The sequence below is a fragment of the Eubalaena glacialis genome, chromosome 12, assembly GCF_028564815.1.
Source record: "Eubalaena glacialis isolate mEubGla1 chromosome 12, mEubGla1.1.hap2.+ XY, whole genome shotgun sequence".
NCBI classification, from domain to species: Eukaryota; Metazoa; Chordata; class Mammalia; order Artiodactyla; family Balaenidae; genus Eubalaena; species Eubalaena glacialis.
Window position 1 is genome coordinate 52002917 of NC_083727.1, and position 54493 is coordinate 52057409.

Consider the following 54493-nt stretch of genomic DNA (forward strand, 5'->3'; position numbering starts at 1 on the left):
AGCACAGGCTCCAGACGCGCAGGCTCAGCAATTGTGGCTCACGGGCCTAGTCGCTCCGCGGCGTGTGGGATCTTCCCAGACCAGGGCTCAAACCCGTGTCCCCTGCATTGGCAGACAGATTCTCAACCACTGAGCCACCAGGGAAGCCCAGGAAGCACTTTTTTTACTCAAGGTTATACAATTTTTCTCCTAAATTTTCTCTAAACATATTTTTTTTAAAAAAGATATTTCAATTCTATCTTGGAATTCCCTGGTGGTCCAGCGGTTGGGACTCCGTGCTCTCACTGCTGAGGGCCTGGATTCAATCCCTGGTTGGGAACTAAGATCCCACAAGCCACGTGGTGCGGCCACAAAAAACCACAACAACAAAAATAAATAAATTCTATCTGGAATTTTTCCATGGTATAATGCAGGGGACTAGCTATGTGGTCTCCCTATTCCCTAGACATTCAACTGTGTCAGCAACATTTCCCCAATGAATTGAAATGCTCCCCTTGTTATATATCATGTTCTTTGTTGGGATCTGTTCTGCACTCTATTTTATAGAGAGCCAAAACCACTCGTTTTGTTTTTTGGTTTTTTCTGGCCACGCTGCGCGGCTTGTGGGATCTTGATTACCCGACCAGGGATCCAATGCAGGCCCTCGGCAGTGAAAGTGCAGAGTCCTGACCACTGGACCGTCAGGGAATTCCCCATACTCTTGTTTATAGTTAGCTTTACGGTGAGTTTTAACATTTGGTAAAGCAAATCCCACTTTGATTTTTTTTCACTTTCATAATCTTCTTGGCTAATCTCCAACATATGAACTTTAAAAAAATCTTGTCCAGTACTACCCAATGCACCCAAGGCAGAGAGGAGGTTAAAACCAATCACAGTGGGATTCTATTTGCATTATTAATTTTATTATTTATTTTTTATGTGTCAAACATTTTATTAAATCATTAATGAGAGAATAAGATGTTACAATTGGTTCAGAGAAGTCAGAGGAACAGACGTATATATAAACAATCAGGAATGCTGATAAAATTTTTTTTAATTAATTTTTTTATACAGCAGGTTCTTATTAGTCATCCATTTTATACACATCAGTGTATACATGTCAATCCCAATCTCCCAATGCATCCCACCCCCACCACCCCCCCACCACCGCTTTCCCCGCTTGGTGTCCATACGTTTGTTCTCTACATCTGTGTCTCAATTTCTGCCCTGCAAACCGGTTCATCTGTACCATTTTTCTAGGTTCCACATATATGCATTAATATACGATATTTTTCTCTTTCTGACTTACTTCACTCTGCATGACAGTCTCTAGATCCATCCATGTCTCTACAAATGACACAATTTCGTTTCTTTTTATGGCTGAGTAATACTCCATTGTATATATGTACCACATCTTCTTTATCCATTTGTCTGTCGATGGGCATTTAGGTTGCTTCCATGTCCTGGCTATTGTAAATAGTGCTGCAATGAACATTGGGGTGCATGTGTCTTTTTGAATTATGGTTTTCTCTGGGTATATGCCCAGTAGTGAGATTGCTGGATCATACGGTAATTCTATTTAGTTTTTTAAGGAACCTCCTAAGTTATTTTATTTATTTATTTTTATTTTCAGCTGTGTTGGGTCTTCGTTGCTGCACGCAGGCTTTTTCTAGTTGCAGCAAGCAGGGGCTACTCTTTGTTATGGTTTGCAGGCTTCCCATTGCAGTGGCTTCTTGTTGCGGAGCTCAGGGTCTAGGTGTGCAGGCTCAGTAGTTGTGGCGCATGGGCCTAGTTCCTCCCCGGTATGTGGGATCCTCCCCGACCAGGGATCGAACCCGTGTCCCCTGCATTGGCAGGTGGACTCTTAACCACTGCGCCACCAGGGAAGCCCCTGCATTGTTAATTTTAGATGAAGTGATATTTTTCTCATATTCAGTCCTCTTATTCAGGAACATGGAGTCTTTTTTATTTAGGTTTTGGTTTATATCTTTTAATAAAATTTCATAATTTTGTTCTTATAGATCCTGTGTCTTCCTTCCTACATATTTTTTTTTTTTTTTACTTTTGGTCACTGATGTGAATAGGGTATTTTTTCCATCTCCAGTCTAACTAGACATTGCCTAGACAGAGGAAAATTATAAATTAAGTTCTTTACTTTCACTCGGTCACTAAATTCTCTTGTTAATTCTAGTAGCTTATTCTAGTAGCTTCTTCTTTATGGATTTTTCTAGGAATACAATCGTATCTTCTGAAAAATAAAGATAATTTTTTTCCTGATGTTTATCCTGGGAAGCTCTTCTTTAGCCATTTGACGGTGCTGCTATTTTCTATAGCTGTTTCCCCACTGCAGGCAATTGTTGCTGCTGCCCAAGGCTGCACTGAGTGGCCTCCAAAGAGACAGAAGCTTTCTAAGAGAATATCCCATGATTGCTTTGTACAGGTGTCACGGATGACAACACAATACAGTTGTTCTTGGTCTCTTAGCTCTCATATATTCCAATTCAAAGAGTCATTTGTACACATTTTTGAGCTCACTGCCCTAATCATACCAGTCAAGTTTCCACTGGGTCTCTTGCAACAGGCCCAGCAGGGAGTCCTGTCTGGGTACTTATTCTGATATTACTTTTACTCTTTGACAGGGAGATATACTCAGAGAGAACTTGTCTGACCACCCTAATGAGCTTGTCTGGGTCACTCTCACATTATCCAGTTTTATTTTCTTTATAGCACCAATCATATTGGCAGATATATTATTTATTGGTTTATTATCTGTCTCCCCAAGATAGAGCATATACTAGACAATTAATCTGATGAGACCAAGGAATTTCAATGTCTTCCTCACTCTTTTACCTCTAGTATCTAGAGTTGAAAACACCTACTGGGCCTTCAATAAATACTTGTTTAATGAATGAATGTTGAGTTTTCTTGAAAATAATCTACATCATGTTTAAGTAAATTTTTTTAATACCAACTTTTCTTATTTTTATTAAGAATGGTTGCTAATGATCCAGACAATTTTTCAGCTTAAGGGACAGATCAGATTATTTAAAGTGAGTTTCTGAAACTCAACATATAAAGAAATGCAGAAAGAGTTGTGAGACTGTAACATCAAGGGAGAGAACTCCCCAGGCAGAGATAGACATCTATCCTTCTACCTCAATGCTCAAAGTCTGCATTTGTTGGAGATTAACTGCTATCTACTTAACTGTTTTGTCTTTTTTTCATTTCTGATAAAGGCTTTTTTTGAGTTCCACTTCAAATGCTGTACCAATACGTTTAGTGCTTTTTTTTTTAATTTACTGGAACTTTGTGGGAACTTGAAGGGAAAAAGTTGCAGATCACTCAAACATCAGAAAGTCAAAGGAGGTTTCAGCCCATATACTGTTATCTTGTTTCAGAGGGCCGACCAGTCTCCCCAAACGGTTCGACCGTACGGTATGATCTCGCGACGTTGTTTTTATTCCACTCTACTTTCCCACGTTCAATTTACCAAGCCAGACACATGTACGGTGAAACTCTCAAGTTGATATCAAAATCATTTGAGGCATTAATTCAAGGTTATCTAGAAAGGCATTTTCAGTGGTATACAGTGAGACGGTGGATAGGTTGGCACTGAGCGTAGGCAGTTTTGTTCGGATTGCGGGCAAACCTCCCCTACCTCGCCGTTTAACTTTTGTCCCCGCGGCTCCCAAGACCGCGAAGACCGTTTCCGGCGTTCTCCCCACTGGTCCAGGCCAAAACGGACACAGAAACACAGGAAGCGCCCGCCCTCGCACCCCCGGTCCCGCAGCACCTGGGCCGCAGAGCCGCGGCGGCGCGCTCGCCCGATGCACTGTGGGCGCTGTAGTCTGGCCGGAACCTGTTCGCACCTACAAGTAACCTGACTGCGCTTTTCTTCCTCTGCCTGGTGCGCAGTCACCCTCCGCGGTTTCCGCTGGGGCTCCCGGTCCGGGATGCAGCGTTCCGGCAGGTCAGCTGTTCCCCTCTTGGGGACAGGAGGCGGAAGCCGGAGGGGCGCGGGGAGGAGCTACGCGTGCGGAGTGAACACCCACCCTACGTGCTCGTTCGCCCTGCGACCGCTGCGCGCGAGCCCGGCGTCCCCGCGGCGGGCAGCAGCGGCGGCAGTGGGGTCGGTGGAACGCCGAGGGGGTGGAGGGAGCCCGCGGCGGCGGCGGCGGCGGCGGCGGCGGCGGCGGCGGCTGCAGCAGCGAAATGGCGGAGACCGTGGCGGACACCCGGCGGCTGATCACTAAGCCGCAGAACCTGAATGACGCCTACGGGCCTCCCAGCAACTTCCTCGAGATCGATGTGAGCAACCCGCAGACAGTGGGAGTCGGCCGGGGCCGGTTCACCACCTACGAAATCAGGGTCAAGGTGAGGCCGTCTCCCCCCCCTACGGAGAGACCCCTCCTGCGGTCCCTGGTGCCCCCAGCCGACCCTGGAGCGCAAACCCTCAAACGGCCAAGGCCGCCTAGGCCGGGGCTCCCGGCTGTCCGCGGGCGGGGTCGTGGGCCAGGGCCCTTCTTCGTGTAGGGCTTGGATGGGGGCGGCAGAGTGAGCTGAGCCCAGCGCTGGCACTTGAAGAAGGTACTCGAAGAAGAGGGCGTGGGTTGAGCGCCGCTTGCCCCTCAAGCAGCTGATCTGGGAATGACATCTGAGTTGGAAAGGGGTAGATCTTTCGAGAACACAGCCCTTCATCGGGAAGGGAGCTAGCTGCGACTGAGAAAGGGGGTTTGCGCAAAGTTGAAGTATTTCCGGTTTTCTTTTCATGGATACTTTTCTCCTAGGTGGCCAAGCCAAGCTGATTGCTTCAGGCCCTTCCCAAGCTACCAAACTCACCTAGGTTGTACGCTTTTCTGAACAGAACCTCATGGGAGTTTACAAAAGCCTGACAAATTTGGTAGGGCTGAGCCAGGCGAGAACGGTGATTGGAAATGATTGACGTTAGTATTTTGGGCCACCGTCGTGCTAAAGGCTGAGGAGTGGGGAGTGTTGCCTACCTCACAATCAGAACTACCACTGCTTTAAGAAAAGCCTGTTCATTTAGGGGTCTTGCTCTCCTAATTTCGAGATTTGCACTTCACTGAATGAAGGAATCAGCTGAAGTAGAAACACATTTATAATTTCATAACTAGTATTTGTTGGCAGTAAGTAATTCAGATGATTTGAAAGATGCTAATTGAGAATAGTGCTTCACTTTCACTCTCTAGTTCAGAATTAAAGAATTTCCTCATGTATGGAAGTATCCTTAAAAATTAGTTACATAAAACGAATCCAGCTGTTAATGACAACAACAACAAATTACTAAAAATTAAGCATAAGAATTTGGTTTTAGAGTAATCAAAATTTACATAACAAGTTACTATTAACATTTAAGTGGAGTAATTTGTCATTAACTCACATTTTTTTGTGTGGTAGAATACAGCAAAATTTAACATCTTAACCATTTTTAACTGTACAGTTTAGTAGTGTTCAGTTTATTCACTCTTGTGAAACTTACTTTAAAAAATGATTTACTTTTCATGTGTTGCTAGAAAAATGTAACAATCGTCAGACTTTAAGATATGAAACGAACAGGTTCATGTTACAAGCCACCATTGTCTCCGTAAGGATGTGTGGGCCACAAGCAGTCTTGTTACAGTGAAACTGCAAAATTTGAGCTCCAGTGTACCTAGGGAAGTACATTATCACGTAAGCCAAGTGAAAAAAATGAGGCACTTTTTTTTTAACTTTTGGAATGGTTTGGGATTGTCTTAAATATATGGCAGATCGTTCACTAAAAAGAACTTCCTCTTTTACCCTTATTCACTAGCATGTTTTCCTTTATTTCTTGTGCTAAAACAGAGCTTGGTAGTCCTATTTCTAAACTTCCAGAGCTAGTACTTCCTGTCACACAACTGAAGTGGAATCTCCTGCCTACATTTCCTCCATTTAATAACTTTGTGTTTATCATGCTGAGTGCCTTATATTAAATGGACTCTAGTATGATAATTATTTTTAAAAATTCATCTGATATTTTATTACCAAATAGCTTACGTGACACTTAAAAATAGTGTTTATGGTATGATCATTTGTATTCTGGAGATTAAAATCCTTTTTAAGAGTGATTAATGAGTTAAGGAATTAACAAAGTACACATCTACACTGGTTTGTTAGATTATATACACCAGTTTGTTTTGTGTTAATGACTGTTAAGTCATAAGTCATGTGCCCTCTAAGAAAATGTAACTGAGTTTCTAATGCTTATGAAATGCCATTGGGGATTCTCTTAATAATGTAATGTGTTAACTTAAAACTCAGGACACCATATAGTAAGATATTAGAACTTATTTTAGCAGCATGTGATTTTTGAGAGAAATTAAGGTAGAACTGCCAGGGAGATGAATAGGTAAGTCATTTTGTCATTTTTTTTATTACTACTTTTCTAAACTCTTCCTGCTCTCCCTAGCTCCTGCTGCTTGCCTTCTGCTGTTGAATTTGACATGTGGCAAACCATTTTATGTTACAAAGTTTGGGCCCTTAAACTATCTTATAGTTACTCTCTAATTCTAATCTTGAGAAAAATGTTCCATTTTATAGGATCTGATTGAAATTACTCTAATTCACAGAGTAATTTTATCTGGATGGTGGCACTTTAGAATGCAAGTTTCCCAGTCTCCATTTATCTTTTGGTTTGAGGATAGTGTTTAAGACTATTAGGATCACTTGATTAATATCTCTGGGCTTTTGAAAATAATTGGTACAGTGTTAATGTTTTTTAAAATTGTTCTAATGGTAGATATAGCAGAGAGCACCATAAATGATTAAAGGTTTTTGAAAGCTCAGGGTCTAGAATTATTTTGGCATATTAAAGGGAAGGCTAAAGGGGAGATTCAGTCACTGTTTATGAAGTTTGTGCTATAATGTAACTTTAATTTTCTGGAGGTTTTAAGTTAATTAAGGTCTATTGTACCTAGAGACAACTGTTTTGAACAGGAGTGAAGTTAAGGATATTTCTTGAGCTCTGAGTTCAAAGAACAGATTTATCATTAGCAGAGTAAGGTGCAGAATCTAAGCTCCACTTCCCCTCTGTAAAATAGGTATGCTAATAATAGTACAGTTGGCCCTCTGTATCTGCTGGTTCCTCATAGGAGGATTCAACCAACCACAGATCTAAAATAGAAAAAAATTCCAGAAAGTTCCAAAAAGCAAAACTTGAATTTGCTGCACACTAGCAACTATTTATATAACATTTACGTTGTATATTAAGTATTATAAGTAATGCAGAGATGATTTAAAGTAAAAGGGAAGGACTTCCCTGGTGGCACAGTGGTTAAGAATCCGCCTGCCAATGCAGGGGACACAGGTTCGATCCCTGGTACGGGAAGAACCCACATGCCGTGGAGCAACTAAGCTCATATGCCACAACTACTGAGCCTGCGTGCCACAACTACTGAGTCTGTGCACCACAACTACTGAGCCTGTGCTCTAGAGCCCACGAGGCACAAGTACTGAGCCCGTGTGCCACAACTACTGAAGCCGTGTGCCTAGAGCCCGTGCTCTGCAACAAGAGAAGCCACTGCAATGTGGAAGCCCACGCACCGCAACGAAGAGTAACCCCTGCTCACTGCAACTAGAGGAAGCCCGCGTGCAGCAACAAAGACCCAATGCAGCCAAAAATAAATAAATAAATAAATTTATTAAAAAATAAAAAATAAAGTAAAAGGGAGGATGTGTGTAGGTTATATGCAAATACTAAGCCATTTTATATAAGGAACTTGAGCATCTGCAGATTTTAATATGGAGGTGTGTGTGTCTTGGAACCAAATCCCCCATGGATACTGAGGGATGACTGTACCTACCTCATAGGACTAAATGCCATAATGCACATAAATCTCTTTAGCACAGTGACTGGTATATAATAGGCACTCAAAAGTTACCTCTTTCTAAATACAGCTACTTCTAAATTAAGTCATTGATCAGCTAACTACATTTTCTATGTTAATGTGGAGTTGAGCTACTAAAATCATTGAATTTTCTTGTCAAGAAACATGTATTTTGTGGCATTCCATGTGGGAAGTTGTGATGCCATTCAGAACATAGTAAATTTCACACTTAAGAACAAAAATAATGAATAGAATACTCCATATTTTAAGGTAGTATGTTTCCTATGATTGTACTAGTATTCTTTTTCCAGTTTGAGATATAATTGACATATAAAATTGTACTTGTTTAGGGTGTACAACATAATGATTTGTTATATACATATATATAAATGATTACCACAATAATTTTTTAAATAAATTTATTTATTAATTTATTAACTTTTTGGCTGCGGTGGGTCTTTGTTGCTGTGTGTGGGCTTTCTCTAGTTGCGGTGAGCAGGGGCTACTCTTGGTTGCGGTGCGTGGGCTTCTTATCGCGGTGGCTTCTCTTGTTGCGGAGCACGGGCTCTAGGCTCACGGGCTTCAGTAGTTGCAGCACGCGGGCTCAGTAGTTGTGGCTCGTGGGCTCTAGAGTGCAGGCTCAGTAGTTGTGGCACGCGGGCTTAGTTGCTCCGTGGCATGTGGTATCTTCCCAGACCAGGGCTCGAACCCGTGTCTCCTGCATTGGCAGGCGGATTCTTAACCACTGTGCCACCAGGGAAGTCCAATTACCACAATAATTTTAGTTAATATTCATCACTGCACATAGTTCTAAAAGAAGCTTTTTGAAATTGAGGCATATTAAAACGTAACACTGAATAGTAAAGTTTGCTAATAAACAGTGTGATGAGAAAGATAGTGAAAGTCGCATCTTGACAGTATTTGCCATTCTAAACCTGTATTGGTGATTCTTCTCTGGATGAGTCCTCTCATTTTAAATTGAGAGTCATTAATATCCTGATCAGAAATAAGTTAATTTTTAGACTTGTTTTTAGGATTTATAAGAATCAGTTGTTAAAGGGCCAAAATAGTATTTTAAAGAATCAAGGCATTTTGGAGCCAAAGGACATCTGCAGGATCTGTGTAGCTTTATCAGTTGGCCATGAGATGTTGTCTGATAAACATATTTGCTGCCAGCTACAGCTCACCTCCAGGATCTCTGTCAGGGAAAGGCATTTTGCTAGCTTTGAAGAGTCTCATCTTACCTAACCCATCCCTTAAGATGGGGGGAGGGAGGCAGTGGCAATTAGAAAGCAGCCCAGTTATATTGTGTTAAGGGAGTCTGTTCTATGTTGTTCATTTTGACAAATAAGGGAACCAAGGCACAGAAAGTTGTCTCTAACCCAAAGTAAATTATCTAACCAGTGTCAGAGCCAGGGTTGGATTTGAAGTATTCTGGTCCTGGGTCAGAATTGCTTCACAGCTGCAGTTAATTGAATTTAAAACAATGCATTAAAACCTTTGTTATCTACTGCCTAGTGTTGGGTAACCCTCAAGTGTCTGAACCTTTAGAAGGAAATCCCAGTGCTGGCACCCTTGAGACCTGAGAGTTGACTCTTCAGTAATCCACAGTAGATAAGATGCACCCAGGAAAAATAAATAGCTTAAAAGAGCTTACTGTTGAATTCTGTGCTATGATGAGATGACCTGAAGAAAAAGTGTGTTGTGGATTGGCTTTCTCATGTTATGTTAAAGCTGAAAAGTGAGGGGATTTATCACTTGAGTACCTGCTCTGTTCAATGGACTTTGCTATATATAGTATAATTTGATCTTTGAGGTAACCAAGCAGAGCAGATGATATCTTTGTTTTGCAAATGTGAAAGCTGAAGTCACTGTTGGTCCTCATCTATTGTCCTTCCTTCATTCTTATTTCAGTCCTGCTGAACTACTTGTATCTCCCAAGGAAGCTGACTGGTATCCAGGCCTTTGCACACACTTCCTCCTCTGTTAAAAAGTCTTCCTTTAGCAGCCTCATCTATCATTACTTGTCCTGCAGGACTCAGCCTCGATTTTACCTTTTTAGAGATTTTGCTGATCCCTGGAATCTAGACTGGATTTCCTTCCTGGGTGCCCTTGTAGCCCTATTAGGATTAAGTCTGTTTGCTTGTCTGCAGCTTCCTTTAGTTCCTGTTTCTTCTACTATAACCTCCTAGAGGACAGGGACTGTCATGATCACCCTTACTCAACACCTGACATTGTTGCTTTGGCATGCAGTGGATTCTTCGGGATAAATGAAGTTTAGGGAGGTTAAGTAACTTGTCCAAAATCACAGCTATTAAATAGCAGAACTGGGATTTGAATCTATATTTTCTGACCTTCAGAGCCCTTTTTTTTCCACCCTCACTGAACATTCAGATCACCTGGAGCGCTGCCGAAACCCTTTAGATTCTCTTTTAATTGAGTTGGAGTGGGATTTGGGAAGTGGTAATCTAAAAAGCACCCCAGCAAGGCCACCTTACTGATATGCAGCAAGGATTATCCCTGGTGGCACCATGCTCTCTGTCTCTGAGAAATGACAGGTAGCAGAGAAGTATGAAGAAAAATATATGGAGCCACAATGGTTGGTAGCCTTGATGAGTTTTTTAAAAAGGCAAATTCTGGGGGGAAAAAAAGAAAGAAGAAGCAGATCCTTACAGCAAAGAGGAAAACCAGTGATATTTGCCAAAGATGAAAACTATTTTTAGAGGGGAGACAGTTTAGATACTAAGCTGAAAGCATGCCAGCAGCTTAGCTTTGGGGGAAGAAGGGAAGGCATTGACTACATTCAGCCAAGCCAGATCTTTTTCCCCCTGTCTTGCACCATCCATGTCTATATCCCTGTGTAATAATCATGAGAGTAAGCCAGAAATCAGGAAGAGACAAAATATATATCCACTTAAATAACCTTTATATTTTATTAATATTCCCACTCTATACCTTTAAAGTGGAAAATCTACAAGTGCTTAATTTTTAGCTATTTTGGTGATTCCATGAGAGATTTTTCATCTCCTCACCTTCACAATCATGCTTACAAAAAAAAAAAAAAAGGATTGAACTGTTATTTTTAGATACTTCTATGTGTGTACCATATTATGCTGCTTCCATGTAAGCAGAGCCAGCAATTTTTTGAGTATTAGATAAGAAAGATGGTGTCCAAGAAAAGCAATAGTGTAATCTTGGTACTGCTGTTTACTGATTCCTTAGTTAAATGACTTAAAGCTCTCAGCCAAAGTTCTGTTTCTTTTAAAGAAATATTTAACTTAGAATCTAGGAAATTGGACAGGGTAGTAAAATGTGACATATGCTGTAGTTTGCCAGAAAGCTTGTATCAATTAAGATACAGTTTGGACTGGTCTCACAGAGACCTCAAAAAATGAGTTTATCTCTTTCTTGTGAAGAAGTCTCTAGCAGTCCAGGGCTGGTATTGTGACTATCAGCTCCCAGTATCACATCCACATTCTAGCCAAGGGGAAGGCATATTCCTGCCCCATTGCCACATTTGGCTACAAAGGAAGCTGGAATTTAGTCTAGCTGGGCAGCCATATGAAGAAAGGAGGAACAGACACTGTTCTCTGCTTCACCACGGTGGCAAATAAGTGATTGGGATCAGCCTTCTAGGGTGTGGTTCTAGCAACATTCTGATCATGTCTCTTGATTCTTCCCTTTGTTTGCTGATGACTGAAATTTCAATGTTTAGAGAAAGTTCATTTGATTTGTAAGAAATAAAATTTGAGCTCCCGTTTTGACATTCTTAAATGTGAATAAGTTTCCATCCCTTCCTGAGAAAATTTTGGTGAGTAGAGAAAGGAGGCAAGCATGAAGACATGGCGTATTGATAGAAGTATATCATGGGGTTGAGTCTCGTTTAGAGGTACTGAAAATAGATGATTAACATTTTTTGCCTTCAGTGACTTTAAAACTATGTAGGCGGTTTTACTTAGGACCAGCGTTTTAGCTGATGACATTGAATGATGGAGTATATTGTTTGAGCCACCTAAATAAGTGAGGTCAGTGTCTCTTACCAGAGGATCATAGGAAGACTTTAAATCATTTTAATAAAATTACTTAGTGCCTAACAATATTGGAATGGTCACTTTCTAAATTCTTTGCTCTCTAGACTTTGATTTTATCAATGATGTAGCATCTCTGTTTCCTTGGCTTTCCTAAAATTATTCCACACCTGCCACCTATAGCTTGTTTGCTTTCTGTGTTTTCCATTCCTGTTCTTGTGGTATGAGCTTCTCTGTTCTGTAGGAAGTTTGGGCATTCTAATCCATAGAGAGGAACAAAGGAGCCTCAAAGCTCCCCTTCTCGTGTCTAGTTCTCAGTATCTCCTCTCCTGCCATGAAATTATTGATCATCTTCAGGTGGAAATAGAAGCAGATAAAAATCTTGTTGGCTAGGCATACTTCTGTGTATCACCAGATCTTTGTTTAAATTTACACTCAAATATTTCCCCCATATTATATAACTGAGAACATTCTTAAGACACTAATCACTCTAGAGCAGGGATCAGCAAGCTGTGGGCTTCCCTGTTTTTGTAAAGTTTTATTAGAACACAGCACACCTTTTAATGTTCTGTTTACATAGTATTTATGACTACTTTCGCACTGAAAGGGCAGAGTTTAGTAGTTGCAACAGCCTAAAATATTTACTGTCTTGCCATCTGAGAAAAAGGCTGCCAATGCCTGGTCTAAATTTTATGTAGCATTGAAGTATTGGAAATCAAAAGCACTTGGAGAATCTTATTTTCAAAACATGAGACTTTGAAAAAAACATTCAATTAGAATGCCAGTAGTAAATGATGGAGGAAATGGTAGTTAAATATAACACTGCTAGTTAGGTTTTTTTCCTTAGACATTCATCAAATACCGATAGGATTTTAAAGCATAGTCCTATTCTTGGGTGCTGAATGGAAATATTAGATGCCATTTTTTCCTTCTGAAGGTCCTGTTTTTGCAAAGACACAATCTAACTTTGTGAGTTATTACATTACATCTACTATTCATATTAAGGCCAAGCACAAGGATTTTTAGTTTATAAAATTAATTTTCTTACTTGAAGCCTTTTATAAACTCCTTTGAATAACTACTTAGAGAAAGTTGGTGCTGATAAAAACTGTTAAGCAGCTGGTTCATGGTAGTTGAGGTTCAGTCAATAAACCAGTGGCAAAACTGAAGATGGTGCCTGACAAAACTATAGTCAGTTCTAGCCAGGATTGGGGTTTGGATATTTTTCAGCTCAGAATTAATTTTTCATGCCATATCATCATTTAATGTTTTGTGTTCTTACATGGTAACTCTCTACATATTATGGCAGTATACCATTATTAAATGATTAAATTGGTATTGGTTGAACTACTGACGCGGGTAAGTTTAATGTCTGAGTTGTAGAAAGGGGTTAAGTTGAAAATTGAGGAACTGTAATATTAGCTCTCAAAATGGGACAATATAGTAAATTGATAAAATTTTTATCTTAGTTTAAAGGGCAGATGATGTTGATACACTTAAGTTGAAATCAATTATGGAGCTTTCCACTAAGATGTTAGGATATGGTTCTTATCTGTAATCTGTGTATTTGCCCAGTTTTATTCTCTCAAGATTCTAATCTAACTAAATTTCTTTTTAGATTTAACTTGACATTTGAGTAGCCCCTGTGGGCCAGTTGTTTTATTGAGCACTTGGAATGCTAAGTTTAATAAGACATGTTTGCTGCATTTAGCAAGTTCACACCAACCTGAAACAGGACTAGACATTTTCTTTTATCAGTTTTCCCTAAAAGTGTCCAATAAATGAACATTTATGAACCACCTACTACATCCCAGACACTGTGCTAACATATGTCTTGTCGTTAAAGGCAAGAAACTTATAGACTGGAGGTAGGGAGGTAGGTCAATTCAATTCAGTTCAATTCAGTTCAATTTAATGGTACTACTTGGTGAAGATAGTCATAATGTGCAGTAGGAACCCAAGCCTGCATGAGGGACTGGGGGTGTAAGGGCAGAATGGGCCGGGAGTGTTCTAGGCAGAGAGAGCAGCTGTCTTTTCCATCCTTCACTGCCAACATCTGATGTTGTCAATAACCTGCCAAAGTCACACAGTATTAATACTGGATTCTGACCACTTTATGCCCTGGGACCCCTTGTTACTATCTGGCTCATACATATTTCTCTACCTCTTTATTTATGGTTTGTTTTAAGCATCTCTTGGGCAATTGCTATATCTCAGGTGGTATGGTAGGTACTTTCTTCTGTGTTTTCATTGATATAGTTTTAGTTATCTGACTGCCTCTTCTTAGAAACTATAATGACTCTTATTTCCAGTTACAACAGATCATAGAAATAAACCAGGGTCATTCTTACTTAACAGTCATTTCCTTTATCAGCCTGATCATGCTTTGTGATATAGCCAAGAAAGTTTACCTGCTGTCCTCCTCCCAAACCTAACCCAAATGACCTTATTTATTCCTCCTTGCAAAAGCTCATCCAGATATATATACATTGTATAGGCTGGTTTTCCCACTAACCAATATTGTATCAGTTGCATAACAAACCACCCCAAAACTTAATGATATAAAACAGTGATTTATTTCCATCCATTCTGTGGTTTGGCTGGGCAGTTTCTCTGCTAGTTTTTGCCTGTGCTCTCCAGCTTTTGAGCTGGAGAGTTGGCATGTCTGGCATTTGATGGCATGTCTGGCTATCCCCTGGGGTGCCTCATTGTCTTCTATACGGCCTCATTCTCCAGTAGGCTATACTGGCTTCCTTATATGGCAGTCTTAGAATAGCATTCCAAGAGAATGAAGATAGAAAGTTGCAAGACCTCTTGAGTTTTAGGCTCTGAAACTTGCTTGTCACTTCTACCACATTTGTTGGTCAAAGCAAGTCATAAAGCTAGTCTAGATTCAAATAGACTCCACCTCTCAGATGGAAGGAGCTTCAAAGAATTTGTGGCAACATTTATTTACCACACATTACTTGTTAGGGATCTCCAAATGTCATAGTTGGTGGCACCTGTGGCTTGGGTGATTGTGGGAGCAGAATAACAATTCCTCAAAGATTTCTACTCCCTAATAACTAGAACCTGTGAATATGTTACCTTACATATGTTACCTTTGGAGATAATGATCAAATTAAGGATCTTGAGATGGAGAGGTTGTCCTGGATTATCTGGGTGGGTCCAGTATAATCACAAGGGTCCTTATAAGTGAAACAGGCAGGAGAGTCAGTCACAGAAGATGTGACAATGGAAGCAGAGGTTGGAGTGATCTAATTGCTGACTTTGAAGATGGAAGAAGGGACCATGAGCTGAAGAATGCAGGTAGCCTCCAGAATCTAGATAAGACAAGGAAACAAATTCTCTCCTAGATCCTCCAGAAGGAATGCAGCCCTAGTGACATCTTGATTTAGCCCATTGAGACTCATTTCGGGCTTCTGACCTCCAAAACTGTGAGATAATAAATTTGTGTTGTTTTAAGCTACTAAGCTTGTGGTAATTTGTTAAAGCAGCAATAGGAAACTAGTAAGAATGACATGCCGCTGTCCTAAAGATCATTTCCAACAGAAGGAAACACTGTAGACTCACTCCAAGAGAATGAGAGTCAGTGGGGACTGGGGCTTAGCCTGACTCTGAGCCTTGGTCATAGGCCACACAGCCGTATCTTTCTTTTCTCCATCAGAATCTAGCACCATCGGCTCTCATTATCCCTTGCCTTCTAGTCTGCCAAGGTGTTTTACCAAAGGCAGAGAAAAATATTTTTTCTCATGGAAAAAGTTAAGTGTGTTACTTAAGTTAATAGCCTGTAGAGGATTAGTTTTCCAAACTATAGAGAAAATTACTAAAAGACTGTCACTTTGGCTGTCCAAGTGTAGGTCAAGATTAACAGTGCATTTTTTTTAAAAGGATTGAGTGTAAGAGGAAGAACCACCTAATCTTTGATACAGTTGTTTACCCTTGCTGTTGCGATATAGTGCCTTTGTATGAGAGAGGGCTAACTTCTGAGACTAGACAAGTGTAAAATAATGTTTTAGGTGATGAATACCTTAGGTTATTGGCTCTTGATTAAAACTTAGAAAAGATTTCATACTTTATTGTAAGGCCTTTGACCCTCCATAATTCCAAACAAAGTCTTAAAGCAAAAGTATCTTCCATTCACTGCACACCTTAGGAGAAAAGTATTTTGACTATTGCAACTTGTGATTCTAGGTCTCAAAGTCTAAAATATATTTAAGGATTTCAAACAGTGAATGTATAACTAAATAATTTCTTTTGATGTCACACGATTTTTTATGTTTCTATTTTGAGAAGAAACCTGAACCTTAACTTGAGGCAGTCCTTCAAAATGAACAAAAACAATCTTTTAAAACACCCACATCCATTTGTGACAGAATAGATTTTAAAAATCCAACTTAAAAGATTATGAGGCATGTAAAAATATGTATCAAATATGTATGGTACCCAGAGCTTCTTTATGAAGAAGGTTCAAGAATGTCAAAGCTAACAGCATTGTAGAAGGATTATAATTATATAGAATCTGATCAAACTTTAATAAAATTAAGAAAAGCTTTATAGGTTGAAGTAGGACATCAGTTGTAGATATACTTCAGTGGATTACTTAGAACTAATATGTTCTTTGATCTGCTTTTCTCTAGAACTTTTGATATTCTTTGTCTAAAACTGCTTTAATACAGTAGCCATTAGCTATATTGGGCTATTTAAAGTTTTAGACTCAAACTACCAGACATGTCTTTGTCCAGTTTCCTTGGAATTCAGATTGACTTGTTTGACTTGTCTTTAGTTGACTATAATTGATATTGGCCTCAAATCTACAGGATGGCTCATATATGAAGGGACCAGTGCACATTGGGCTTTTTCTCCTGAGGTTTTGTTTTGTTTTGCTTTTTACCTTTTTGCCCTGTCTCACTGTGTTTCTGGTCAGTGGTCACTCACAATCTGGTCACTGTTAACCCCTGTGCCAAACTCTAGGTGTGACTGACTGCACACACACCCCATTCTTTACTGATTGAGAGAAATTTTCTTAATTTCTCTCTTTTAATCAAACAAAGGTTAGAGACTTCTTTTTTTTTTCCTAAGTTGCCCAAGAGGCAAGATTTTTTCTTTTTAATAAATTTATTTATTTATTTATTTATGGCTGCATCTGGTCTTCGTTGCTGCACGCGGGCTTTCTCTAGTTGCTGCAAGCCGGGGCTACTCTTCATTGCAGTGCGCGGGCTTCTCATTGCAGTGGCTTCTCTTGTTGCGGAACACGGGCTCTGGGCGCGCGGGCTTCAGTAGTTGTGGCACGCGGTCTTCAGTAGTTGTGGCTCGTGGGCTCTAGAGCGCAGGCTCAGTAGTTGTGGCACACGGGCTCAGTTCCTCCACAGCATGTGGGATCTTCCCGGACCAGGGCTTGAACCCATGTCCCCTGCATTGGCAGGCGGATTCTTAACCACTGCCAGCAGGGAAGCCCGACTTATTTTCTTGATAGGATCATTTTATTACATTAGGAAATTGAGTATCATGTGGTTTCAGAGACATCTTAGCAGTTTTTTGATGTCAGTATTGCTAGAAATTCTATATTTTATGCCAGAGTCTGCAGAGAAATTTTGTTTTAATTCGTAGTTGCTGTTATTTACTACTGTTATTTCCTATACTTGTCCTGACATTACATTTTGTTTCTCTCACTCTCCATCCATTCCTTTATAGGGCTCCCTGGTGTTATTCCACCAACAGAAGACCTGACGCATATCTCATTTTCTTTTTGGGTTTTGACTGATGGGTCTATCATAGTGTTTAAGTTTTCCTCTCAAGGAAGCTAGACTTCTCTCCCAGTTGATCTAAACATCTGGGGCAGTCTTTCCCGACCTAGTGATGGTAGAAGAGAGCTGGAGGCAGACTTAGTATTATGTGTGTTGGGGGCAGAGGAACAAAACTATTGAGTACTTATGAACTATGGACTTCCATTCTTTTAGAGTCTCTACTAATTTTTTTGTTCTTTGGGAGATAACGTTTAACATATTCTAAGTGTTTAACACTTGAACTATGGACATGAATTCATATCCCAGTTTTGCCCTACCTGCTAATTGAGTGCCCTTGGGCAATTAACCCCTCTGAACTTTTTGTCCATCCTAAGATGAGAGTGTTAGGATCTTCCTCAGAATTACATGAGAATTAAATGACGTGTGTTACGGACTTTAAATGCTATCGTGTTTATTTAATATTAGCCGCTGCTGTTATTATCTGAGAGTTGGCTCCAGCTTTCTATTTATTGCATTGTCAAAAAAGAGCAGAAAGTGCTGATTTCAGTAAATGATTAGTTTTAAGAATCCATTACGCGTTCTCTTATAGAATGTATTATTTTAAACATTCTTTTAGAATGTATTATTATTTGGCAATAGATGGTAGTGATGGTTGCACAACAATGTGAATGTACTTAATGCTACAGAACTCTGTACACTTAAAACTGCACACTTTGTACACTTAAAATGGTAACTTTTATGTTATGTACATTTTACCACCATAAAAAAACATGGAAATGAATAATGGGGGAGGGGCGGTTGTTTAATTTTATATCATCTTTCCTCTCAAGTTACCAAAGCAAGGGAGGAAAGCAGTTCTTCAAGACCTTTTGCCAAGAATCTCAATTCTTTTGTCTTAAAGTCTGTTTTATCTGATACTAATATAGCTACTCCAGCTTTCTTACGGTTATTTGTAGGCTATATATAATTTCCCATCCTTCCACTTTTAACCTGTTTTTGTTTTTGAATATTAAGTGTGTCTCTTGTAGACAGGATATAAGTTTTTTATTCAGTCTCAATAATCTCCGCCTTTTGATTGGAGTATGTAATCCATTTATGTTTTATTTTGTTTTTTTAATTGAGATATAGTTCATGTGTAATATTATACAAGTTTCAGGTATACAACATAGTGATTCACAATTTTTAAAGGTTATAGTCCATTTATAGTTACTAAAAAATATTGGCTGCATTCCCTGTGTTGTACAGTATATCCTTGTAGCTTATTTATTTTATACATAGTAGTTTGTACCTCTTAATCCCCTACCCCTATTTTGCCCCTCCCTCCTTCCCTCTTCCCACTGGTAACCACTACTTTGTCCTCTGTCTGTGAGTCTGTTTCTTTTTTGTTCATTAGTTTGTTTTATTTTTTAGATTCCACATATAAGTGGTATCATACAGTATTTGTCTTCCTCTGTCTGACTTACTTCACTTAGCCTAATACCCTCCAAGTCCATCCATTGTTGTCGCAAATGGCAAAATTTCATTCTTTTATGGCTGAGTAGTATCCACTGTAATACACACACACGCACACACACACACTCTTATATACCACATCTTCTTTATCCATCCATCTATTGATGGACACTTACATTGCTTCCATATTGTGGCAATTGTAAATAAAGCTGCTGTGAACATTGGGGTACGTGCATCTTTCCAAATAAGTGTTTTCTTTTTTTTTCAGCTACTTACCCAGGAGTGGAATTGCTGGGTCTTATGGTAGTTCTATTTTTAGTTTTTGAGAAACCTCCATACTGTTTTTCACAGTGGCTGCACCAATTTATATCCTCATCAGTAGTTTACGAGGGTTCCCTTTTCTCCACATCCTTCCAGCATTTGTTATTTGTAGTCTTTTTGACAGTGGCCATTCTGACAGGTGTGAAGTGATATCTCATTGTGGTTTTAATTTGCGTTACTCTGATGATTAACAGTGTTGAGCACCTTTTCCTGTGCCTTTTGCCCATCTGTGTGTCTTTGGAAAAATATCTGTTCAGGTCTTCCCATTTTTTAATTGGATTGTTTGCTTTTTTGCTGTCAAGTTATAAGAGCTGTTTATATATTTTTGAGATTAACCCCTTATTGGTCATTTCATTTGCAAATATTTTCTCCCTTAATCCATTTATCTTTAATGAAATTACTGGTATGATGGGTTTATTTCTGCCATTTTGATACTTGTTTTCTGTATGTCTCATATTTTTGTTTCTCTGTTCCTCCTTTACTGCTTTTTGTGTTAAATAGATATTTTCTATTGTACCATTTAAATTCCTGAGACCCTTTTACTTCTTTTTAAAAATTATTATTAGTGTTTGATCTAGGAATTACAGTATGCCACAGCTTTTCACAATGTACTTCAGATTAATACCAGCTTAATTCCAGTGAAATAGGAACCTTAGTCCAATATACCTCCCCCTTCCTTCATGCTATTATTGTCATGTGTTACATTTTTATATGTTATAATGGCAATAATTTTATAATTGTTTTATGCAATTGTCTTTTTAATCAGCTAAGAAAAGAGAAAAAATTATTTTTTACTGTGTTATCGATTTACATATGTAATTGCCTTTATTGCTGCTCTTTATTTCTTCATGTGGATCCCAGTTACCATCTAGTATCATTTCTTTTCAGCCTGAAGGGCTTTCTTTATTATTTCTTGTAAGGTAGATGTGCTTACTATGAATTCTTACAGTCTTTGTTCATCTGGGAATGTCTTATTTAATCTTTATTTTTGAAGGATAGCTTTGCTGGATATATTAGTTTTCTACTGCTGCATTAAAAATTATCATAAATGCAGTACCTTAAAATATTACCTTACCAGTTTCTATAAGTCAGAGGTCTGGGCATGGCTTAGCTCGGCCCTTTGCTCAGGTCTCACAAGGCCTACAGTCAGGGGTTGGCCAAGGTTTTGGTCTCATGTGAGGCTTGGGATTCTTTCCAGGCTCACATAATTGGCAGAATTCATTTTCTTGGAGGTTATAGAATTTATAGTAGCCTTCCTCTTCAAGGCTAGTTAGGCTATCTCTTTGGTCTAAGAGGAACTAAAGCCCTCTTTTAAGGGACTCACCTGATTTAAGTCAAACCCATCCCCCAAAAAATCTCCCTTTTGATGAACTCAAAGTCAAAATGATTAGGGACTTTAATTCCATATGCAAAATTCTTTCACTTTGTCAGAGAATGTAATCTAATCATTGAAGTGACATCCATAGGACTCACCCACACTTAAAAGGAGGTGTGTACACCATGGGGTGGGAATTTGGGGGGCCATGTCAGAATTCTGTCTACTACGCTAGGTACAGAATTATTTGTTGTTGTGTTTTCTTTCAACATTCTGAATATTCCACTGCTTCCTGGTCCCCATTGTTTCAGGGGGAAGTCAGCTGTTAATCTTATTGTGGGGGATTGGGGGGTGTGTGATGAGTCATTTTTCTCTTGCTACCTTCAAAATTTTCTGCTTGTCTTTGTCTTTCAACATTTTTACCATGATGTGTATAGAGTCTCTTTGTGTTTCTCCTACTTGGAATTCATTGAGCTTCTTGGATGTGCAGATTAAAGATTTTAGTCAAATTTGGCAAGTCTTCAGTCATTATTTATTCTTTCTTTGTCTCATTGTGAGACTCCCATTTCACCTGTGTTGGTATGCTTGGTGGAGTCTCACGGGTCTCTGAGACTGTTTTGTTGTTGTTGTTTTTTTTTTCCTGTATGTTCTTCAGAATAGAAAATTTGGTTGATCTGTCTTCAGATTTGTTGATTCTGTTGTCTGCCAGTTCAGATCTGCTGTTGAGCCCCTCCAGTGAATTTTTCATTGCAGTTATTGTACTTTTCAACTCCAGAATTCCAATTTGGTTCTTCTTTATAATCTCTTTTTGTTGAGATTCTCTGTTCATTGAGTCATTGTCATCATACTTTGAATTCTGTAAGTATGGTTTCCTTTGGTTCTTTGAACATATTTGTGATAGCTGCTTTGAAATCCTTGTCAGCTTAGTCCAACAACTGAACACCCTCAGAGACAGTTTCTGTTGACTGTTTTCACCCCCATATGGGTTACACTTTCTTGTTTCTTTGCATGTTTTATAATTTTTTTGTTAAACCAAGCATTTTAGATGATACATTTTAGAGACTGTTAAGCTAGATCACCTCTTGGCTTTCCTCCCAGGGGACCTCTGATGCTATATCTTTATTTTTTTTAAGGACTTGCCTGCACTAAGTCTGTAGTTTGTAGTTGCTGATATTTTTCTTCTCTCTCTCTCTCTCTCTGTGTGTGTGTGTGTGTGTGTGTGTGTGTGTGTGTGTTTTAAGCCTGGCTTCCTAGAGGGTCACCCTTGGATCAGGACTGCTTTAGTGGTCAGACAGTGACTGGTCAGAGGTTCTGCATAAACACCTTGAGCTAGTAAGGCTTCTGCCCTTTGCTAGTGTATTTGTATGTAGGTTGGGGAATTGAAAGTATAGCCAGGTTACAAGTTTGTTTCAGCATGTCTTTCTCTCTCCTGTATCTCTGAAAGACCTCATATTCAGTTACAGATGTATGGATAATGAGGGTCCTCACCGGTCTTTTCTGAGCTTGCATACAGCTTTGTGCAAGCACATAGCCTTTCAGACCACCAGGGGTAAGTGAGAGCTTATCAAGGCCTGTCATTGCTGTGCCATTCTCAGGATATCCCTGCTAAAATTCTGGCAAGTCTGCTGATTTGTTTCTTGCCCCAGTCAGTACTGCAACCTTGGTCTACTGCAGTATTGGCCTTCCCCAATTGTTTGCCACCAAGATCACTATTGTTAACAACACCCCTGTATATGGAACTTTTCTGCATTCTACTCTTGATCAGTGATCTGTCTCCCTCTAGCAGCAATGGTGCTGGTTTGCACAGCTTGCCTCACTGGTAGAACTACTAGTTTTATCTTTGATTTTTTTGGAGGGAGAGAGTTTACCAAGCTCCTTACCCCACCATTCCAGCAGTTCCACCCTTATCTTTTTACATTTGTTGACTGAAAAAAAAATTTAAAAAATACAACCTGAAAGATGAGAACTATGGTTTATTCTGCAGACTTGCTGAAGACAAGCCCGGGAGGCATCCTCTCAGATAGCTCTGAGGGACTGTTCCATAGAGGTAAGGGAGGAGCTAGGATACATAGGAGTTTTTGCAACAAATACCAGGTAGTTGGAACATCAAAAGATTAATTAAAGACAAACAGACATGAAGTTAATGAATTTAGCGCTTTTTATGTATGGGAAGATGCAAGAGTCTGGGCTCATTGAAATCATTCCTTTGATATGCACCTTAACTATCTAAGACCAGTATCCTGTTTTTCTCCACCCTGAATCCCTTGAGGGTGCACAGTGTGGGGGGGTGGAGTGGAGGGCGGCTGCAGTGGCTGATGGTTTGATGGCCTCAACATCCTTTGTTTCTGATATGGCAGGTGACATTTTTAGTCCACACATTACACCTTTCTTTTAGGTTCCATATTTTAAAGAAACAAGGTTTTACGCATTATGGGTTTTTTGGGGTTTTTAAAATTTATTTATTTTATTTTTGGCTCCGTTGGGTCCTCGTTGCTGCGCACGGGCCCTCTCTAGCTGCGGTGAGCAGGGGCCACCCCCTGCCGCGGTGCGGGCCTCCCACCGCGGTGGCCTCCCCTGCTGCGGAGCCTGGGCTCCAGGCACACGGGCCTCAGTAGTCGTGGTGCATAGGCTTCAGTAGTTGTGGCTCACGGGCTCTAGGGTGCAGGCTCAGCAGCTGTGGCGCTTGGGCCCAGCCGCTCCGCGGCATGTGGGATCCTCCCGGACCAGGGATTGAACCCGTGTCCCCTGCACTGGCTGGCAAACTCCCAACCACTGCACCACCAGGGAAGCCCTCCTTTTTTTTTTTAAGTACTCTTTTTTTTTTTTTTTGAATTTTTGAATTTTATTTATTTTTTTATACAGCAGGTTCTTATTATCCATTTTATACATATTAGTGTATATATGTCAATAAAAGTTTTTTTAACTTTTATTTTATATTGGAGTATAGTTGATTTACAGTGTTGTTAGTTCATATTATTATGATTTAATGTTAATTTATGGGTGCTCAGAAGCACTCTTTATGCAATGTTTAAATATTTTTAAAAGCCTCTTAACCAAGTATTACTTAGCTCTTTGCACATAGTAGTTGTTGAACTGTTTATTAAATGTTTAGTAGATTTTTTAAAATTTATTTATTTATTTATTTATTTTTGGCCGTGTCGGGTTTTAGTTGCAGCATGCAGGCTCTTCATTGCAGCATGTGGGCTTCTCTCTAGTTGTGGTGTATGGGCTCCAGAGTGCATGGGCTCTGTAGTTGAGGCACACGGGCTCTCTAGTTGTGGCACACGGGCTTAGTTTCCCCGCGGCACGTGGGATCTTAGTTCCACAACCAGGGATCGAACCAACGTCCCCTGCATTGGAAGGTGGATTCTTAACCACTGGACCACCAGGGAAGTCCCTTTAGTAGAGTTTTTAACCTTTTTTATTTAACATCTGTTCTGGGTCAGGTACTCTAACCATAGTGTTCCTTAAGAGCATGAACCTTGAACATAGGTAAGAATCCTCTCTATCTCTTTGCCTATTAGTAGACATGTGACCTTGAACAAGTTTCATATCGCCTCTTTTTGAGTTTCTTCAGCCATAAATTGAAACTTTACACTACATATCCAATAAGTGATAATATGTGTGAAGTAATAATAGTTCCTATTTAATTGAGCTAAGTGGCAGTATCTACATTTTAAAGATACTGCAACTCAGATATAGAGGGGGAAAGTAACTTGACAGGGTCATACTGTTTAGTTCCAGAGAACGGCTTGAGCCCAGGTCTGCTTGATTAATTTATCTGGTTTTTTGTTTGTTTGTTTGCTGCTTCCAGGAATCAGAAATCATTGTCACAGATTTGTGATTAGCTTCTATTATGCTAAGTCTACAGTCATACAAAGGAAATACTGAATGAATGTATATATACTCATATATATTTGCTTGCATTTTGTTCCCCCAACAATGTATCATGTCAGGAACTTCCACCACTAAAAGTGTTACAACAATTATTTAAACCTTATGTCTCTCTCTGAGATACAACCTTAATGGCTGTTACCTTGAATACCTTAAGTGAATGGAAGAAACGGGGACTTTAAACTTTTCATCCATATCTAAACTTGAAAACTTTTGATACATAATGATGTAAGCAGCCATGAAAATATACTTAGAAAATTTTTCTTTTAGCTTTAAGGCCTTTGACAGGTTGTACATACATGTCTTTATCATAATGTACTCCCCAAATTGAGTACTATCTCACAGAAACTGCCCCATGGTATTCCACTCTCCTTAGTGTCTACCTCCTAACCCTAACCTATCCTTGTCTGTATAAAATCTAAGTCAGGGACCATGTCAATATACTTAGTCAGCATTCATGGTAGAGTCTCAGTAAACGCCTTTTATTCTGTATACTTATTAGCATTCTAACATCAGTTTAATGGCTTATGAGACTTCATAATTAATATTTATAAATATTAAATATAGGGTTTCAAGTAGGGTTCGGGGGCTAAAGGTGAAGGATCTGGAATGATTTCCTTTTCTTGCAAACTTCACAACACAGCTTGGAGGAGAGGTCATGGAAGGGAAAGTATGAGAAGAAAAGAGGCTAGACAGAGTACTCTGAAATGAACCTAAATTATAAGGGAAAGAACCAGAATGCCTTGCTTTCCAGCCCTACCTCAAACACTGATTACACCTAAGTTAAAGAGGATCTGCTGACCAGAAATTTTTTAAAATTATACTGACCTAATTATTAATGTATTGAAACCTTTGATGACACATTACAAATCCTCTTATGACCTGTACTGTTAGTCATGGTATATTATGAGGATTCTTAGAGAGTTACTTACTATTTCTAATAAAAAGATTTTGCATTAGTGATTTGAGTACTTTCAGGTTACTAGAACAATAATCATTCTTTGTGCAGCTTTATGAAAGGAATAAAATATTGTAATGACACTGCTGTCAATTTGTAAATTTAAAGCATGCATGTATATAGTGTTTAATATCATTGTCTAGTTGCTCTTACTATAGCTAATCACTCTGACTAGAAGAGAGAGGAGTCTATTACTATGGGGATCACTCATGTCTTAGAGAATTAAGACTCATTAAATACCCTCTTTGATGTTTTTTATAGTTTTCCAGGTAATTCTTTGAAGAAACACCTCAGCTTCATTCTTTTATAATATTGGTGGCAAACTATTTCATACTATCTATTCCTAGAGATATATCAAGTTACTGTAGAGAAAGCAACTCAATCTTAAATTATAACCAATATTTTAAAACTTTGCCTTTGTTCAGAGTAGGAAATCTTCAGGTTCAGCTCATTTGATCAGCTTCTTAAGTTATGGAGGAACACTTCCTTTGCTGAATAATCCAGAATCAATAAAATCTTTTGGATTTTCTGGGAACTTCGGCTACTCAGAAAATAGTCAAGAGCTGATAAGGAAGCAAAAAAGTAAACAGCAAAGAGTTTAAACATTTTTTAAGTCTATTCGCTCTTTAGGTATCACATTTTTATATATGAAATACTATCCTCTCAGTCTCTTCTTGTTTATTAGCATGACTCTACCAAAGTCAGGTTACTGATTCAGTTATCTATTGCTGTGTAACAAAACTCCCAAATTTGGTGGCTTAAAACAACAATTTACTTTCACTTTATTACAGTTCTATAGTTTGGTCAGATCTAAGAAGGGACAGCTTATCTCTGTTCTTGATATCTACTGGAGCAGCTTGATTGGGGCTGGATTTATTTCTAAGATGACTCAGTCATATAGCTAGCTGGCAAGTTGGTGCTGGCTACCATCTGGGAGATAAGCTGGGGCTGATGATCAGGTCCTGAGTTTTCCTCCATGTGGATAGTTAGATTTCTAATAGAATAACGGTGGCTGGGTTCCAAGAGACAATGTCTTTATGAAGAAGCGTTCCAAGAGGATGAGCCCTATTGTAATCAATAGATATTTGCTAATATACCATTGATCAAAGGCAGTTACATGGCCAGGCTGATATGGGAGAGGATACATAAAGATATGGAGGATGCAGAAAGAAAGATACCGAGAGGCATTGTTTATTGTAGGCCACCAAAGTAATAGCCTACTGCAGTTGTGTACCTCCTTAGTCTACAGCAAAGTAGCCTCTCTGGAGGACATTTTGAAGCCTTAACATTCATAGCTTTTGGCCCAGTAATTTTACCTTTAGAGGTTTGTCCTAAGGACGGTATATCAGTTCCCTGGATCTATATTAAGGCTTCATCTAGCTCTCATCCATAGCATTTTGCCCAGGGTCAGATAGTTGATTAATGCCTGAGTTGGGATTAAAACCAGATTATCTGGTTCCAGAGCTGCATGCTTTAACCATTGTACTATACTATCATATAGATGATGATTGTATACAATCATGTTAACGATATCAAATGAGAAGCTGATATTTTTAATAAGAATAAAATTTGTGTATATGGAAGTCTGAAAGGATATACAGTTGGTCCTTGAACAGCATAGGTTTGAACTGCATGGGTCCACCTATTAACGGATTTTTTTCAATAGTAAATACTACAGTACTACAGGATCCATGTTTGCAGAACCGCAAATACAGAGGAACCATGTATTCAGAGGGCCGACTATAAATTATACTTGGATTTTCAACTCTCAGGAGGGTCAGCGCCACTAATCCCCAGCATTGTTCAAGGGTCAGTAATGTATCAAAATGACATATCTGCAAATGAGCATGTACCATTGTTCTTTTTTTTTTTTTTTTTTTGGTAAGGATACTTTTTATGAGCCTGCCATGCACACTTAACCTAATATATTCATGTGTGTATGTTTTGTGTCTATTTCATTTCTACGCTGATTACTCTAGTGCAGGTTTCTACCCTTTTATCTAAACAGTAAGTCTGTGATGAATTATGGTTGTAACTGCTAAAGGTAATAAATCTTGGAAGACTACTTTGCTCTCCTCCCTCCACCCACCAGTTTTATGCTGTAAATATCTCTTAAGGAGGGTGTCTTCTTTAGATCTCTGTAGTCCATATGTGCCTGGTAATGCATATATTGAAGTTTAAAATACACTTACTGAAAAGAGCTTCTTAACTAATATTCTTTCACTGGTTTCTACATTATAGTTTTACTTACAGTAACTTTGCATCCTGTTTCCAGTTCAGTGTTCTCATAGTGTTAGTTCCAGATCACTATCCTTGAGGAGGTAAAATACTGCCCTTATCTGTCCTGGCTAAACTAGAATCACTGGTGACCATACAGATTCCTGAGTACCCCCCCTACCCTGTTTCACACGTAGTAAGTCTAGGGCAGTGGTTCTTGACCCTGGTTGCACCTTAGAATCACCTAAAAATACTGATGTTTGGATTCCAACCCATATTCATTTGAATGAGATTCTCTAGATGAGGGCATTTGGAGTTTGTGGGGATGGGAGTATGTTTAAAACCTCTTGAGGGACTTCCCTGGTGGTAAGATATGATATATCTTATGATATATGATAAGATATAAGAATTAAGATAGTGTCCAGGGCTTCCCTGGTGGCGCAGTGGTTAAGAATCCACCTGCCGGGCTTCCCTGGTGGCGCAGTGGTTAAGAATCCGCCTGCCAATGCAGGGCACACGGGTTCAAGCCCCGGTCCAGGAAGATCCCACATGCCGCGGAGCAACTAAGCCCTTGTGCCACATCTACTGAGCCCGCGCGCCTAGAGCCTGTGCTCTGCAACAAGAGAAGCCACTGCAATGAGAAGCCCACGCACCGCAGTGAAGAGTAGCCCCCACTCACCACAACTAGAGAAAGCCTGCGCGCAGCAACAAAGACCCAGTGCAGCCAAAAAAAAAAAAAAAAAAAAAAAGAATCCACCTGCCAATGCAGGGGACATGGGTTCGATCCCTGGTCCGGGAAGATCCCACGTGCTGCAGAGCAACTAAGCCCGTGAGCCACAACTACTGAGCCCATGTGCCACAACTACTGAAGCCCGCGTGCCCTAGAGCCCGTGCTCTGCAACAAGAGAAGCCACTGCAATGAGAAGCCTGCGAACCTCAACAAAGAGTAGCCCCCGCTCGCCACAACTAGAGAAAGCCTGCGTGCAGCAATGAAGACCCAACTCAGCCAAAAATAAATAAATTAAGTAAATAAAAAAAATATAAAACCTCTTGAGGCAATTCTTACAATTAGGCACGTTGGAAAGAGATAGAAAGTTGTTTTGCACTTTAAAAATTGTTCAAAAAAGGTTACCCTGTTAATAGGCGGTTTTCGTTCAGCAGAAGCCTGTAGGATTATGTAAGTGTTCATGAACTATTAAGAACAAATTGTCCTTTACAGTAGAATTATTACTGCACAAGTCCATTAAAGGTTGTTCATTGAAAACCTTGCATGAGCTCACAAATGAATCTTGTTGCCATTCACAAATGAAGAATATGGACAAAGTAGGAAAAGTATTTGGAATTACTTGGTTTATACATTAAACCAGTCTAGATAATTTCTTCTCTACTGTTTCAGAAATTATACCATAAAGGATACTTCTTTTAAAATAACGGGAAATTGTATCACAGGAAGGCCACGTCCTTATTTTTTAAAAAAAGAAAGAAAGAAACTAAACTAAATACCTTGGCTTAATGACAATCTACATTTCAAAGGTTCTCCAGACTAAAAGCTTATTCTTCCCTTCAATGACTTCTCCCAAGCCATATTTAGAGTTCATCTAGGTTATAAACCATATCTCCAGTTATTCATGCTGTTCCAGTTTGGGTAAAACAAGTATCAAAAGTACTGAAGGGCGAGGTAATAGCTTAAGCACTTCTCAGCTTATCCTTTATCTCTAGATGTAGATATTTGGAGAAATACAACCTTTTAATGAGAACTGTGGTGAGGCATCCATTTACATCTCTTAGGATTGGTTGAATAGAGTATGGTCTATTGAGTATACTTTTGATGTCTTTGCCAGTCTCTTTTTTCAAATGTACACATGACACTATCTGAAGAAATACTAGAAACACCTAGTAAACATTTTTCTAATATCTATTGTTAAGCTATATTCAGGTGACCACGTTTTGAGGCTTGGTTTTCTGCTTGGTTATCAGTGATAATCAGGTTACATATAGGGTATCTGTGAGCTGCTGACTTTAATAGGTCAGCCTGTGTAAGTGCGTAAGACCTAGCTTTTTGGAGACCAATAATGTGGCCATCTCCTCTGCTTGGACATGAAGGGAGCACTTGTTTCAGAGCTCTATACCATGGTTTCAAAATCTGTTCTTTAGTATATAATGTCTGTTTGGATTCCTGATGATTTTACCCTATGTGATTAGTAATACCTTGTGGGTAATGACTGGTTTCTGTTTTATATAAATAGCCTTTTAAGAGTATCAGGCAGGGGTTTCCCTGGTGGCGCAGTGGTTGAGTATCTGCCTGCCAATGCAGGGGACACAGGTTCGAGCCCTGGTCTGGGAAGATCCCACATGCCGCGGAGCAACTAGGCCCGTGAGCCACACTACTGAGCCTGCGCGTCTGGAGCCTGTGCTCCGCAACAAGAGAGGCCGCGATAGTGAGAGGCCCGCGCGCTACGATGAAGAGTGGCCCCCGCTTGCCGCAACTGGAGAAAGCCCTCGCACAGAAACGAAGACCCAACACAGCCAAAAATAAAATAAATAAAATAAAAATAAAGAAAAAAAAAAAAGAGTATCAGGCATATAGGCATCTCTCATAACATTTCATCCCTTTGCAGTTTTGTTTCTGGTATATTATTAGGAAAAATAAAGAGCAATAAAATAATATTGAATAGTTCTCTTCAAGTGGTTAGTCTTGTTCTTTTCTAGTTTTCTGAATGCCCCAGGTTTCTTATATAGTGATTAGTCCATCTCCTTTTCACAAGCTACACAGAAGCTTGAGAATTGCCCTGAATTTTGCATAGGACAAGTAACAAATATCCATGGCTTCATTCTAGCCAACTAGACTATAAGTCTTCTTAATTTTTCTGAATCAACAAATTGTGAACATAATGTACTTACACATCTGCGTGTTCACACTGTATTTGGCAGAGAGTAGGGCTTTCCTGCAGTAAGCCAGTCTCTCTCTTAATGGTTAAAGTCAGGCAAGTAATTTCACCTAAAAATGTGACTTCTCCAAGAAGAATTCATTCTGTGCTCTGCCAGTTCTATAAGTTTTAAATTTAGCTGGGTAAATTCCAAATGGCACTGAATTTTATTATGAAGGGTAAGTGCAAGAATAAAAAAAAAAACTCACTATAAAGAGGAAAAAAGGTAACTTTACATGGGAGAAATCTAGCTGACCTCACCTTAACCAAGTGATCCAATGATAGGACAAGCTGACATCACGTGCTTTCTGATGTCGGGCACTGAGAAAGCTTCAGCATTCCTACTGTAAGGACATTCCTGACAAAAATGAACGACATGAAACTGGTCATGAGGAAAAGGACAAACTCAAGTGTATAATGTATTTCAGATACATTCTTTAAAATTGCCAATGTCTTAAATGGCAAAAGGGCAGGAGACTTGCTCTAGATGGAAGGAGACTAAAGAGATAAGGCATATATAAATAAACTACAAGGATATATTGTACAGCACAGGGAATATAGCCAATATTTTATAATAACAAATGGAGTATAATCTATAAAAATTTTGAGCCACTCTGTTGTACACCTGAAACTAATATAATATTGAAAATCCACTATACTTCAATTAAAAAAAGAAAACTGCAGAATATTACTGACGTCACAAAATTCAGAAATTAACATAATTTTACTAACTGCCTAACACCATTCTATATTTTTTTGAGGTTTTTGCTGCTGCATACTCAATCACTTCTACATATGACAACAATTTTATAATATTTTACATAGAAAAAATTTTTTAAAATTACATTCCTTCCTCCAGCATGGAGAATAAAATTTTGTTCTTTACTAATGATAGTTTAGGAAAAAAATAGTGTCATATATCATTATTTGTAATGCCATGTAGATTTTGGGGCTTGTCAAATTTAGGAAGTCTCTATCAAGTTTCTTTCATTTTATGAATTGTCATATTTATGGGCATTTTGAATTTTCTTTGTGCAGTATTAAGCTTAAATACTCTGAACTGACATTCCTTAACCAATTTGTTACCAGTGTGAATCTTGTAAAGAATTTTATGTTATCTTCGTTTTGTGTCAAATCAGTAAAAACTTTAAACGTTAAAAAAAAGAGAGAGCAATAATGAGGCAGTGCTTGATTCTTTTTTTTAAATTTATTTATTTATTTATTTATTTTTGGCTGCATTGGATCTTCGTTGCTGCACGTGGGCTTTCTCTAGTTGCAGCGAGCGGGGCCTACTCTTTGTTGCAGTGCGCAGGCTTCTCATTGAGGTGGCTTCTGTTGTTGAGGAGCGCAGGCTTCAGTTGTTGTGGCACGTGGGCTCAGTAGTTGTGGCTCACGGGCTTTAGAGCACAGGCTCAGTAGTTGTGGCGCACAGGCTTAGTTGCTCAGTGGCATGTGGGATCTTCCCGGAGCAGGGCTCGAACCCGTGTCCCCTGCATTGGCAGGCAGATTCTTAACCACTACGCCCCCAGGGACGCCCCATGTTTTGTTTTGTTTTGTTTTAGGACTACCCAGATTACTACCACTGGAAAATTTATTGAGCTGTACCCTCAATGTATTTGTGCACTTTTCTCTATTTGTGTTATTCTTCATTTAAGAAGTTGTTTTAAACTACTCGGGTAATTCTGAAGCATAACCAGGTTGAAGAAGACGTCTTTGACTTCAGTAGTAAGAATAGGATATGGAGTAGAGATTTTGGATTGACTTTCTTAGCTCTGACTTTTTAATATTGTGTTCTATATTTAGATATGACTTTAAAAGCCCCTTTCAGTGCCAGATCTGATCACTCTTGTTGTATTCTCAGCTTTTGCCTCCCTTGTTAATATAGGTAACCTATTTTATAGTTTTCCAAAGAAATGTTATTAAGTAGTGGTGACATTTAACTAGTATTTGGCTTATAATGATTACTAAAAGCATATTTTCAATGTGGAATAAAATAGTTTTTATAGACTTTATGGATTCCAGGCAACCAACTTAACTTTTTGAGGGGCAGATGATTATAATTCTCTGCTTTTTAAGTGTTAGTTTGGGCCATAGCCCTGACATAGCTTTAAATTATGGTTAATTTGCAGTTTCTTATATGTATGACAATAGTTGATGTAAATATTTATAGGAGCTTCTGTCTTTGCTTTGCAGAACGTTCATAACTCCATGAATGAAACTGAAAAGTCTAAAATAGGCCAAGGTTACTTAAGCTCACCTTCAGCATTTACTAATAACACATACCTACACAAATAGCTGACGGCTGTGTCTTAGTTTATGGTTCCTGCCTAATGATGGACTTTAGTTTTGCTTGTCTCTGATCTGGCCTGTCTCTGGTCACTGTTGCTCAAATATTGTTATTTCATACAAATGGCTGAGTTTGACACTTTTACCTGTTAGGTAAAATGAACCATAGCTAGAGGAAAACAGTGGTTTCTAGTTTATGCTCAGCTTGAGCAACTAGAGCAGCTTTTCTTTTTTTCCTTTTTATTTATTTATTTATTTATTTATTTGGGCTGCTCCAGGTCTTAGTTGTGGCACATGGGATCTTTGCTGCGGCATGCGGGCTCTTAGTTGCGGCATGCGGACTTCTTAGTTGCGGCATGTGAACTCTTAGTTGCAGCATGCATGCAGGATCTAGTTCCCCTACCAGGGATCAAACCTGGGTCTCCTGCATTGGGAGCACGGAATCTTACCCACTGGACCACCAGGGAAGTCCCTAGAGCAACTTTTCTTGAAATTAGGAGGAAAATATGAATGTGAGGATGAGAAAATACTAAATCTTGCCTTTTAAATTTCAGAAGTTTTAGTCATCTTAAGTTAACCATAGTTAAGTCTGATTTACGTTTAGTTTCAGAATGCAGCACTTTATTTGTCTCTGGATAAGTCAAAAGCATTTTAAATGATATCCAAAAGAAAACCTTTAAAGAATTTTTGCTATAATTTGCCTCAGTTGTCTGTCTCTTTTCCATATTCTTCAAGCAGATAAAACTTAAAAGTAGCTAGAACCAACCTTTTTCTTTTTTTAAGGAATAACTGACATCTAACATTGTATTAGTTTTAGGTGTACAACATAATGATTTGATATTTGTATACATTGTGAAATGATCACCACAATAAGTCTAGTTAATATCCAGAATCATACATAGTTACCAAAAAAATGCTTTTGTGTGTGGTGAGAATAGAACCATCTGTTTTCATGCTGCCCCTTCGTAGTACATGTAGCTAATCTGTTGAATTCATAGTAACTTCTCTGTTATACTTTTTTGATTTAAAGATATTTTCCTGTTCAGAGATGTTTGTTAACTCCTGGTGCTCACAGGGAGATACCTTAGCCAGACATTCAGGCTTTTCAGTTTTAATTCCCATCATCTTCTATGGTTTAGAATATACAAGAATTACTTCCTAAATATACTTCTTTCTTCTCTGCATGTGGTTCACACTATTTTCACCATTCTCAACTGTCTTCCTGTAGTATGACTGACTCCATGTGTTAAAGGAATACTGACCAAACCAATCGTCAGTTCCTTTATGCTTTTTCTTTTTTCTTTATACAAATGGTATCATACTGTAGATAGATACTGTTCTGAAACTTCTTATACTTTACACGTCTCAGGCAGGCTTCTTGATCAGTCTATGGCTGAGTTATATTTTCTAAAAGCTGTATAATAGTTCATTTTATATTTGTAACAGTTTAATAAGATTTTTAGTTTTCTGGGTTTTTGTGTGTGTGTTGTGCTTTTTTTGTTTTTTGCTATTATATAAACAATGCTAAAGTAAATTTCTATGCACTGATACCTTTCTGCATATGTGGAAATATTTGTAGGATTAATTCCTGGTGGAATTGTTGGCTCAAAAGATAAATGCATTGGGACTTCCCTGATGGCGCAGTGGTTGAGAATCTGCCTGCCAATGCAGGGGACACAGGTTCGAGCCCTGGTTTGGGAAGATCCCACATGCTGTGGAGCAACTAAGCCCGTGTGCCACAACTACTGAGCCCGCGTAGCACAACTACTGAAGCCTGCGCGCCTAGAGCCCATGCTCCGCAACAAGAGAAGCCACTGCAATGAGAAGCCCACACACCACAACAAAGAGTAGCCCCTGCTCGACGCAACTAGAGAAAGCCCGCGTGCAGCAACAAAGACCCAACGCAGCCAAAAATAAATAAATTAATTAATTAATTGAAAAAATTTTTTTAATTAAGAAAAAAACGATAAATGCATTTAAAAGAGTGATAGATATCACCAAAACACCCTCCTTAAAGGTTGTACCAGTTTTCACTATTATCAGTAAGTTTTTTAGATGCCTATCTATCTTCACCATCATTGGGTATTAAAATTTAATACCTGCCTGTCTGACAAATGAAAATGGGATCTTACTGTTTTGACTGGCATTTCTTGTGTGAGTGAAGTTGAACATTATTGACATAGTTTTTGTGTGTTCTGCCTGTTCTGTTTGTCAGGTTATTCATCTTTCATTAGTTTTTAAGTTCTTTACATTTTAATGAAATTATTTCTTTGTTTTTTATTGCATATATTTGTATACAGTTTTTTGTGGTCTTTCAACTTTTTGTTTATGGTGTATGGTATTTTTAACCATGTAAATTTAACTTTTTATATGCTTATCTTGTAACCTAACATATTATAAGCTTCATAAGGGCCGGGACTGCATCTTACTCATTGTTATATTCCTCATCTTATCTTGCACTATGCCCTTTTATAGATGCTCTTAAACTGTAAACTGTAGTAATAGTTGCATCTTCCCAAAACTGTAAGGAAAACAAATTATCCTTACTCTTTTCTCTTTAGAAAACCAAAATAGAATATTTTATAAGGGTTAAATAAGTTGAAAGTGACCAATCATGAGAGTTTGTAATCAACAGGGATAGTCCAGTGGCTTAAACAAAAAACCTCAGCATCTTTCATTTGTATTTTGATCAAGTTGAATTGCAAGTCCTTGTGATGATCAGGGAGAAGTTAACAGGCACACTTACCACTCTAAAAATAATGGGCAAATAATACTAAGAATTACTTGATGTGACTTTATCAAAACTCTAAACAAACACACGAAAGGATGCTCAACATCACTAATCATTAGAGAAATGCAAATCAAAACTACAGTGAGGTATCACTCACACCGGTCAGAATGGCCATCATCAAAAAATCTACAAACAATAAATGCTGGAGAGGGTGTGGAGAAAAGGGAACCCTCTTGCACTCTTGGTGGGAATGTAAATTGATACAGCCACTATGGAGAACAGTATGGAGGTTCCTCAAAAAACTAAAAATAGAACTACCATACGACCCAGCAATCCCACTACTGGGCATATACCCTGAGAAAACCATAATTCAAAAAGAGTCATGTACCACAATGTTCATTGCAGCTCTGTTTACAATAGCCAGGACATGGAAGCAACCTAAGTGTCCATCGACAGATGAATGGATAAAGAAGATGTGGCACATATATACAATGGAATATTACTCAGCCATAAAAAAACGAAATTGAGTTTTTTGTAGTGAGGTGGATGGACCTAGAGACTGACATAGAGAGTGGAGTAAGTCAGAAAGAGAAAAACAAATACCGTATGCTAACACATATATATGGAATCTTAAAAAAAAAAAAAAAAAAGGTTCTGAAGAACCTAGTGGCAGGACAGGAATAAAGACGCAGACATAGAGAATGGACTTGAGGACACGGGGAAGGGGAAGGGTAAGCTGGGATGAAGTGAGAGAGTGGCCTGGACATATATATACTACCAAATGTAAAATAGATAGCTAGTGGGAAGCAGCTGCATAGCACAGGGAGATCAGCTCGGTGCTTTGTGACCACCTAGAGGGGTGGGATAGGGAGGGTGGGAGGGAGACGCAAGAGGGAGGGGATATGGGGATGTATGTATATGTATAGCTGATTCACTTTGTTATACAGCAGAAACTAACACACCATTGTAAAGCAATTATACTCCAATAAAGATGTTAAAAAAAACACAAAAAACTCTAAAGCAGTCCTCATATAAAGAGAAATTATAACCAGCTGAGAAAACCATGAAATTTTCTTAAGCTAACCATGATCCTTTTTTAATATATAATCTATCAAACTCTTAGCTAATCATAGAAAGGAATGGACTTTTTCTCCCTCCCACTACCCGTCTATTAAAGTGAATCAGATATAATCATGCTTGTGTCAAAAGTTCAAAAGGGAAAATGGAGGTAAAATGAGCTGAATTGGCATTCTTCCCTCAACATTGTACCTGTAAGCTTGATATGTTGTTTCAGAGATTAACTTTATAGACTTCCGTGCCCGTAAGTATGAAAATTCTTAGGGAACTCTATTCACAAGCTTGATCTTAACATATTGAATAAAGAGAGCAGCTAATCCCTTTTGTAAAGTAATTTGAGAGGAGGGAATTCAAAATGTAAAGTCTCACCTGCAGAAAACACTCAATTCTGTAAAGGCCTTTATATCTTTAGACACTTACAAAGACTTAATATTTTAATGCGGAAGGGTGAACTTGGTTAAAAAGCCAATGGGTGAAATTAGAGAGAAATAATCCAGTGCTTTCTTTCTGGGAATTATCATCCTGCTCTCCAGGGGACCTAATTTTATTCCCTGTGGGGAGTGAGAATACCCCTCTGTACAGCAAGCCAGCATCTCTAAATATAAGCTTGACTTTTAGTATAATAGGAGTCTTGTTAGGTGCAATTTTGCTCTTAGTCATTAATACAATGAACAAATGTTGTGGTTACCTGGGAAAGAAAATTCAAGTGCTTTTAAACCTCTTGTGAGATTTGGTTTCATGCTTGAAACCTATACAGTGTTATGCCCAATAGCATCTGTAGAAGATTCCAAGCTATAAGGTATACTACATAGAGAAGTTAATACACGTTGGAAAAAATTGAAACCACTGCAAAATGGGCTTAAGGTCCTGAATAAAAAGCTTTACTTCTGCTGAATGACACTTACTAGTGGCATTAAGTTTAACAAATGATTGGAATTTTCTTAGGGGTGAATTTTACATGATGATGATGTCCCTGTAAGAAGCCAGTCTTTCCTTCGGGTGACACTTTTTCTTTTCAGCTTTAAAACAGTTTGTCATTCTACAAGTGCAAAGACTGAATAAAGGACAAAATATAATCTGAGAGTATATAGTATTAAATAGCATTTTCAGTATGGTATGGCATTAATTGTGTTAGGTCATTTCTGTCCCTACCAACTTTGTGATATTATGTGCATTTTAAAATCTATTCTTGATTATAAAATTGTAGTGGTATACAGCTTCTGCTAATAGCCCTCAATCGTAAACTAAATTGTATTTGGTAGTATATTTTCTCTTTAGGATCAGTAAAAGATAATAAAATCTTTCATATTACTTTAAGTTTAGAATTTGACAGAAGTAGTCATTGCGTTCTTTCTTGTAAAAATAGTCTTCCATTCCGATGTAACCTCAAGGTACTGGGCCTTATGTTTTCAGTTCCTAAACTTGCCCTCAGCCTGTAAGCTCTGGATAGATGGACCTTATGTGTATGACTCCTAATTTCCTATTGGTGGTAAGAGTGCATTGCACTCTTTCCCTGCTGTTTTCTCGCATTTTTAAGAAGACTATTAAGAATAATTCTGCATTCTTTTCTTTCACTATGAAACATCTAATTTAGTCATAATAACAAAATATTTTGTATTTCATTTCAAAGTAGTTAAGGTCTGTTTCCCCTATGAGCATTGTATACTAAACTGTATAGCAATCAGAGCTAGCTTCACCTCACTCCTGACATTTTTACAGCTTACTGAAATAGAAAAACTGACCTATATTTATGTAACTGACCTCAGGCAGAATGACATCCAAAAGCATATGTACAAACGTGCATTTTAAAAGTTGTATTCTGGGCTTCCCTGGTGGCGCAGTGGTTGAGAATCTGCCTGCCAATGCAGGGGACACGGGTTCGAGCCCTGGTCTGGGAAGATCCCACATGCCGTGGAGCATCTAGGCCCGTGAGCTGCAACTACTGAGCCTGCACGCCTGGAGCCTGTGTTCCGCAACAAGAGAGGCCGCGATAGTGAGAGGCCCGCGCACCGCGATGAAGAGTGGCCCCTGCTTGCCGCAACTAGAGGAAGCCCTCGCACAGAAACGAAGACCCAACACAACCAAAAATAAATATAAAAAATAAATAAATAAATAAATAAAAGTTGTATTCTAGTATAAATAAAATACTTTTTTAACAGCCATGTAAAAAATGTACTTTTTTACATTTAAAGGTAAAATGTCATCTTAATAACTTTATGATTTTCTTATATTAACATAACTAGGCTTGCCATATTATCAATTTGACAAACAGGTCCTCCCCCAACCCCCCACTTTTTTTTTTTTTTTTTTTTTTTTTAACCCCCCACTTTTTTGAAGTCCCTGTAACATGCTTCAACTTAGGAGTGATTTTCTGTTTGTTTCAGACAAATCTGCCTATTTTCAAGCTGAAGGAATCTACCGTTAGAAGAAGATACAGTGACTTTGAATGGCTGAGAAGTGAATTAGAAAGAGAGAGCAAGGTAAGAATTATTTGTGATGTGACTTTAAAACAAAACATTCCAAATTTTAATGTTTAAGACTTCTCAGGAGAATTATCTTGAATAAAGTGAGTAAAAGCAAACATTTCTTTTTTTTTTTTTTTTTCAAATAGTTCACTTTCATTTTACTTCATAGGAGATGGGGGAAGTGTGCAGTTTTCCCTTAGAACTCTTCCTTCTCATGTCTACTTCAGTGACCCAGTTGAGGCCTTTGCTGACTCACACTTAGATAACTCTTCTTAGAACTTTCTTGTTATTGCTTCCTTCCTTTCCGTGATCTTCCTGTCCCACCTTCCTCTCCTCCCCTTGCTAAGTTTCTCTTCTTTAGTACATCTCCTATATCAGTGTATTTCCAATTTTTTTTTTTTAGTGACTCCATACTTTTTTTTTTATCATCACACATTTACATATAACAGAAGTTTCACAAACCAGTACTTACCTTACTCTGTGTGACAGGTGCTGATATTCCTCAGATTAGCTTTTTAAATGATGGCCATGATCTACTGTTGGGTTGCTACCTGCAGTTTTAGAACACTGTCATATATCCTGATAATAATTGTCTTCTCTTAGAAGAAATTTGGTGGCTTTGGCTGCAAAATAGAGAGAACAAGGTCTCATTCTAATGTCTCTTATTTCAGCCCTACGTCAGAATGACATATATGGCATGGAGTCATGAAAAGTACACTCAGAATGACGAAAAGTTATCTTGTGACTAGAGTGTAGTAGGATAAGAAGTGGGTATGGTAGGAGCCCTGAAGTAGGTTAAGGCTAACTCGTTCTCGCTTCTGAAGCGTACTAAGGTAGAAAAGGAAGGAAAACACCCTTAACCAGAAAAATATGGCTGGATACAAGAACAACATATACAAATCATAGCATTCCATCAAAAATGGAAAAACAGTTTTACTCAAAAGAATATCCAAGTATAAAATACTTACAAGTAAAACTGGAAATATAAGACCCATGTAAAGAAAACTTTAAAACTTCATTGAAAAATCAAAAGAAGACCTTAATAAACAGAAATATTACATTCCTGGTTTGGAATATTCACTTTTGAAGATTCATTTACTCTGTAAACATTTGAGAGCTCATTCTGTGTGTTCTGTCAGTTGCAGATAGAGCTGTGAACAAATGAAGGGTCCCTACTTTTATGGCACTTTATTGGGTAAGTTGGGGTAGTGGTGAAGGGAGACCAGAAAAAGTTAGTAAGATATATAATATGTCAGATGGTAATATGCTCTAAAAAACAAAATTAAACTAAGGGAAATAGGGAGTGCCAGGAGAGCTACTGTCATATAGGATAGTCAAGAGAAGGCCTCTCTTAGAGGTGGCATTTTAGCAGTAGACCTGACAGAAATAAGGCAGTATCTCCTAACTTATTTATAAATTTGTAAAATTCTAATACAAATCTTAGTGGAGTTCTTTATAAACCTGCAGATTCATATAGAGCTTTAGAATCAGAGAAAGCTCAAGAATAGCCAAAAATTATTTTTACCAATAATTTAGCACCTGCAGACATCAGAGCATATGTTAAGACTATAGTAATTAAAACAATGTAGTATTGCTTTAGGGATGGACAAATAGATTAGCAGAATGTCAGAGAATTTAGAAGCTGACCACGTGTTTACTGGAAATTTAGTTCATAACAAAAATAACATTGTCAATTTGTGCAGAAAGGAATTTATATTCAGTAAATGGGGTTGAAACATTTGGCTATTTGGGAATAAAGATTTATAACTCACTGTCTATAAATTACAGATGGTTTGAAGATCTAAATGTACAAAACAAGTTAGGAAAGTTTTGGGTAACAAAGAAGAAATTTTTTATGACCATAGGGAGAAGTGTCTTTTTTTTCCCCACCTTTATTGAGATAGAATTGACAAATAACATTAAGTTATATAACACAATGATTTGATATATGTATATAGTGTGAAATGATTACCATAATAAAAGTAGTTAATACATCTATCACTTCACATAGGGGTTTTTGTTTGTTTTGTTTTGTTGTTAGTGGTGGTAACATTCAATATCTGTTTCTCTTAGCAGCTTTTAAGAGTGCAATACAATCCTGTTAACTATAGTTACCATGCTATACATGAGCTCCCCAGAACCTACTCATCTTTTAACTGAAAGGTTGTACCATTTGACCAATATCTCCCCATTTCCCCCACCCTCAACCCATCTACTACTCTCTGTTTCTGTGAGTTCAGCTCTTTTAGGTTCCACATATAAGTGAGATCATACAGTATTTGTCTTTTTCTGTTTGATTATGGGAAGAGTGTCTTGATAGGCTTTTGGCTTTGCTTAACATAGCACCTGGCACACTGGAGTGTTTAATACGCATTTCATGAATGTATACATCACTTTTTTTTATGACAGCTTTATTGACATAATTCACATGCCATACAGTTCACCAATTTAAAGTGTACAATTCAGTGGTTCTTACTACATGCACAAAGTTGTGCAACCATTACTATAGTCAGTTTTAGAACATTGTAATCACTCCGTAGGAGAGACCCCATACCCGTTAGTAATCACTACCAATTTCTCCTCACCCAGCCCTAAACAACCACTAATCTTCTTTCTCTATGGATTTGCCTGTTCTGGGCATTTCATATAAATAGAAGCATAGAATATGTAGTCGTTTGTGTCTGGCTTCTTTCACTGGCTTCTTTCACTGAGCGTGTTTTCTAGGTTCATCCTATTGTATTTTTAATCACTACTTCATTTCTTTTTATTTCCCCAAAATATTCTTTTGTATGGATAAACCACATTTTATTTATCCATTTATCATTGGCAGACATTTGGGTCATTCCTGCTTTTTGACTATTGAGAATAATGCTGCTGCAGGACTTCCCTGGTGGTCCAGTGGTTAAGACTCTATGCTCCCAATGCAGGGGGCCCGGGTCAGGGAACTAGGTCCCGCATGCCACAACTAAGACCCACGCAGTCAAATAAATAAATATTTAAAAAATAATAATGCTGCTGTGAACATTCATGTACAGGTTTTTGTATGGACATACGTGTTTGTATCTCTTGGGCATATACCTAAGAATGGATTTACAGCCATATGATAACTCTGTTTAACCTTTTGAGGAACTCCCAGACTTTTTTTCCAGAACAGCTATACCATTTTTACATTTCCACCAACAATGTATAAAGGTTCCGCGTTTTTCCACATCCTCACCAACATTTAATATTATCTGGTTTCTTTATTATAGCTTTCTTAGCATGTGTGAAGTGGTATCTCGTGGTTTTCAATTTCCTGATGGCTAATGATGTTGATCATCTTTTCATGTACTTATCAGCCATTTATATATCTTCTGTGGAGAAATTTTTTTTCAGATCCTTTGCCCATTTAATTGAGTTTCTTTTATTATTGAGTTGTATATAGAATATACTAAAAAAAAAAAAAAAAAACTCTTACAAGTCCCTTATCAGATTTACAGTTTGCAAAAATCTTCTCCCATTCTGTGGATTGTTTTCACTTTATGTTGTCCTTTGACGCACAGTACTTCACTTTTAACATTAGACCAGATAATTATTTGGGGCATTTAACCTGTGTGAAAGTTGTACTTACATTAGTATTGCTAAGAACAATTAATCAAGTTGCTTTATTTATATATTAGTACTTTTAATTAAGATCTGTTATACTAGACTAGAAAGTAGATGACATTATTGTATTTACTGGTCATTATGGTTAAATCTTTTAGCTTTTTTTATTTCAGTATGCTTTCACTATATTATGCTGGCCAGATATCCTTCTGTCCACTTCTTGCCCCACATACACACACATATCATCAGACTCATTACTTTTAAATTGGTGTAAGAATTCTAAGTATATCTTTTCAGACTGCTTAAGCAAAAATAATTTGATGTTGAAGATCTTTGGGATCTTAGCTGGACAAACCACTCATGATTTTTGTAGGTGATTAATCCTGTTGCCTACAACCTCACCATCCATTTCAATGAGTATTTTGAGTATTAGTAAGAACGTATCTCTACGGATGATAATACATAGTAATCTTTAATCTTAAATTTCATGCTAAATTCTACCCTGAATTAATGGTGGTCATTTCTGTAACACACTGGTTCTATATTCCTTTTTTTATAATAGCTTTATAGATACAGATGTTTTCCCCTGCCCATCATATAAACTATTCTACTGGAGCTCAGCTAGTGGTCATGATCCCTGTTTTTTAATTGTTAAGTTCCCTACAGGTTTTAACTCTTCAACTTGACAAATGCTAATATAGGGGAGAGATTTAAGAATGTTAAAGCAAACTTATGAAGACAAATCTTTAGATGTCTTAATCATTGGGTATCTGGGAAGAGTAGATCTAGGAAGGAATTACAAAGTTTATGTTGGGCATTGGTTTTGTGTTTCTTTTTTGCTCTTTTTTTTTTTGCTGATCTGTAAGAAGTTGTATGATCTTTCCCTTTTTTACCTTGTTGAATTATTGTTTTAGGATAGAAACTCTGCATCAAGGGTTTTAGGTTTTACCTCTTAGAATATGTAAAATTTTATTACTGGTGTTTACTATTTATATTTCTCCTTGTTTAACTTGTTTGCCCACACCTTTTCTCTGTTTTAACATAAGGATTCACCTAAGTGGTTAGTCATTTAACAGATATTTGAGCTTCTGTTGTATGCCCAGCTTTTCTTAAAATAACCATAAAAAGCCTGAGACGAGGGTCCTTGATTTGAAAGCATTGAGAGGATAGATTGGTGGTTCTCCACCAGGGGCAGTTTTGTTCCCCAGGAGACATTTGACAGTGTCTCGAGACCATTGTTATTGTCACAACTGTGGGGTGCCTACTGGCGGCGTCTAGTGGGTAGAGGCCTGGGATGCTGTTGAATAGGTATGCTATGGTGTACAAGAAACCCCTCCCCCCAGTACATTATCTAGTTCAAAATGTTAATAGTGCCATGGTTGAGAAATCCTGAGATAGAGAACCCAACTAACCTGTGAAATAAATAGCTAGGTGCTATTTAATTCAAACAAATATTTGAGCTCCAGATAATTCCCAGAAGAGGGAGATCAGTCATAAGTTGTCCCTAGAGGAAAGTTAGGCTTTGACAGGGAAGATTTGGGATGTTCCTCTAGTGTGGGAAGGAAGAAATGACAGGTCTTTGGGGAAAGATAGGATAATGGGTTTGGGAGAAAGTTGACGTGCTTCTTAGCCTAGGAAATGGAAGAGTGGCAACAAGTAGAGTTGATTATTTTGTCATCACCTCAAACACAGGTAGGAAAGATTATATGCAGATGGTATGAGGTGGAAGAAATTTACCACAGAATTCTTATCTGCCCATGCCAGAAAGAACATTGTTAGTATTTTACTTCTTCATTTAATCGAGAGTTGAGTTTGATCTCTTCAGTTACCATTGTAATAAAGCATTGTCTTCCCCAAGTGACATCAAAACTGTCTGAGGGGCATGGTAGCCTTTATTTCAGTATTGATTATTCTCTTTGTATACTTGTGCTTTGATAAGTCCAGGAAAAATGAAAATTAAGCTGTGGGCCCTGCCATTGAGGAGCTTTGGTTTGATGGACTATTCTGGCATTTTGGTTATCTTGCCTCCAAAACATTGAATCATTTTTCAGTGTATTTTTATTGATTCCCTTTTACTGTATATTTAAACTAGTTTAACAATGGGATGGTTCTCATAGTGAAGATATCCTTTGTCTTCGTGTTATGCTCTATAAATTTTCCCAACTCAGCCAGCATGTTCAAGAACTTTCTTTCCTTATCTTGTTTTAGGTTGTAGTTCCCCCACTCCCTGGGAAAGCATTTTTGCGTCAGCTTCCTTTTAGAGGAGATGATGGAATATTTGATGACAATTTTATTGAAGAAAGGAAGCAAGGGCTGGAGCAGTTTATAAACAAGTAAGTGCTTTCTGTTCCTCAAGGTCTAAGAGTGAATAGTGTTCTGAGATGTCTTTAGGTGACTGCTGTTTATTAATTTAGATATCAGACTAAACTGGTGCTTTTTCTTTTTGGTCATTTCCTAACTTTTTGTATCATTTAAACAAAGTGAAAATATATAACAAGTTGAATATCATGATAAATATTAACACACTTGAGTGAGTGATACGAGTATCTTTGTGTTGACCTAAGTTTTGTATTTGTTTTTCTTGGTTAATTTATGCAAATTACATTTAAAATTACAGCATTTAAAAAATAGTTTTACTTACGATTCTTTCTGATTTAAGGTATGTTCTAGCATGAACAGTAAAACTTACAATACATTTGCAATCATTTTGTTTGATTGCAGATGGAAGTATCATCAGCATGTCTTGTGTAAAGGTGCACATTTAAAAGTTTTGTGGCAAAATATATTCTTTTGAAAATGTAAGGAGACTGTATCATTTATCTTTTACTTTAGAAACTTAATAAACTCAAACTCTAGCTTTTAATTTTATTCCTATTTGAAATATAGCCTCTTTTTTTTTTTTTGGCTGCACTGTGCAGGATCTTAGTTCCCCAACGAGGGATTGAACCTGGGCCCTCAGCAGTGAAAGTGCAGAGTCCTAATCACTGGACTGCCAGGAATTCTCTAAATATAGCCATTATTTAAAAGCCAAAATGATAGGAAGAGTTATGCCTGGAAAGGGCTCACTATAATTGTACATTTGGCCTTAAGTTTGACCAAATAAAGTCAAATCCTAGAGAATATGGTTGTGTGAGCTTATTTATTAGCAATACTTTAATTGTTATCTAGTAATTTGAAGATCTGTGAGTGGTAAACAGAGGGAAAGTTATACAAAGCCCTTAACTTTTAGTTATCTGAGAGCACACAACCTTCATTGTCTTCTTATGAACATACTTTCTTTTTGGAGAAGGCAGTGCTAGCTTGGATGTTTTTAAATTCTGAAATAAAGTCTGGTTGCCCAGTCTGATCTTGTGTTTAGTCTGATGGAAACCTTTAAAAGCAAGCAAAAAACAAAAACAAAAAACAAAACCAAAAAAACCTGAACATTTGTGCCTATTTCTTAGTATTTTGGGGCTTTTATTGAACTTCAGTGTATTTCTAACTATAATCCTATATCTTTTCCTTCTTTAAAATGGATTCTTAGAATCAATGACATTGTTTCACTTTTAACACTAAAATTCATTTAGGTTTCTTACGAATATACCAACTAATATGTAAAGAGGTTAATTGGGTACATACGCCAGAGGCAGTGCAAAACTAGTGATTAAATGTTTTCTAAATTACCCTCATGAACTGAAGGAAAGAAAATATACTGTTAGTTGATAGACCATAGCTTTATGGGCAGTCCAGAATAACACTTATTATTACTAAATTGTTCATGCTTCCTAACCTTAAAATGTGTATGTTTGGTCCCCCTCCCCCACTTTTATAAAATACTGGACTGAATTTGTATCTTTTATTCCTAGGGTCGCTGGTCATCCTCTGGCACAGAATGAACGTTGTCTTCATATGTTTTTACAGGATGAAATTATAGATAAAAGCTATACTCCATCTAAAATAAGACATGCCTGAAATTTGGCAAGAAGGGGCAAGAAAAACTTTCCGTGACTATTAATGATTCATATGCACCAGTGAAGAAGTTCTAACTAACTTTAGCATGCTGCACAAAAACTGGTATAATATGCCTTCAGTATACTAACACTCATAATGCTCAGTTTTGTTCTGTTTTGTTTTGGCAGTTTACAAGAGTTAATTTGCTTTCGTGAAAAAAATCCCTCATTCCAGCCTTTCTATATACATAGTTCTTTCTTGCTGTTTTAATGTGGTACACGCTCTAGCTTCACAAACCTGTTACTCTAGGATAACTTGCAGTGTCCTAACTAAAGTTACTCATTTGGTCTTACCTGCAGTTTTTGTGTCATGTTTGCTTCTTGAATCTGATTAATAGAATTTTTCTCTTATCCCCTTTTTAATATGTGGTGTCACTTGACCTAATTTATGTGTGGAAACACTACACATTGGTTTCCAGTACCCTACACATAAGATATACACACTTGTGTGCAGAAAGTGTCTCCCTTCAGGCTTGTAATCCCCATCACATGGAAGATCAATGAGGGAAATCTTTATATTCTGTATAAAAACAAAATCAAATTTATATACTAAAATCATTTGTCTAAAAATTTAAGTTGTTTTCAAATAAAAATAAAAATGCATTTCTGATATGCACTGATTGTGTTGCTTCTGGCTTTTCTTTTCTCCCTTCAGAAGACTTTCCTACTTAACTCACTTGTTGAGAGGGATTATTTACTAATTATATACTTCTCATTCCTGTAACTCCATTCCTCTTTAAGCAGTGGTGATATCAAATATGCTACTACCCTTTGAATGGGGCTATTTTCTTTTACACAACAACAAAAGTGATGTACTAGGAAAAGCATTCCTTAAAGCTTACTGAGTTGTTATGAAGCACTTTGTGTATTTGGAAAATGCTCTATAATCCCAAGTCATTCTTTTCAAAAGGCCTTTTAAGATAAGTCAATAGCATGCCCCCTATTTTTCAGAAGAATTTTTTCCCTAGCTCATTTGAGTGACTTGTTTAAACAAACTTAGCAAGGGTGTAATAACCGTTTTCTTAGTCAGCAGATTCATGCTTTCTCTTTAGTTTGGTTTAGGATAGTGGCACGCTTTCTCCTGTTTAACCAAGGGAGAAGGGCAGTGTTCTAGCTGACTTGTATTATTGATAAGAAACCAGCAAATGCATGACTCCTTGCTGCCTAACTTGTGTTGCGGCCAGACCTTTACAGCCAGGATGTGGTCTCCAATTTGAATCTGCACATCTGGTGGTTTGGGGACCCGTTGTGGCCTAGAGTTAAACTCCAAGGTAAGGAAAGTTTGCCCTTGCACTCCAGAAGTGTCTCATGTAGAGACAGGTCAGTCCATTTGAGAGGAAATCAGCTTAGGCCTTGACCAAACTAGGATGTCCCCCAAGCAGATGGATATCATAGGAAGAAGTCAGAGCTGCTCTGTAATATCTTTTGTTGCTTAAATATGTCACAGTTCCATAAAAGTACAGAGCTAAACAACTGTGAATTGTGTCCCAGTGAGCTAGAGCAGTCAAATCAAAGGTTGTCAGTTTTTGGTATGCAGAACAGAGTAATGGTAGTTCTGCTAAACTCAATAATTCCTCTAAAGCATACATGATTTTGCCACCCGGGGAGCATCTGGCAATGTCGCCAGACTTTTTTTTTTTTTTTATTTACTTTTGACTGTGTTGGGTCTCTGTTGCTGCACGCAGGCTTTCTCTAGTTGTGACGAATGGGGGCTACTCTTCGTTGCGGTGCGCGGGCTTCTCACTGCAGTGGCTCCTCTTGTTGTGGAGCACGGGCTCTGGGTGCGCGGGCTTCAGTAATTGTGGCACGTGGGCTCAGTAGTTGTGGGTCGTGGGCTGTAGAGCGCAGGCTCAGTAGTTGTGGCGCACGGGCTCAGTTGCTCCGTGGCATGTGGGATCTTCCCGCACCAGGGATCGAACCCGTGTCCCCTGCATTGGCAGGCGGATTCTTAACCACTGCGCCAGCAGGGAAGCCCCTCGCAAGACATTTTTGGTTATCACAACTGGGGGATGCTACTGGAATCTAGTGGGTAGAAGGTTAAAGATGCTGCTAAACTGCCTACACTGTACCCGGGACCACCTCCCACAACAGAAAAATGTCAACAGTGCCAAGGTTTCTGCTCACTGTGGAATTCTTTTGCTTTTGATCATTTATAGACAAGGGAATAGTGTGGCTTAGGATGGGTTGTACTGGCCTGCTTACTTTTAGTCTTTACAATTTCCTAAGGGCAGGCCTGCTTTTAGAAACTTGAAGGTTTCAAGTTAGATGAAAGGTTGTTTATTCTAGGTAACATGTTTTTACCTAATGTAGGAGGGTACTTCTCAGTGTTGTCTCTTAGAGAACTGAAACCATGGTCTGTATTAAAACGACACCTTTAACCCTGTGAAGTAAAAATGCAGGTGCTGTTAACTCTAATGATATAGGAGGAAGTTCCAGAAGCCCTTAAGAGTCTTCCTAAAAGAATAGAAGTTAAATTGGCAGTGAGTTATGCAGCAAGAGTCTCAGGCTCCGGGTCCTCTCAGTAAGTTATCACCTTGTCCCAACTCCTGCAAGACGTAAAGGGTCAACAGCAGTGGTGCCTTTAGTAATTTATAGTTGTTGAGGACCAAATGTAAAATCCACAGAACAGCAGTGCCTGAGATATGTAAAGAATTAATGATGGCTATCCAATGGCAGTGGGAATCACAGATGTGGCAGTAGCAGCAGCAAATGGTACCACTAAGCCCATGGCAGTTCCTGGATAGGTTTATCTGGTACTTGGTTACCTGCTCGGTGGTTCTGCCGCCATGACCTTCCGTAGTCATGATGACCTCTGGGCTGGACATGAGGGAGCATCTCCTTTTTATTACATCCTGCATCTTTTTAACTCAGCCCTCTTGTTAAGGGCCACTGCTGTTGCTTCAGCTTGCTTTGCCTGTTTTGGGTGAATATAGCCAATGAAAGGAGGAGGCTGCTGGCCTCTAGGCCTTTACAGATAAAATTTGTTTGAGGTATGGATGAACAGGGAGCTTAGCACACTGCCTGGTTTATAGGTTAACTGCTCCGTGAGTGCTAGCTGTGATTATTACAATATGAAAGTGTTTGGACTGGGAAACAAGTTAGAAACTGTTTTAGGAGGATGGAGTATGTTTTCCGTGATAGTTCCTTTGTGATCTCTGTCACAGAACTTCCCTATGAAGTAAATAATATTATCCTTTACAGATGAGAAGACTGAGGCTCTGCAAGCTTAAGTAATATGCCCAAGGTTACCCAGGATGTGACGGCTCTGGATTTAGATTGGAAGGATGTCTGCCTCTAAAAGCCATGCCTTGGTTCACTTCCTTCTTGTGGACCAGGGCTGTGACTTGGCACCTACCCAGCCCTTACTTAATGCTCAGTAAATTTATTGATTGAATGAAAGGGTGAATTTCCAGTAACGTTTCCAATGTCCTCTAGGCTGAGCATGAGTGAATGAATGAATTGATTTTGTTTTGTTTTTTAGTTTGATTTTAAGTGTGGGTATAAAAAGCACTTTGGGGCATGGAGAGCTAGCTGATCAGAAGTATCTTATTTTCCTAAACTTAGCTGTGCACCACAATTACTGTCTAAGACTGAGTCCAGGATTTTTTTTTTTTTTAAGCTTCCCAGGTAATTCTGAAACAGCCAAGTTTGGGCACTTAGCTAGGAGGCCCTTTGATTTCCTGGTATTTGGTTAGATTTGATCTTAACCTGGCTACTTAAGTCATTACAAAAAGAAATCAGGAAATTGAGAAAAAGTCAGGACTTATCAGATCTTGAGAAATTACTTTTGTAAATCTTGATTTACAGTTAATCAAGTGTGCCTTATTCCAACTTTGCTAAGAAAATAGGACCTTGAGACCAGGAAAAGTCATTTAAAAGCACAAAAGGAAGTTTAGAGGATGCTGGGTTAACGCCTCACCACAGATGCTTTTTACTGTTAGAATGAGTGCCGTAAATGGAAGTGACCCAGTAAAATCAAACAGCAACACTAAGCATTTTATATGAGCAAAGTGTTAACATAGACCAGAGGTTAACAAAGGCCCTTTTCTCAAGAAACTCAGTCTTGTTAGGACACTGTCATGAAAAGACTCACATAGTACAGACAGGAGACATGGCAAATGTGAGGATGGAAGAGACATAGGAGTTCAAGTGGAGGGAGGGGAAAGGCCATTCCAAATAAAATAAATCGGACTTGAGTTTCAGCCCCAACGTGTAAAAAACTTGAAAGTTGGCACCCTTGTCTTACAACAAGGAAAAGCTGGACAAACTGAAAATCAATGACTTTTCTTAGACCCACCCATCAGTGAATTGAGGTTGCAGAGCAAATCACCACCCCCAAATCTGGAGAGAGGCTTATCTAGCCAGACTCAGTCAAAACCTGTTTACCCGGAGCAGGAACTGCTAGAGCCATAAACTGGTAAGGAACACACATACGGTAATACTGATACTGAATTGCTGGGGGTTGAGTGTGCTCTAGCACAAGAGTGACTCCTGGAGACCACAGTCTTAGAGGGACCCCCACATGTACCTGGGCTTTACCTCCAGGAACCCCACAAGATTCCCACGGTGAAGATCAAGAAAGATCCCCTATGTCTCTGGCAGGGAGAGGAGATGAATAATCAGTGTGAAATACCAGAACCTTCTTTATTACAAAGGCTTACTCTCCAGGATAAGACTTCCAGAGCCCTATCCCTGATGGGGGAAGGGCATGCTTCCCACACCAGCCCCTCTAGCCTTCCTATCTCACCTAAAGGAAAAATAAAACACAGTCAACAGGGGTCAAGACTTCAGGGAAATGCTGCAGCCAGAGAAGGGAGGAAGGGGCACAGGGGCAAAGCTATACCCCTGGGAAACACCTGTGACGGTCACAGGCCAACTAAACACTGGGACTTAATCTGGAAACTACAGAAAATGCCCTTGCCCCCCACTTTACCACCGCACCACCAGGGCTCCAGTATAATAGTGGATTACAGCCAAAAGCTGCAAGACAGACTCTGAGGAGGAGAGAAACCCAGAGTTAAGAAAGAGACAAGGGCTTCCCTGGTGGTGCAGTGGTTAAGAATCCGCCTGCCAATGCAGGGGACACGGGTTCGAGCCCTGGTCTGGGAAGATCCCACATGCCGCGGAGCAACCAAGCACATGCACCACAACTACTGAGCCTGCGCTCTAGAGCCCGCGAGCCATAACTACTGAAGCCCGCACGCCTAGAGCCTGTGCTCTGCAACAAGAGAAGCCACCGCAATGAGAAGCCCGCGCACTGCAACAGAGAGTAGCCCCCGCTCTCAGCAACTAGAGAAAACCTGCGTGTAGCAGCGAAGACCCAATGCAGCCAAAAATTAAATGAATAAATAAATAAATTTATTTTTTAAAAAAAGAATTAAATGCTAGAAATCAAAATCACTGTCATAGAAATGAGGAATGGCTTCCATGGGCTCATCACTAGGCTCAACATAAAACAGGGACGAATCAGTGCATCTGAAGATAGGTCAGTAGAAACTTCCCAAACTGAAATGCAAAGAGAAAACAATAGAAAAAACAACGGAACTTCCAAAAACTGTGAGATCTGTGCAAAAGGTGTAACACACGTGTAATTGGAATACCAGAAAGAAAAGAGAACAGAGCAAAAGAAATATTTGAAGTTCTAATGGCTGAGAACTTTCCAAAATTAAAGACAAGAAACCACAGATCCAGGAAGCTGAGAGAACACCAAGATAAATTCAAAACAAAACAACACAGGCATATCATATTCTAACTGCAGAAAATCAGAGACCAACAGAAAATCTTGAAAGAAGCCGGAGGGGAAGAGTAAAATAAAGGAGTGCTGGTTTGACAGTTTTTAAATGCCTTTTAAAAAAAATTAATTAATTAATTTTTAAATTTTTGGCTGCGTTGGGTCTTCGTTGCTGTGCGTGGGCTTTCTCTAGTTGCGGTGAGTGGGGGCTACTCTTCATTGCGATGCGCAGGCTTCTCATTGCGGTGGCTTCTCTTGTTGTGGAGCACGGGCTCTAGGCATGCAGGCTTCAGTAGTTGTGGCACATGGGCTTAGTTGCTGTGCAGCATGTGGGATCTTCCCGAACCAGGGCTCGAACCCGTGTCCCCTGCGTTGGCAGGCGGATTCTTAACCACTGCGCCACCAGGGAAGTCCTAAATGCCTTTTATCAGTCATCTTGAGGCCAGAGGTGGTGGTATTTTATAATACCTGAGTTCTTAACCTGGTGTCTCAATTTGGATGGGAAAAAAGTTGTGTCTTTAGTATTCTCTAACTGAAATGTAGCATTTTTTCATTATGAATGTAGTAGCAAACCAGAGTAGTAGTATAAGCAGAACTTGTGACTGTCACTAATTTAAAAATGCAAATATCACATTTATTGCTGCAGATCTTGAAATACTTTCACTATCTGAAAATTACTGTAGTGATTAGACCTGCCCCAAGATCTCATTTAACGTGTTTTTAAAAAAGCACATATTTTTTTACAAGTTAAAAAAGAATACTTGGATAAATGTATTTCAACAAATTGGTTGAGTGTGGCTTCCTTTGTATTCCTATGTGTTTTGTGCTTTTATAAACATCTGAGTAGGGATCTTCGGCACAAAAAGGGTTAGGAACCCCCAGTGTGAAAAATTCAGAAGCCTCCTGTAATAGAACATAATTTGGATGTGCCCGAGTCTGCGTGGCGTGGGGTAGGTTCACTCGGTATTAGTGTTCTGGTGTGCATGCATGAGAGGGAAACTGGGAAACAACCGACCAACCATCAGCTGAGGACTTAGGTTTCAGCCTGGGCTTTTCACATTATTACCTCATTTAATTCTCAAAACAACTCTATTGGATGGGTGTTATCCTCATTTTACCAAGAGAAGAGTTGGGACAGAGTGTAAGTAATTTGTCCAAGGTCACAGAGCCAGTAAGAAGTAACATTGGGATACAAACCCAGGTCTTTCTGATTCTAAAGCCTGTGCCTGTGCGATGCTGCCTTCTGTATGGATTGCACAGACTGTTGGCAGTCAGGCCAGGGCCCAGGCCAGAACATGCATCCGGACAGCCAGGGCCTCCGGCCTCCTGGGCATCATTGTCCCTCGTGCTCACACGGTTGCCTTGATGCCAGTGTTGTTATCAAAGAGGCCAATGCAAGCAGGGATTCATTATCTTGATCTAAAGGAAAGCTAAACATTTAAGAATATTTGGTTATGAAACTGGAATGGCCATCCCTGCTTGGCACATGTAGACACTGCAGCTTTGTCATTACTTAGCTTTCTCGGTACATTTCCTTTCCTTTCTAGCTAGATTATACTTTAATCCAGTTGTTTTCATGTTCAGTAAATCCAAACCATGTTTAACTGGTTTATTCATTGAAGAGTCTCTGAGGGTGAAGAAAGTTTTGTCCTTTCAACTGCATTGGGGATTTGCTGTCTTCTTTCTGCAAAGGGATTTTCCTGGACCTGTAATCTGAACACTTTGACCTGCTGAGGTTTTTTTTCCCCACTCTGAGCAAATTTGTGAGGCTTGACCCTTTGTGTGCTGGGGAGCAGAGACAATGGCCTTCTGTGAATGTCCTCTCCTGAGGACAGTAGTGACTGAAGTTAGGAATGTTACTCATTTGCTCTCACTTCTTCATAGCCTTGCTGCCTCTGGCCGTTGCAGCCGCCCTGCGTGCCTTGG

The 54493-nt window shown here is 38.8% G+C and overlaps 1 protein-coding gene across 1 annotated transcript; it reads left to right on the top strand.

The window, feature by feature from the left end:
* Window positions 1-4015: 4015 nt before the first annotated feature.
* On the top strand, window positions 4016-47456 carry SNX3 (sorting nexin 3). Its single transcript, XM_061207146.1, has 4 exons — window positions 4016-4353; window positions 39182-39277; window positions 45056-45180; window positions 46693-47456. The coding sequence occupies exons 1-4, from the start codon at window positions 4192-4194 to the stop codon at window positions 46796-46798; spliced, it is 489 nt and encodes a 162-aa protein (XP_061063129.1). The 5' UTR covers window positions 4016-4191; the 3' UTR covers window positions 46799-47456.
* The last annotated feature ends 7037 nt before the right edge of the window (window positions 47457-54493 follow it).

What these genes read in the sequence shown, in the direction of transcription:
- SNX3 (XM_061207146.1), top strand. Translation starts at nt 4,192, where the DNA reads ATGGCGGAGACCGTGGCGGACACCCGGCGGCTGATCACTAAGCCGCAG. An exon ending in CCTACGAAATCAGGGTCAAG is followed by an intron (nt 4,354 to 39,181) that starts GTGAGGCCGTCT and finishes TGTTTGTTTCAG; the next exon opens with ACAAATCTGCCTATTTTCAA. An exon ending in CTGGAGCAGTTTATAAACAA is followed by an intron (nt 45,181 to 46,692) that starts GTAAGTGCTTTC and finishes TTTTATTCCTAG; the next exon opens with GGTCGCTGGTCATCCTCTGG.